Genomic DNA, 68,996 nt, shown 5'->3' on the forward strand with positions numbered 1-68,996 from the left:
CCCCCCACTGCCCCCAGAGCCCCTCACCCCCCTCCCAGTGTGCCCCCAGTGCTGGGGGGGCCGGGCCATACCCCAGTCCCGGCTGAGGGGGTGCTCCAGGCTGACGTGCTCCACCCGGCACCGGGGGGGATTTCCAGCATCCCCAGCACCTGGTGGGTCCAGTCCCCGTTTCCTCAAGAGAGCACAGAGGAAAAGACTCCAGGCCAGGGGAGTGGATGAGATGAGATAAAGAGAGCAGGTCCTTTAGTGGAGCCTCAGGCCAGGGGAACACACACGACGTGCACCCCCCAGGCAGTGGCTCTGGGATTTTAGAACAAGGTCCATCCAACCCCAGATCTCTCCACCTCCCACTTCTGCCCCGTTCTGCCCCCAACACACCCCTTTGAGAATTGGCTTTGGGGTCTTTGGGACCCCTTCTTCCTCAGCTCCATCTTCTTTGCAGCACCCACAGTCCTTGGAGCTCCTCCAGAGTTCTGGGCTTGAAGGTGGCTGTGTCTGTGTGATGTCTTCTGGTCCAGGCTTTTCTACAATTCTACCTTGAAAAGAAGACTAAACACGCTAACGGGATTTAGAGGGGTTGATATGGGATGGGGTAACAGGGTTAGGGATGTGCAAACATTATGCTACAGGGTAAGGGATAGAATGCAGCTCCATTAAAATCTACAATCACTGCACCACTACTTCTAAAATCCACCAAAGTTAAAAATTCCAAAAAGCTGAGGCATCACACCTCTTCTTTTACAGTTCTATCACAACTTTTTATAAGTCAATCATATTATACTATAGAGCTCCATTTCTATGTTGGTTACGTACACCTTTTATATACCTTTATATACCTTTTATATACCTTTATATACCTTTTATAAACCTTTTAATGTGTTAATAAAATCCCAGGCATCTTCCTTGGAATTCCCCACATCTGGGGACCGAGAAGATCTCCTTGAATAACACTTTCAGTGGGCACTGGAATCCTCAGGGTCCTGGAACCCCTGGAGCATCAACAGCTTTGTCCCTCCAAAGGGGTCCCAATTTGTTTCCAATGGTTCAGGAATACAAAATAAACCAAATACCAGTTTCCAAACCAAATCAATTTATAAGTCCAGAAATCACAAGTTAATATCCAAAATAGCAGAAAGGATTTCTTCAAGATTCTTTCTTTGCAACCTGAAGTACTCATAATACAAAAGAAACCAAATACCTGTTTCCAAAACCAAATAAACCAAATACCAGTTCCAGAACCAAATAAACCAATGAGTCCAGACTCCCAAATTAATATCCAAAATCATGGCTGAGCTGCATGAACGAAGATTTGGGAAGGGCTCTGCCCACATTTGCTACAAGCACACTGGTGGCTAAAGAGGCCAATACTGGATAGACACGTCCAGTTGCAAAAGGCAGAGCAGAAAGACTCCTTGGATGGGACCGACAGGACACGGTTCTTTCTGCGTTGTCTTTTCTCCTCGATGGTGATCCTGCTGCGTTCTCAAAGGAAGCAGCAGCGTTAGAGATGGGGTGTCTCCAGACCTCCCGACTGGAGGCCAGAGTAGACCGGTGATGAAGATCAATATGGCCAAGGCTGAGATGTTCTTTCAGGCAGTCCTTGTATCTCCTCTTCGGGGCTCCTCTCTTGCAGCAGCCGGTGGCAAGTTCACCACAGAGCACGATCTTAGGGAGGGGGTGGTTGGTCCTTCATCCTGGAGACGTGCCCTGCCCAGCACAGCTGTGTTCTCAGCAACATGGCCTCAATACTTGTGACTGCTGCCTGTTCTAGAACAGATGGATTGGTCACATCATCTGACCAGTGGATGTTTAGGATTGTACGGAGGCAGCGTTGATGGAAGCATTCCAGGAGTCGCAGGTGGTGGCTGTAGATGACCCATGATTGGATCCATATAAGAGAGTAGACAGCACAATGGCTCTGTAAACACTGATCTTTGTGCTTTTCTTCAAGTGTTTATTTTGCCAAACTCTTTTATGGAGTTTTCCAAAAGCTCTCCATGCCTTTGCTAACCTGTTGTCCATCTCTCTGTCAGTCTCACCATCCGAGGAGATGAGGCTGCCCAGGTAATTAAACTGCTGGACTGATTTGAGCTCTGATTGGCCAATGGTGATGTGGGGATGATGGAAGACTTCCTGAGGTGCAGGTTGATGGAGAATGATTATTATTATTATTCTCACTGTAATAAAAGATATTTTTTGTGTTTGAATATTTCTGGTACTTGTCTTTATTCCAGACATGTATCCAAAGGAACTGTCTTTTCCCTAGATAGGGAGAGCCTCAGTAACTGTCTGTGTTAGTTTTGTCTTCATCTCTGGTTTCTCTAAGGGTCTTTGTGGTTTAGAAATTCTGCCTTCTTGGTGTCCAGGTCTCAAAAATAGATTTCTCTGCCAGGTCTCTGACCACTGAAATATGGCAGGCCTTAAGCTTTTACTTTGTTTTTCTAACAAATGGCCATGGGCCAGAACTTGTCCATCATCCATTGTCTCTTGCCCCCATTCAATCTCCTGCCAGCAGTTTCTCCCCACTGCTGGGCGGGCTCCTTTGTCAAGCACTAGAACTTGTTGGGTAACAGGCCCAGTCCTGTTGCCTATTTTTCGTGGGGATGTGCAGGAGGGCATTGAGTCTTCCAGGAGCAAATTGGCAGAGGACCCCAAGCTGGCTTGCAGTGTGGATGTACTGGAGGGCAGGAAGGCTGTGCAGAGGGACCTGGACAGGCTGGACCTCTGGGCCGAGCCCGTGGGCATGAGGTTCAAGAGTGCCTTTGGTGCCTTTGGGGCCTCTGGTCACAAGAACCCCCTGCAGCTCCAGGCCGGGGGCAGAGGAGCTGCAAAGGGTCCCCGTGGGAGAGGCCCTGGGGGTGCTGGTGGACAGAGGCTGAACCTGAGCCAGCGGGTGCCCGGGTGGGCAAGAAGGCCAAGGGCAGGCTGGTCTGGATCAGAAAGAGTGTGGCAGCAGGAGCAGGGCAGTGATGCTTCTGCTGGACTGGGCACTGGTGAGGCCACAGCTGGAGTGCTGTGTCCAGCTCTGGGCCCCTCAATTCAGGGAGAACCTTGAGGGGCTGCAGTGGGTGGAGAGCAGGGCAATGGAGCTGGGCAAGGGTCTGCAGTGCATGACCTCTGAGGAGCAGCTGAGGGAGCTGGGCTTCTCCAACCTGGAGGAGAGGAGGCTCGGGGCTGACCTTCTCCCTGTCCACAACTTCCTGACAGGAGGCTGGAGCCAGGTGGGGGTCAGCCCCTTCTCCGAGGCAACAGGCAACAGGACAAGAGGACACGAGGACCTGCCTGTCAGGGGCTGTTTGTCAGGGACAGGAGTAGGACTTTTTGGAGAGAAACAGGGATTAGGTATTGAAATGGGCTTCCCAGGGAGGTGATGGAGTCACCGTCCCTGGAGGTGTTTAAGCAAAGACTGGCCATGGCACTGAGTGCCGTGGTCTGCTTGACGTGCTGGGGATGGGGCGTAGGCTGGACACCGGTTGATCTCACAAGTCTCTGCCAACCTCAGGGACTCTGGGCTTCTGTGCCAGCCCAGCCTTTGGGGACAGCGTGCTGGTGGCTCCGAGGCTCCGTCCTTGCCTTGCCTTGCCCATCTCCTGGCTGCCAGGCAAGGGCCTTGTGACATCACAGCCTCTGTGGAACAGCGCGGTGGCTGAAAACTGTCAGGGCTGTGTCCCCGTGCCCAGAGCCTGGGCAGAAGTCGTCTGGCAGGGACGGGCAGAGACTGTGCAGAGGTGTCAGCTCGTCCCACAGCAGCACGATGCCCAGCCAGGGCATCTCCTGACTCCTCAGGCTCTCGGTGCTCCTGCTCTTGCCTGGCCCACTCGAGCCTTGCAGCCGTGCCACAGGTGCCATTGCTGAGAACCGGGGTTTTCCTTGGATGGCCCCTTGCCAGAAAAGGCAGGAGAGGCTGGAGAGAGGGGAAGGAGGGGGGTCAGGCCGCTGGGATGGTGCCGGTGGGCCGTGAGCCCGAAGCCAGCAAGGCCTTGGGCCCACACGGTGTCAGGGGAGGACTGAGAGCCCCCAGGGAGGAGGAAAGCTGGGCAGGCCCCAAGGCTGCTGGGCCTCTTCCTTGCCAGCCCTTTGGCCAAGGCCCCGAGGCAGAGGTGGGGCTCAGCCCCTGCACAGCAATGGGGCACAGGCTGAGCCCCAGGGACACCAGAGCCAGGCGGCCTGAGCTCTTCTTCCTGCAGCGTCTGCCTGGGGCAGCCCAGCCAGGCCTGAGTCTCTGCAGGAGAGGCCAAGCCCAGCCAGAGAGGGCTCAGCCCTCTGAGGCTGCACTCACTGCAAAGGGAACAAAACATTGGCCCAGAGGACATCCTGCCCCCAAATGGAGAACTGGAAAGGTCAAGAATAAAAAAGTCACCCCCTTCCATTCTTCAAGAAATCTTTAGACCATTTTCCTAAAAGCATCCAGGACTCAGGTCACCCAATTTTCTCTCTGACAAGGGTTTTCCATGGTTCCCCTCAATTCCCAGGTTCAAGGGGGTCCCAGCACACTTTGGGATGCGTTGGATGCTGTGTTGGGGTGCAGATGTCCCCCCAAAGCTCCCCCAGAACAGGGTGACACAAGGGGGGCACAGAGGGGTCCCCATTCCTGATCCATCCTGGAGCAACCACACTGGGGGCAACTGGGATCAGAGTGGGAGCAGCTGGGCCCCTGCTGGGCTCATACTGGGACCATCCTGGGAGTGACTACAATACTACTGGGAGTATGTGAGAGGGACTGCAAGCATACTGGGGATGACTGGGATCATACTGGATTCATACTGGAAGTGTTTGGAAGTTACTGGAATCATACTGGGGGTGACTGGACACATAGTGGGATCATACTGGGAGCAACTGGGATCATGGTTGGGGCACAAAGGACAGAGGGAGGGGAGGGGAACAGAGAGGGGAGGGAAAGAGAGGGGAGGGGGAATTTTAGAAAGGATGAAGAGGAAAGAAAGACAAAAGAAAAGAAGAAAAGTAAGAGAAAAAGCCGAGTTTAAACATTCAGTAAATGTGTGAGTCACTGGGAGCTCCCAGGTCAAAGGCAGGTGAAGTGTTTGCAGGAGACAGGAGCCTGTTCAGGGCTCAGGAGCTGCTGCTGCCCAAAGGGAGGAAACGCCCCGAGGGCTCGGAGCAGAGTTTGTGCTTTGGGGCCTTTGCCAAGAACCCGCAGGAGGGAAAGCAGTTCCAGCCAGGGGGGCCCAGGGGCTCCCAGCACGGGCCCAGGGGCTCCCAGTCACCCCCAGGATGGGCCCAGTCACCCCCAGGATGGGCCCAGTCACCCCCAGGATGGGCCCAGTCACCCCCAGGATGGGCCCAGTCACTTTTAGACATGCCCAGTCTGATGCCAGCATGATCCCAGTCACTCCCAGTCTGATTCCATTCTCTCCTAGTAGGATCCAAGTTACCCCCTGCAAGGTCCCAGTTGCTCCCAGTCAGTCCCTGTATAATCCCAGTCAATTCTGGTGTTTCCCATTATATCTCAGTTGCCCCAAGTGTGGTCCCACTCATTCCCAGTCGTTTCCAGTAGCTTCCAGCATGATTCTAGTTGCTTACAGCCACTCCTAGTCACCCCCAGTGTGGTCCCAGTCACCCCCACGATGGCTGCAGACACTCCCAGTAGATCCCAGTTGCCCTCAGCACGCTCACAGTCATACCCAGTTACTTCCACTTGCCCCAGGATGCTTCCAGTTCCCATCAGTACGATCCCAGTAACTCTCAGTCTATGCCAGTTGCCTCCAGCATGCACCCTGTCACTCCCACTTACTCCCAGTTCCACCATACTTCCAGCATGGCTTCACTGGCTCCCAGTTCCACCCTGTGTAGTTTTACTCACTCCCAGTATGATCCTGGGCACTGACAGTCACTGCCAGGATGGTTCCAGTATGACCCTGGTCACTCCCACTAGGATCCCAGTCACTCCCAGTCACTCCCAATAGTATCCAAGTCACTCCCAATTGGATCCCAGTTACCGCCAAGGTGGTCCCAGTTGCTTCCAGTACGATCCCAGTTGCTCCCAGCGTGGTTCCAATTGCTCCCATTCACCCCTTCTGTGCTTCCAGTCACTCCCAGTAGATCCCACTTGACTCCAACAGGCTCCCAGTCAACCCCAGTATCATCTCAGTCACTTTCAGTCATGCCCAGTATCATCTCACTATGATTCCAGTCACTCCCAGTACAATACCAGTCTCTCCGAGTAGGATCCAAGTTACCCCCTGCATGATCCCAGTTGCTCCCAGTCACCCCACTAGAGTTCCACTCCCTCCCAGTCCCTCCCAGGACCATCCCAGTAGGATCCCAGTGACACCCCAGATGGTGGCACTCACACCCAGGATGAACCCAGACATGCCCTGGCACTCCCAGGATAAAGCCATTTGCCCCCAGCAGGCTCCCAGTTCCTCCCAGTCACTGACTATGGTTCCAGTTGCTCCCAGTATGATCCCTGGCACTCCTAGTTACTCCCACTATGATCCCAGTCAGTCTCAGAATGATCCCAGTCACTCCTGGTCTCTCCCAGTATATCCCAGTTGCAGTCAATGTGGTCCCACTCACCCCCAGTTGCTCCCAGTAGCTTCCAGCATAATCCCAGTTTCTCACAGCCACTCCCAGTCACTCCCAGTGTAGTCCTAGTTGCTCCCAGTTTTTCCACTGTTATCCCAGTTGCTCCCAGTTGCCCTGAGCAGAGACCCAGTTGCTTCCAGTATGATCCCTGTCTGATCCCAGTCTGATCCCAGTAATATCCCAGTATTATCCCAGTACAATCACAGTTGTCCCCAGCATGGGCCAAGCTGCTCCCAGTTGCCTCCAGCACAGATCCAGTCAATCCAAGTATGATCCCAGTCTTCCCCCACCATGGTCCCAGCCAATCCCAGTTGCACCACTGTAGATCCAGTCACTCCCAGTGTGCTCCCAGTCACCCCCAGGATGGTTGCAGACTCTCCCAGTAGATCCCAGTTGCCCTCAGCATGCTTACAGTCCTACCCAGTTACTTCCACTTGCCCCAGGATGCTTCCAGTTCCCATCAGTATGATCCCAGTCACTCCCAGTCTATGCCAGTTGCCTCCAGCATGCACCCTGTCACTCCCAGTTACTCCCAGTTCCACCATACTTCCAGCATGGCCCCACTGGCTCCCAGTTCCCCCCTGAATACTTCCAGTTATGCCCAATATGATCCCAGTCACTGACAGTCACTCCCAGGATGGTTCCAGTGTGGTCCTGGTCACTCCCACTAGGATCCCAGTCACTCCCAATAGGATCCCAGTTGCCCCCAAGGTGGTCCCAGTTGCTCCCAGTATGATCCCATTATGAGTCCAGTCACCCTCAGTACAATCCCAGTAACTTGCAGACACTTCCAGTACGACTCCAGTTTGATCCCAGTCATCCCCAGTATGACCCCAGTCACCCTCACTGTGTCCCCAATTTCTCCCAGCATGGGCCAAGCTCTCCAACTGTGATCCCAGTATGATCCCAGTACTCCCCAGCATGGTCCCCGTTGCTCCCAGTTTCTCCCAGTGTGATCCCAGTTGCTCTAAGTTGTCTCTAGGATTGACCCAGTCTCTCCCTTTAAGATCCCAGTCTGATCCCAGCATGAGCCCAGCAGGGGCCCAGCTGCTCCCAGGATGACCCCAGTTGCCCCCAGCGTGGTTCCAGTTGCTCCCATTCACCCCTGTTATGGTTCCACTCACTCCCAGACACTCCCAGTATATCCCAGTTGCCCCCAACATGCTCCCAGTTGCTCCCAGTATGATCCCTGTTGCCCCAGTTCTGGTCCCGCTGGCTCCAGTCCGGGTCTCGGTGTATCCCAGTGTCCCCCCAGTTCCCCCACCCCGCTCTCACCCCCTTTTCTCTCCCCACAGAGCTCCTGAGCCGCCGGCGGCCGCAGCCCCTCCCCGTGGCCTCGGGCCCAGCCGGGACCCCCCAGTCCAGCCCTGCCCACACTTTGGGGGAGTCGTGTGTCCCCCCCGGCCCTGCTTTTGTTCACACCCCAGTCAGCTGCTCCCAGTGTTCCCAGTAAAGCTTTCCAGTTCTCTGCAGTCCCTGTTATTGGGGGGCAGTGAGGGGGTTCTGAAAATCCCAGGAAGGGGGGGGGTTGGGCACTTCCAGACCCACAAAATCCTTTGAACAGGGCTTTTGGGGACATTCAGACCCCAAAAATCTTGGGAACATGGGGGCTCTCCTAGATCCCAGAAGTTACAAGAACATCGTGGTTGGGGCACTCCCTGACCCCAAAATATTGGAAAAGAGGGGCTTGGACACTCCTAGACCATAAAACTCATGGGAATAGGGGGTTGGGGCACTCTCAGACCCTAAAAATCCCCGAGAAAGTTTGCTTGGGCACGTCCAGAGCCCAAAATATTGGAAAAGAGGGGACTGGACACTCCCAGACCAAGCCCCCAAATGCGGAGAAGCTCCAGGTCCCCAAAAGTCCTGGAAAAGAGGGATTTGGATACAATCAAAAATCCGGAAATTGGGCACCCTCAGCTCCTCATCTGCCTCTTGTTTTGGGCAACTCCGAGCTCAGGGACAACTTTATCCTCTGTTTAAGGTTCACTTAAGCCCCAGGAGTCCTGGATGCCCGTTTTTGGATTGCCCTGAGCTTTGGGAGCCCTGGCTGGGCATTTTTGGTGGGCCCTGAGCTCCCCCCTCCCCCGCAGCCCACGGACCCCCCCGAACCCCCCAGCCCCGGGGCTGCCGCGGGGGCCCCCAACGGCCCTCAGCCAATCCCAAAGCGCCCACGCCGCCCGCGCCCAATCCCAGCGCGCCGCGCTGATGACTCATCAGTCGCCGGGAAGACGCCTCGAAAAAAGGGCCCCAACTGTGCCCTCAGCCAAGCCCAGTGCGCCCCAAACCCCCCAAAACGGCGGCGCCCGGCTGGTTTTGGGCTGTCAGCAGCTGTCCGGCGCTGGGCATGGAGCGTGTGCGGGGAGCTGGGGCCGTGCTGGCGGTGCTGGTGGTGCTGGGAGCCCCCCCGGCTGCAGGCGAGGAGCTGTCGGGTGAGCGGGGGGGGCGGGCAGGGGGATGGGGTGTGAAAGGGGGGAAAGAGGGGAGAAAAGAGTGTGTGGGAGCCCCAAAAGTGAGTGGGAGTGGGGTCAGAAGGCCCAGAGTGAGTGGGAGGGTGGTGGGAGCCCCAAAGTGAGGGCGGGGGTTCTGGGGATTGTGGGGACGTTGGAAAGGGGTGGGAGAGGGGGGCAAAGGGGTGTGGGAGAGCAGGCAGAGGGGTGCCATGGGGGTCCCTGGGTGTCCCTCGAGCCCTGGAGCGGTTCTCTGGGGCTCTGGGGGGGTCGGATCCGCATTGGGGGTCCCCAACCCCCCTGTCCATCCCCGGGGGGCTGATGGGGGGTTCCCCCCAGCCAAGAGCCGGTGCTGGGGCTTCCGTGGGGCAGAGGGGGGTGGGAAAGGGGGGTCTGCGGTTTCCCCCTGAGCTCCCAACGTGCTGTGGGGGGCTGGGAGATGATGGAGGGGAGGGGGCACCCCCTGACCCGTGTCCTGCACACACAAGGGTGTTCCAGAGGACGGTAAAGTCCGAGTGTCGCTTCATCAACGGCACCGAGCGGGTGAGGTTCTTGGAGAGGTACATGTACAACCGGGAGCAGTTCGTGCATTTTGACAGCGATGTGGGGGTGTTTGTGGGGGACACCCCGTATGGGGAGAAGTTTGCCAGGAAATGGAACAGCGACCAGGAACGGCTGGAGTTTGCACGGTCTCTGGTGGACACGTGCTTCCGGCACAACTGCAAGGTGTTCACCCCGTCCAGGGTGGAGAGGAAGGTGAGTGTGGGGCAGAGCGGGTCCCCTCGGCCCCTGCCCCAGGAATGTCCCTGGAGCCCCTCAAACCCTCGCTGGGAATAACCTCACACCCTTCAGCCCTCCGTGCCCGTCCTGTGGCCTTTTGCCCCCTCCCAGTACTTCCCAGTCCATTCCAGTCCATCTCAGTCTCTCCCAGTGCCCCCCACGTCTCCATCCGAGCTCACGCCCCTCAGCCAATCCCAGCGCGTCTCTGATGACGCTCCAGTTGCCAGGCAGACCCAAACCAAAAAAAAGGGAAAACCTTTTGTTCTCGGCCTGCTCATCTGGCTGTTTGCTGGTTCCCGTTTGCCTTCGTTTCCTGCGCCCTGTTCTGCCCCCAGCCCGGACCTGCTCGGACTTCACGGGAGAGGTTTGACCCTCCTCCAAAGGAACCTTTTGGGGAGGAGGTCGCCCTTTCCCTCCTGCGCTCCCGTGTTGGCAGTGGCGTGTGTTCATCGGCCAAAAGGGGGAATTCCCGGCCACAGCCAGCCACAGACAGCGGGAAGAGCCCACTCTTACCCCTTTTCCCTTTTTCCCCTTTTTGTTGTTCTGCCAATACACAGATATCCTTTAATAAAGAGCTGCTATTTTTCCTTTTTCCATACTGCCTCAACTGGAATCTTTTAATTTCAGATTTACAATTGCTTAGAAGGGAGGAGTTTGGTTTTCCTCATAACTCATCCTCCTTAGCAAAACACTTCAGTCTCATCCAACTGAGACAGAGGTGCTGCCCCATGCTCCTGCCGTTCCCATTGCACATCCCCACATCCCAGAGCCCCAGCAAGAGCCCTGAGGAATGAGGCAGGCACAGGATCTCCCTTCCCAGGGGCTGGGGGTCAGGCCTTGGCCCTTTGCAAGAACAAAACAAAGCCAGATTTCTTCAGCATCACAGACCCCAGGACTTTGTTTGTCCCCACCTCTCATGACTGCCTCCAGTTTTCGGCTCTGACTGGAAGCAGGGGACAATTTCTGAGTGCTGGCCCTCAGTGGGACCCATTAACGCCAGGAGAAACTGTGGACTTGGATCTGACTTGGAATTCTTCAGAGGTTTCTTGAACTTGCTCTTTGTCTGATGTTCAGGGACTCATCCCCAACCCCCGAGGGTCATTCAGTGCCTGGGACTGTGTCTGTGCTGCTGAGCTGGGCCGGGCTCCTGGCTCACAGGGAGCTCCTGGCAAGCGGGCAGCGCTGCAGAGAGACAGCTCTGCCCAGGAGCAGCTCCTCTGCACAGCCCAGCAGGGCTGAGGGCACTGCCAGGGCAGCTCAGGGACACCAGCAGGGCACAGACAGAGCTTCAAAGGGCTCAGGGTTGGGAGGGTGACTGAGAGCTCCCTGCAAGAGGAATCTTGGCAGGGCTGCACAGAGGCAGTCTGGGGCTGCAGGGCAGTGCAGGGGCAGCTCCTGGATGCATCTCCTAAAGCTGGCCCAGCCCCAGCTGATGGGATGGGTGAGGAGGGGGCTGTTGGGGGGCACTTTGGCAACTGTGAAGCCGGGGGTGCAACCAGGGGTGCCCAGGGCTGTGGGGCAGAGCAGGGTCCTGCAGCCCAGGGCACTGCTGGGCAGGGACTCTGCTGCCTGCCAGGGGCAGCTCTCAGCCGGCCCAGGGAGCTGCTCCAGGGCTGGGGGAGAAGGGCTGTGGGCAAGGAGCAAACCCCAATTGACAGGGGAAGGCAGGGCAGGGCCCTTCTGCTGTCGAGACGGTGCAGCACATGTCAGGAATGATCACAGCTCCAAATGACTGCTGGGGGTTTCTAAGAGGAATTTTCAGGAAATGCAGCAAGGCAGGGGCATCCTGAAAGGGAAGGATCCTGTACTTCCAGTGTTCTGCTTCGGGTTCCCAGGGATGGGCAATGAGAAAGATCAATTCATGTCTCCATTCAGGAGGAAGCATGGAAAATCCAAAGCTCTTCTTCTTCGAGGGCAATGGTGCAGGGAGTGTCAGAAATCAGCCCCCTGGGCCTCACAGGCAGCAGCAGTGGTGCTTTTCCAGCCTCCTCAGGGTTGCTCTGACGTTGCCATCAGAGCCTGCCCAGCCAGAGGTGCCCCTGGCACCAGAGTGCCCTGTGCTGGGAGGGCTCTGCAGGGCAGAGCTGAGCACCCAGGGCTGGGATGGGCTCTGGATGCACTGCCAGGGCCCAGCCCTGGGCACAGGGAAGCAGCTGCTGGCAGGGACAGCTCCAGGCAGCAGAGCCTGAGCACTCCTCTGCATTGCCCTCTGCTCAGCTGCACAGGGAAAGAGGGAAGAGTTGGGAGGAATTGATTTGGCAAGTGGAGTCTTCACAAAACCCCACTTTTTTTCCAGGCATCTTTGAAGTGGATCATTCACCAACAGAGAGGTGCAAATAGCACAGGGAACCTGTGTGCTGACCAGCAGGTCACTTGTGGGCAGAGCAGCTCTCCTGAGTCTGCACTGGGGCACAGGGAGCCCTTTGGGACCTCAGAGCTGTCCAGGGTTCAGGCTCAGAGCAATGGGGAGGGTGAGAATTCCTGCCCGGTCAAGGAAAGTGCTCTCACTGAGCAGCACAGAGCTGAGCTGAACAAAGTTCCCCCAAAGAAATCCAAAGAATTTGGAGGAGATTGTAAAGCAGCAGAGGATTGACTCAAGGCAGCCCTGCCCTGACTGTGCTGCCTCTCCTGTCCCCTCCCCAGCGCGGGACGCGCAGAGGCCGCCCGGCTCCCCCCAGCCAAGGCCTGCCGGGCCCCGCCAGCAGCGGCTGCTGGCCCAGTCACTCCCAGTCACTCCCAAGAGGATCCCAGTTGCCCTCAAGGTGGTCCCAGTTGCTCCCAGTCCCCCCCAGGATGGTTCCTTTCCCTCTCAGGGACTCCCAGTCTGAGTCCAGTCTGGCCCCAGGCACTTTCAGTCACTGCCTGGAGGAGGCCATTTGCCCCTGCATGGTCCCAGTTGCTCCCAGGATGATCTCAGTATGTGTCCAGTATGTGTCCCAGTATGGCCCCAGGAACTTGCAGACACTTGCAGTTCAAATCCACTTTGATCCCAGTCATCCCAGTATGGTTGCAGTGCCTCTCCCATACTCCCAGTAGTATTGCAGTCACTCCCAATATGGTCCCAGTATGAGCCCAGCAGGGGCTCAGCTGCTCCCACTCTGATTCCAGTTGCTCCAGGATGGATCAGGAATGGGGACCCCTTTGTTCACCCCCCATTGTGTCACCCTGTTTCTGAGGGAGCTTTGGGGGGACATCTGGACCCCAACACAGCATCCAACACATCCCAAAGTGTGCTGGGACCCCTTTGAACCTGGGAATTGAGGGGGACCATGGAAAAACCCTTCTTAGAGAGAAAATTGGGTGACTCGACTCCTGGATGCTTTTAAGAAAGAGGTCTAAAGATTTCTTGAAGAATGGAGGGAGGTGACTTTTTTATTCTTGACCTTTCCAGTTCTCCATTTGGGGGCAGGATGTCCTCTGGGCCAGTGTTTTGTTCCCTTTGCAGTGAGTGCAGCCTCAGAGGGCTGAGCCCTCTCTGGCTGGGCTTGGCCTCTCCTGCAGAGACTCAGGCCTGGCTGGGCTGCCCCAGGCAGACGCTGCAGGAAGAAGAGCTCAGGCCGCCTGGCTCTGGTGTCCCTGGGGCTCAGCCTGTGCCCCATTGCTGTGCAGGGGCTGAGCCCCACCTCTGCCTCGGGGCCTTGGCCAAAGGGCTGGCAAGGAAGAGGCCCAGCAGCCTTGGGGCCTGCCCAGCTTTCCTCCTCCCTGGGGGCTCTCAGTCCTCCCCTGACACCGTGTGGGCCCAAGGCCTTGCTGGCTTCGGGCTCACGGCCCGCCGGCACCATCCCAGCGGCCTGACCCCCCTCCTTCCCCTCTCTCCAGCCTCTCCTGCCTTTTCTGGCAAGGGGCCATCCAAGGAAAACCCCGGTTCTCAGCAATGGCACCTGTGGCACGGCTGCAAGGCTCGAGTGGGCCAGGCAAGAGCAGGAGCACCGAGAGCCTGAGGAGCCAGGAGATGCCCTGGCTGGGCATCGTGCTGCTGCGGGACGAGCTGACACCTCTGCACAGTCTCTGCCCGTCCCTGCCAGACGACTTCTGCCCAGGCTCTGGGCACGGGGACGCAGCACTGACAGTTTTCAGCCACCGTGCTGTTCCACAGAGGCTGTGATGTCACAAGGCCCTTGCCTGGCAGCCAGGAGATGGGCAAGGCAAGGCAAGGACGGAGCCTCTGAGCCACCAGCACGCTGTCCCCAAAGGCTGGGCTGGCACAGAAGCCCAGAGTCCCTGAGGTTGGCAGAGACTTGGGAGATCAACCGGCGTCCAGCCTACGCCCCATCCCCAGCACGTCAAGCAGACCACGGCACTCAGTGCCATGGCCAGTCTTTGCTTAAACACCTCCAGGGATGGTGACTCCACCACCTCCCTGGGCAGCCCATTTCAATACCTAATCCCTGTTTCTCTCCAAAAAGTCCTGCTCCTGTCCCTGACAAACAGCCCCTGACAGGCAGGTCCTCGTGTCCTCTTGTCTTATTGTCTGTTGCACAGCAATGGGAAGGACGCAGCGTGAGGCTGAGAGGTTTCTGTCATGGTTTGTGGGCTTGGGTGAGTTTGGGCCAGAATTACAGGACACCAGTAAAATCTGGGCTTTGGGAAAGGTTGGGGAGGTTTGGGAAAGGTGTTCAAAGGGTGGTTTTGCCTGAGGTGTTAAACACGGGACAGGGTCTATCTTCCCAATTCCCAAGAGAAGAGATCCCAGAAAGCTCCCCTGCAGGTTGTGTTCTAGGGAACAGGAGAAGAGACTGAGGGTAAGGGGTTTCTTCCCTGGAGGGAAGGGCTGTCCTTGGCTTGCAGGAGCCCTGTGCTGAAATTGCCAGTCTGACTGCCCAAACTGCACACAGCTGAAGATTCCTGCCAGACAAAAAGGGCCAGGACAGAAAGCTCTTGCTGCCCATGGAGTGCCCAGGGTGGCCCCCCAACTGCATCTGAAACCTGAAGGTTCCAGGCTTTCTTTCCTGGGGGAAAGGCCGTGACATCCCAAAGAGTCCCGTGGCAGACAGGTGGGGCTGCACTGTGGGGGAGTGAGGTGTTGGTTCTTTGGTTTCCAGGGGCAATTCCAGAATGGAGAGGACAGGCTGTGACACCACAAAGGAGCCCTTGGTACATGGATGGGGTTGAACTGTCACATGGTGGGGACTTGGTTCTTTGGTTTCCAGAGGCCATTCCAGAATGGAGAGGATAGGCCAGAATGGATAGGACAACAAAAGGGCCCAAAGCACCTGGGTTGGTCTGCACTATGGTGTGGGGTGTTGGTTCTTTGGTTCCAGGGCCTATTCTGGAATGGAAAGGACAGGCTGTGACAAGAAGTGCCTGTCTGGAACTGCAAAGACGGACGCACAAGAATCTTTTGTGGGCATATTCTCTGTTCTGCCCTGCACACCCTAGTGCTGGGGTCAAAACTCAGCCTCTCTGCTTCCCTCTCCTGAGGGACTTGTTCTTAGACATCCCTTTCCCCTACGCTCCTTTCAAAAGCCCTCCTGGCAATTCCAAGGCCTGTACCCGGCTCTTATCCCCTCTCTGTCCTCTTCCCACTCCCCTGTTCAATCCCAACATGCCAGGACAGGGATCCCAGTTGCTTGGCTGCACTCCCACCTAGTTCCATATGCTGGGCCATGATATCCCAGCACTGGAGCAGCCAGGTCAGCAGGGACTCTCCCAGCTGGAGGCTGAAATCTTTTAACGTCTCTCACAGCTCAGCCGGGGATGGGGATCGGGTGATTATCTCTGGTCCTGCCTCTTGCTCCTGTTCTGAGGGCTCTGCTTCCCCTCCATCCCTCACTAACTGAGCTGATTTGGTCTTGGATTTCTCCTGTAGAGGGGCAGCTGCTACTGGCACAGGTTGTTCCTCTGCAGTTTGAGTGGCCATGGTACCTCTTGGTCTCCTTTCCTCCTCCTCCCCCTGAGGGCACTGGGTCTTAGTTTAACAAGATTACAACTTAGAAATTAAGAGACTTCAGGTGGAAGTGTGGAAAAGAAGAAACCTTTTATTAACAAAATCTGAATAAACAACAAATGGTGCAACCAAAAACTTTCAGAACAAACAAAACGAAGTCCCAAATCCCCAGGTGGGGGGGAGAAACTGTCCCGGCAGTTCAAAGCTCTCGCAGCCCCGTGTGCTCGCAGCCAGCAGTGAAGGAGTCCCTTTTCCCAGGGGCAGTCCCCAAAGCAGAACACCTCGCTCCCAGATGGGTCGGGCTCTCTCTCTCTCTCTCTCTCTCTCTCTCTCTCTCTCTCTCTCTCGGTCGTTCTCCACGAGATGTCCCGTGGGGAAAAAACTTCCTCTCAGGGAAAGAGAACAAGGTGGCCAAAATCAGCTCCCGCTCTGTCCGGTCCCGGACAAACCCCAAAAGCCCCCGAACAAAGGACCCCCCGCCCTCCCCGCGGCCACCGCGATGTCCCCGAGAGCCGCCCTCCCCCCACTGCCCCTGCCCAGCGCCTGCGGCTCCGCTCCAACCCACCCCATCCCGGGAGACACAGATGGGAATGGGGGGCACTGGGAAACAATTCCAACACCTCTTTTCAAACCTCTGACACCTGGTTCCCAGACATTCCCAAAGAAGGGGCTTCCTGTGGCCTCGAGCCAGGGACCGACCTTTGTATTGAACCAACTCCTGGGGAGACACGTTCCCATCCCTGTCCCCATTCCCATTTCTGGGGTTCCCATCCCTGTCCCCATTTCCATTCCTGGGGTTCCCATCCCTCTCCGCATTCCAATTCCTGGGGTTTCCATCCCTGTCCCCATTCCTACTTCCTCCTGTGCCAGCTTGCTCCCACTGTCCCCGCTCCTGTGCCCACTGTCCCTATCCTGGTCTCCCATGTCCCCATTCCCATTCCCGGTGTCCCCATTCCCATTCCCGGTGTCCCAATTCCCATTCCTGGTGACTCCAATCTGCTCCCAATACCCCCTGTCCCCATTCCTGGAGTTCCCATGCCCATTCTGGGTGGCCCCAACCTGCTCCCAGTGTCCCCATCCCTGTCCCTAATGTCCCCATCCCAGTCCCCCCTGTCCCCATTCCTATTCCTGGTTCCCACAGAGGAACTGCCGGAGGCCGGAGGAGGGAGCCAGGATTTATTGCCCAAAGCAGGAGATTTTCACACCCGAATTAAAGCCTCAGGAATAATTGTGGTCCTGGGTTTCACACGGGAAAAAGCAGGAAGTTGATCCATCGGGAAGAGCCGCAGGGGGGCCGGGGTGGGTGGGAGCAGCGGGATGAGCTCTGCCAGCAGCTCCTGGCTTTCTACAGGGAGAGGGAAGGGGCGGATCCAGCTCCAGGATCGCTCAGGCTGTGATTCCTGCTGGGATGAGAGCGGGGAAAGGAGTCACCATGTCCCTGTTCCCATCCCAGGGGATGGAGCCGGCTGTGGAGCCCAGGGAGAGTAGGAACTGCTCTGGAATCCCTCCTGATCCTTCTCCGTCCATCCCACCCCAACCCCACTCCATCCATCCCACGCCAATCCCACTCCAGAATCCAGCCCTGATCCCAGTCCACAATTCCACCTGAGCCCACTCTGGAATCCTGCCCTGAGCTGGAATCCCCTTCCAATCCCACTCCAGCCATTAGGCCCCCATTCCCCTCTGGAATCCCGGCATCCATCCTGGGATCCCTGCCCAGAGGATCTGGATCCACACACGCTGCTGGGACTCACTGGTGGGCACGGGGTCGTATCCATTCCCCTCCCTCTTCCCTATGGAAAGAAAGCGGGATCAGCACCCGTGGCACAGGATCCCCGGAATGCTGCCGGGTGGATCCGTGCCCCTTCCCGACCCCCATCCCGGGAGTTACCGGATCGGAGCTTCCAGACACCGACTCCCACGAGGCCGATGATGATGATGATGGCAGCGATGACGGACACAGTGTCCTAGTTAGAACAGCTGGGACCGATTCCTCACTGGATGGGTGTAGCCCAAAACTGTGGATTCTATGGCCTTCCATGCCATTTTCCCAGGAACTGTTGTCAGGAGAGGCCTGCAAGGTGGGGGGGATGTCCTGAGCACCCTCATATCCTTTTATGGACTGAGCATCCTCATATCCTTTTATGGAATTGCCCGCTCTGAGGGAAGAACTGAGCATCCTTTTATGGAATTCCCCGCTCTGAGGGGAGGACTGGGCATTCCTGCCTGAACTGGAGAATATATAAACCTGGAGTTTCGGAACCTTTTTACCACTCGTGGGATCCAGAGGAGGACTGCAGCTCACCGCTCTCAACCAGCCTGAGACCACGACCCTCAACTGGACTGCAATCCCCACTTTTGACCAGACTGCAACAGCTCTCCCACCAGCAGGTTTTTTTCTCCTCTCCCTTTACTTTGGACTTGGGGGGGGCCCAAGGAACAGCACTTTGTTCATGGCCCAGGGTACTGGTTTATACATTTGGGTTTTGTGGATTAAAACCAATTGCTTGTCTGCATAATCAGACTTATTGGGCAAGGGGGGCCCAAGGGGGGCCCAAGGGGGGCCCAAGGGGGCTGGGCCAGGGGGGGAAGGGCTGCAGGGTCGGATCCCGGAGGAGGAAACCCGCCAAAAGCGGCGGCCCAGCCGAGGGAGGAGCCGAGCGGGAGCACAAAGAAGAGCAGCCAAAAGGTCCTGGCGGTCGCTCGGCAATGGCGGGGGGGGCAGAGAGCAGTTTGGGGGCCCCCGTGAGAGCCGGGAGGGAACCCCGGTAGCCGCGGAGTGGGGAGAGCGGAGAGGGGCGATCCCGGAGCTGGGGGACCCCTGGAATGCTGGAGAGGGGGGAGCAGAGAGGGAGCGCCGGGCCCCTTAAGCGGGGGTCCCGGAGAGGGGGAAGGCCTTGGAGTGTGGAGAGGAGGGGGGGCCTTGAGGCGGGGTGGGAGCCGAGAGCGCCAAGAGGTTTGCGAGGGTGGGAGGCGAGAGAGGAGGGCCGACCGGCCCCGGGAGGCAGAGTGGGGAGAAGTGAGCCCTGGGACCCCCCTGGCAACACTAAAGGGGACCCCAGAGAGTGAGAACCCCCCGGAGCCGCGGGACCCCCGGCAGCCTGGAGAAGGGGGACCCCCAATGCAGGCAGAAGTGCCATCAGAGCAGACAGGGGGGACCCCCCTAACCCCAGAGAGCAGAGAGAGGGAATTCTGGGAGGGGGATTTGGGCTGAATCTTTGTGTTCTGGGAGTTTTTATGAGCACAAGATGCCCGGTGAGTTCTAGGGATGGACTTGGGCAGGAGAAACTCCCAAGGCAATGCGCTCACCCCTTGTTTTTCTCCCCCTCCCCGGCGGTCGGGGCCGTGCTGTTGTTCCCGATCCCGGCCGGCTGACCCAAGAGCCCGGCCACGTGTGCGGGGCCCGATCCGCTCCCTGCTCTCGTTGCCCCGGGGCAGCCTCTGGTGTCCCCCCGGCTGTGGGGGCGTTTTGTTGGCTCGGGCACAGGCGGCCCTTGTGCGGGGCTGTGTGCCGGGGGGCTGTTGGGGGTCCCCAGTGGGTGTTTTGGGGCGGTGTCGGGGTGGGTTGTGGGCGGAGCCCCGTGGGTGGTCGGGGGGCTGCAGGTCCCCCCCTTGTTGGGGGTTGGTGTTGGTGGGTCAGGCCCCGGCGGCTCCATTGTGAGCCCGGTGTGGGCGGGGGGGCTGGTCCGGGGGAGCCGGAGGGAGCCGAGGCAGCGGGTTTGGGGAGCCCTCGGGAGAGCCGGGGGTGGGGGGAGGAAGGGCGGGAGCCCCGGAGTGTGGAGAGAGGAGCGGGGCGATGGCGGAGCTGGGGGACCCCCGGCAGGTTGGAGGGGGGAGCAGGGAGAGGGAGGAGCCCCGGGACCCCCGGGAGGCTGCAAGGGGGATCCCGGAGAAGGGGGAGCCTGGGCAGTGGGGACCCCTGGGATCCCTGGGCCAAGAAAGTGGAGAAGGAAGAGAGGGGGAACGTCTGGGAACCCGGCCCCCTGAAGCAGAGAGTGAGGGGAGAAGGGACCCCTGGGACCCCCAAAAGCCACGTCATCCCTAAGCGGGACCCCCAGCAGCCCAGAGAGGGGAGAGCCCAGAAGGTAAAGGTGCAGAGAGCAGAGAGGGAGGAGGGTTATTTTGTGCTGAATGTTCATATTTTGGAGTATTTTTTTTCTGAATCTTCATCTTTTGCAGATTTTAGGGGAGTTTTGGTATTTGGGTTTTTTTCCCAAACCTCGTTGTTTTCTTTTTTTCAGGTCTAAATCTTGGTGTTTTGGAGGTTTTTATGGGCACAGGATGTGTGATGAGTCCGAGAGCTGGACTTGGGCAGGAGGAACCCCCAAGGCAACGCGCTCACCCCTTGTTTTTTTTCCCCCCAGAAGGATTTCTGCTTCCCAAAGCTTGGACAGATGGAGGAGGAGGCTGCGAGGAAGAGGAAGATGCCGCAGGCCCCCCAGGCAGGAGAGGAGGAAGTCAGTGCCCCTTTGGGTCGGTCCTTTGTCTTTTGTGGCCGTCCTGCCGGGGCCGGAGTTGGGGGGATGTCCTTGGGCTTCCCTGTGGGCCGGAGGCAAATCCCCTACCTGTCCTTGTTGCTTCCTGCCCCAGGCCCCGAGGTGAGGCCGGAGAGCGCGGAGGACAAATCCCGGCGGCAGAGCCTGGTGGGAGAGGCCGTTTTGAAGGGCTCCCCGGCACAGGAAGGCAGCGGGGAGGAAAAGGGCCGGAGATGCCCCCGCAGGAGGGGCTCCAAAGCCAGCCCAGGGGGCTGTGAGGAGGAAAGAGCCAGCGTGTGCCGGGAAGGCGGCCGGAGCTTGAGGCGGAGCTGCGAGCTGGTGGTCCCTGAGCAGCCTCCCAGCAGGGAAAAGCCCTTCAGCTGCTTGGAATGTAGGAAGAGCTTCAGCAGGAGCACTGACCACCTCAGCCACCAGAACATCCACAGTGGGGAACGGCCCTACACGTGTGGGGAGTGTGGGAAGAGCTTCAAACGGAGCTCACACCTGTTCGGACACCAGGTGATCCATAGTAGAGAAAGGCCCTACACGTGTGGGGAGTGTGGGAAGAGCTTCAAACGGAGCTCCCACCTGCTCCGACACCAGATGATCCACAGCGGGGAACGGCCATACACGTGTGGGGAGTGTGGGAAAAGCTTCAGGCACAGCTCCACACTCCGAACCCACCGTCGCATCCACAGTGGGGAACAGCCCTACACCTGTGGGGAGTGTGGGAAGAGCTTCAAACGGAGCTCCCACCTCCTCAACCACCAGCACATCCACAGTGGGGAACGGCCCTACACGTGTGGGGAGTGTGGGAAAAGCTTCAGGCACAGCTCCACACTCCGCACCCACCGTCGCATCCACAGTGGGGAACAGCCCTACACCTGTGGGGAGTGTGGGAAGAGCTTCAAACGGAGCTCCCGCCTCCTCAGCCACCAGATGATCCACAGTGGGGAAAGGCCCTACATGTGTGAGGAATGTGGGAAGAGTTTCACTCAGAGCTCCAACCTGCTCCGACACCAGATGATCCACAGTGGGAAAGGCCCTACACGTGTGCAGAGTGTGGGAAGAGCTTCAGGGACAGCTCCAGCCTTTGCAAACACCGTTGCATCCACACCAGGGAATGGCCCTACAAGTGCTTGGAATGTGGGAAGAGCTTCAGCACAAGCGCCAAGCTGCTCAACCACCAGCACATCCACACTGGGGAACAGCCCGACACGTGTAGGGAATGTGGGACAGCTCCACCCTCTACACCCACCGTCGCCTCCACATCAGGGAGAGGCCCTTCCACTGTGGGGAGTGTGGGAAGAGCTTCACGCAGAGCTCTTCCTTGACCTCCCACCAACGGACCCACCGGTAAGAGAAGCCCCGAGTGCCCCGACTGCGGGAAGAGCTTCGGCCGCTGCTCCAACTCCATCAGCCATGGGAGGACCCGCGTTGGATGATCCACAGGGACCCCCGTTGGGCACAGACCTGGTGTGCTGGTTTAATGGTAAACCAGCAGGGGAAATGTCAGCGGTGACACCTGGAATGGGATGGAACACCTGGAAAGGGAATGAGAATGCCTGGAATGGGAATGGGGACATAAAGAATGGGATGAGGACAATAGCAATGGGATGGGAACACCAGGAATGGAAATGGGAAGACCTGGAAAGGGAATGGGGACATTGGGAGCAGACTGGGGACACTAGGAATGGGAATGGGGGCAGCAGGAATGGGAGTGGGGACATGTGGAATGGGGAGGGAACACCTGGAATGGAAATGGGAACACCTGGAATGGAAATGGAGACACCTGGAATGGGAATGGGTACACCTGGAATGGAAATGGGAACACCTGGAATTGGAATGGAGACACCTGGAATGGGAACACCTGGAATGGGAATGGCGAAACCTGGAATGGAAATGGGGACACCAGGAATGGGAATGGGAACACCTGGAATTGGAATGGAGACACCTGGAATGGGAACACCTGGAATGGAAATAGGGACACCAGGAATGGAAATGGGAACACCTGGATCTGAAATGGAGACACCTGCAATGGGAACACCTGGATCTGAAATGGAGACACCTGGAATGGGAACACCTGGAATTGGAATGGAGACACCTGGAATGGGAACACCTGGAATGGGAATGGGGTCACCTGGGTTGGGAATGGGGTCACCTGGAATGGGAATGGGAACACGGGGAATGGGAACATTGGGAGCAGATTGGGGACACCAGGAATGGGAATGGGAACATCTGGGATTGGAATGGGGGCGCCTGGAATTAGAATAGAGAAAACAGAGGTGGGATGGGAACACCTGGAATGGAAATGGGGACAATAGGAATGGGAATGGAGACACCTGGAATGGGAATGGGAACACCAAGAACTGGGAATGGGGAAAACAGAAGTGGGATGGGAACACCATGAATGGGAGGAGGGACAATAGGAATGGGAATGGGGACACCTAGAATGGGATGGAACACCTGGAAAGGGAATTGGAACACCTGGAATGGGAATGGGAACACCGGGAATGGGAACTCTTGGAATGGGAATGGGGACACCTGGAATGGGATGGGAACAACTAGAATGGGATGGGAACACCTGGAACAGGAATGCAAACCCGTGGAATGGGAATGGGAACACCCGAGCCCGGGCTGTGTCCCTGGTGAAACAGGAGGCCAGGCCCAAAAGAGTTCACTAAGAAATTTGGGCCTGCTAACAAGCTCCCAACAGCCAAGACCATCTGTGCTCGTTCTGTTCTACTGACTGGAGCAAAGCTTCAGAGAATAGAACAGGAACATGTCCTAGGCCTAGAGGGGATAAATTAGAGAGACAGCAGGATCAGGGAGACATTGGAAGAGGAGGAATAGGCCGGGAGCCAGGGCTTTTTCCAAGCTTCAGGGAGCGGGTCAAGAAGAATGGAAGAGAAGGAAGGTCAAGCTGAGGAAGATGAGTTGAAGCCCCTAGAGCCATGGAGGAAGAGTGGAAGTCCCCTCAGGATTGAGGGCCAAGAGAAGCACCGCCCCAAGCCCCGCCTGAGCTCCACCTATACTCCTCCTGTTATTAATATGCAGAGATAGAGGTTGGAATCACTTGAATATGCATTTCATCACAGCTGAAGATTGTATAAAAATGCTGATTTTGTGTGAAGCCTTGGAGCAAGTTTGTCCAGCGCGAGCTGGCTTGCTCCCAACGTTGAATAAACAAATACCTTGCTGCTTAAAGAGAAAAAAGTCTCTGAGCAGTTTCTCGGACTGATTTTTCGGATTCAGTGCCCAGTCAGTCCCAGGAGGATCCCAGTCACTCCTGGTCTCTCCCAGTTGCTCCCAGTTTCCTCCATGTGGTCCCACTCATTCCCAGTTGCCCCCAGAAGCTTCCAGCATGATCCCAGTTGCTCACAGCCACTTCCAGTCATCCCCAGTGCACTCCCAGTTGCTCCCAGGATGATCCCAATCACCTCCTGCATGATCCCACTCACTCTTGATATGATCCCAGTATGACCTCAGTCACCCTCAGTGTGGTCTCAGTTGCTCCTCACACTGTGATCCCAGTATGATCCCAGTTGTCCCCAGCATGGTCCCAGTTGCTCCCAGTTGCCCCTAGCACAGATCCAGTCACTCCAAGTATGATCCCGGTCTTCCCTCCTGACAGTCCCACTCAATCCCAGTTGCTTCTATTGTAAATCCAGTTACTCATTTCCTTCCAGTTGCCCCCAGCCTGGTCCTAATTCCCCTTCATGTAGTCCCAGTCACTCCCAGTACAGTCCCAGTTCCCCCCACCATGGTTGCAGACACTCCCAGTATATCCCAGTAGAGCCCTCAGCATGCTCATAGTCCTTCCCAGTCACTCCCAGATGCCCCAGGAACATTCCAGTTTCCACCAGTATGATCCCAGTGACTCCAAGGCACTCCCACTATATCCTATGTGGCCTCCAGTTGCTCCCAGTAGCCCTCAGTGTGGTCCCAGTTGCTCCCAGTATGATCCCTGTTGCCCCAGTTCTGGTCCTGGAGGGTCCCAGTGTGCTAAGATCCTGCTCCTGGGGGGTCCTGCTGGGTCCCAGTCCTGGTTCCGGATGTATCCTGGTATCCCGGTCCATCCCAGTCCACTCCAGTCCATTCCAGTCTATCCCAGTCAGTCCCAGTCCATCCCAATCCATCCCAGTCTGTCCCAGTCTGTCCCAGTCCATCCCAGTCCATCCCAGTCCCTTCCCAGCAGCCGCCGCCGTTTCCCGGGTCCTGCCCCCCCGCCCCCCCAAGATGCTGACGGGGGTCGCGGCTCCGTCTTTGCCTTCGTCTCCCTGGGCCTGCCTGGAATGAAGGGGCCGCTGGGACACTGCGGGACCTCCTGAAACCAAAGGAACCCTGGGAGAATTTGGATACTCCTGGAAGCAAGGCACAATTGGGACACTGCAGGACCTATGGAAAAAAAGGAACCTTGTGACACTGCGGAATTCATGGAATCCAGGGGCCTTTGTGACAGGGGGGCCTCATGGAACCAAAGGAAGCCTGAGGTGTTTCAGAAGGTCATGGAATCAAGGGGCCACTGGGATACTGCAGGGCCTCTGGGAATTAAAGGAACACTGGGACACTGGGGCAGGACATCCCCCCTGCAATGGCACCAAGACAATGCCCCATTTGCAAAGGGGTCAGTGCTGAGCTCAGAGGGGGCCAGGACAAGGCAGGAGATGTTGGACCCCAGACTGGTTTGACCCCAAATGAAGCCCCTGATGGTGAGGGAACCCCTGGAGTCCAAGGACTGTCAGTCCATGGGTTTCTACCAGAAAGGGCCAGTCCCCTTTCCCAGGGGCAGGTTCTTCCAACAGAACCCTTCTTGGCAGGTGTGTGGAGATTCCTGCCTTGGCTGGGGACCCCCCCAAGGTCACTGCTGGAGGTTGAGAGCAGAGATCTCCCCACGAGCGCTGGTCTGGGGGAGTTCCATCCAGCTCTAATTAAGAATTATTGCTTGTTTGCCACCTTTAGTAGAATTGCTTCAACAATTGCTTTAGTGTAGTGCCCTGTCCTACCTTATCCTGCACTACTGGTAGTTTTAGTGTCTATGTTGTGTAGTAAATTATTCTGGTTTAGTCCTTTTGTCTGATCATTATTAGTAATAAGTAGTTCATTGGTATAAATATATCTGCTTTTCCATCATTAAAACCTGTGGGACAAAACTGGTTCAATCCCATCTCTATAATTCCTTAAATTCAAACCACTGGCGTAACCCAAGGCTGAGATTGGATCCAGCTGCCCCCAGGCTCCTCTGGGAGCAGGAGTTTAGAAAGCCAGGGAGTCCGTTCTGCACCTCGGGACTCCAGGGCAGGACTTCTCCAATCAACTTTGTCTAAGCCTTGAACTCCCCCTGCCACAGGGGGGATGGGGAAAAGGGAGCAGGAAAGGGGAGAAGAGGTGGGGAAAAGGGGGGGTGGGACCCCTTCAGCTGAGGGGCCAAAGGGGTGGAACCCCCAAAGGGAGCACAGGGAAGCTGTGGTTTAGTGGGAGAATAGGAAAGGGGTGGAAGAGAAGGGAAGAGTGGTGGGCTGAGACCCCCAAAACTGAGTGTGAGGGGTGTTGGGACCCCAAAGTTATTGGGAGGGGGGTGAGGGCCCCAAACTGAGTGCAGGGGAGATGTGTGGGTTGCGGGGACCATAGGAAAGGGGTGGGAGAGGGGCAGAAAAAGGGGGTGGGAAAGCAGGAAGAGGAGTCCCATGGGGGTCCCTTGGTGTCCCCATCACTTGAGCCCTGGAGCAGTTCCCTGGGGCTCTGGGGGAGGTTGGATCTGCACTGGGGGGGTCCCAACCCCTCTGTCCATCCTGTGGGGCTGATGGGGGTTTCCCCTTCAACCAGCAGCCGGTGCTGCAGTGGCCACGGGGGAAAAGGTGGGAAAAGGGGGGTCTGGGGTGGCCCCTGAACTCCCACCCTGCTGTGGGGTATCACAGCCAGCACGGCTTCCCCAGAGGAAAGGCCTGCTGATCACACCTGAGTTACTTTATGACAACATCACCCCCTGACTGATCAAGGGAAGGCAGTTGATGGGATCTTTTTGGGTTTCAGTGAAGCTTCCCATAGTGTCCGTGCCCAGATCCTTCTGGACAAAGTGTCCAGCCCAGAGCTGGATAAACACACCCTGTGCTGGGCGAGCAATGGGCTCCCGGGTCGGGCACAGAGGGTGGCAGTGACTGGGGGGACATCAGATGGGGGTCACTAGGGGGGTTCCCCAGGGCTCCATCTGGGCCCTGTGCTCTCCAACATCTCCATCCATGACTTGGGCGCAGCACTGGAAGGGACACAGAGCAAGTTTGCAGATGACCCCAACCTGGGAGGAGCTGCTGAGTCCCTGGAGGGCAGGGAGGCCCTGCAGAGAGACCTGGACAGATGCCAGGGCTGGGAATCACCACCCATGGAAGTTCAACAAGGGGCAGTGCCAGATTCTGCCCCTGGGATGGGGTAACCCCCGATGTGGGGACAGAGTGGGAATGAGAGGCTGGAGAGCAGTGCTGGGAAAGGGCCCTGGGGGTCCTGGGGGGTGCCCACTTGGCCAGGAGTCAGCAGTGCCCCGGCAGCCAGGAGGGACAACCCTGTCCTGGGGGCATCAGGCCCAGCATGGCCGGGCCAGGGAGGGGATTGTCCCGCTCTGCTCTGCCCTGGGGCGGCCTCACCTCAATAGTGGGGCACTCTGGGGGGACACAAGGGAAGGAAGAGATTGAGCCAGTAGAGAGTGGCCAAAGGAGGTCACCAGGATGGGGAAGGCTCTGCAGGTGAAGCCTTAGGAGGAGCAGCTCAAGGCACTTGGTGTGTTCAGCTGCACAAGAAGAGACTGAGGGGAGACCTCATGGCAGTTCCAACTTCCTCAGGAGGGGCAGAGGAGGGGCAGGCCCTGAGCTCTGCTCTGGGGGGACCAGGGACAGCCCCCAGGGAATGGCCTGGAGTTGTGTCAGGCCAGGGTCAGGTTGGATGTTAGAAAGAGGTTCTTCCCCCCAGGGTGGTTGGCACTGAACAGGCTCCCCAGGGCAGTGGGCGTAGCACCAAGGCTGACAGAGCTCCAGGAGAGTTTGGATGATCCTCTGGGGCACAGGCTGTGACTCTTGGGGATGGGCCTGGGCAGGGCTGAGGGTTGGACTTGATGATCCCTCTGGGGTCCCTTCCAACTCGCACATTCTTTCATTCTGGTATTCTGTAACACCCCACCTTTGCCTGCTTTGCTGCTTCTGTGAACCACGAGTTCCTTCCTTGATTGTTTCTTTCCTTTCCTTGGCTGGTTTCTCTCCATTGCAGTTGGTTACACAGATTTTTTCTAGGGCACATTCTGGACAACCACTGCTGGTTCAGTTCTGTCTCAGAGCCCGAGATCAGCCTTATGGAGCCAAAGGAACCCTGGGACACTGCGGAACCTCATGGGATCAAGGGACCATCGTGACACTGCGGGACCTCATTAAAGGAACTCAGGGACCACTGTGGAACCTCATGGAACCAAGTTGCCAGTGTGACATGTGGGGCCTCATGGAATCAAAGGAGCCCTGAGACCTTTGGTACCCTCATGGAATCCAGTGGCCTTTGTGACCCTGCGGAACCTCATGGAATCAAAGGGCCACTGTGACACTGCAAAACCTCATGGAACCAAGGGGCCATTCCAGAATCACAGAATCAACGAGGTGGGAAAAGACCTCTGAGCTCATGGAGTCCAAGCCATGACCCAACCCCACCCTGTCAACTGGACCATGGCCCTGAGAGCCACATCCAGTCTTTTCTGAAACACCTCCAGGGACGGTGACTCCACCCCCTCCCTGGGCAGCCCATTCCAACACCCAGTCACCCCTTCTGGGAAGAACTTGAGCCTCCTGTCTGACCTAAACCTCCCCTGGTGCAGCTTTCGGCTGTGCCCTCTTGTCCCACTGCTGGTTACCTGGGAGAAGAGACCAACCCCCCCCCGGGTCCCCCCTCCTGTCAGGGAGTTGTAGAGAGTGAGAAGGTCCCCCCTGAGCCTCCTTCTGTCCAGGCTCAGCAAGCCCAGCTCCCTCAGCTGCTCCTCAGATATTTTCTAGGGCACATTCTGGACAACCACTGCTGGTTCAGTTCTGTCTCAGAGCCCGAGATCAGCACTTGTGCTCCAGCACTTGTGCTCCAGAGCACTTGTGCTCCAGAGCCTTCAGCAGCCCCAGTGCCCTTCTCCAGACACGCTCCAGCACCTCAACATCTTCCCCAAAGTGAGGGGCCCAGAACTGGGCCCAGCACTCGAGGTGAGGCCTCAGCAGGGCCGAGCCCAGGGGCAGAATCCCTGCCCTGAAGGCAGCTCCCTGCCATCAGCTCTGCTGCAGCCCTGCAGGGCCGTTCTGCTCCTTGTCCTGCAGCTCCACCATTCCCTGCTCCCTGCAGCCCTGGCTCCCTCAGCCTTCCCCTGCCCAGACCCCCTTGTCTGGCAGCAAGAGAGCAGCCCTGGGCAGCCCAGGGATTGTCTGGGGCCCAGAGCTGTCTGCCACAGCCTCCAGCATCTCCTGGCTTGCCTGTGCCCAGCCCTGCTGCCCTGCCAGAAGATCCCACGGTGTTTCCACTTGCAATGGAATGGGGGACCTGCTCCCAGGCTTTGCAGGCCCTTCTGTCCCTTCATCACCCACCTGATGATTCAACCAAGGCTCTGTGGGATGATTGTCAGTGTTCCTGAATCACAGGATGTGCCCACCCAAAGACATTTTCAGCATCTCTGTCCTGCCTTGAGATCAGCTTCTCCTCCAGCACAGCCCCTCAGGGGCTGCACAGACCCCCCCGACAGCAAAGGCCTCTCCTGCCAGGGCTGCAGAGACCAACCCAGCTTTTCCCTGGCCTGGGGGGAAGCGTTTCCCCTTTCTGGGCTGTCCCATTGCCATCTGCCCCTCCAGCACGTCTCTGCTCCAGCCCAGCACTTGCACACATCGGCTCCGGGCACTCGGTGCTGCTGCTGGGAACGAGATCATTTTCTGATTCCTTTAAATTAATGGTGTTCATTAACTTGTTAGTTAATTGCTTTAGTGAATCATAACCAGAATATTCATCCTAAACAGTGGGTGAGTCTGAAGTCACTATTGGCCAACACTTAGCAAAGTTTGTCATCACCTGCTGTTGTGGGAACAGGCTTGGGAAAATTATTGCAACTCTGAGTTTTGCTAAACTAGCCCTGATCTGCTTCAGTGAACAAAGCCTGGGGAGAGAGATGGATTGCTGAAACTGGACACAAGGAATGCAGAATTTACAGACCACAAGGACATTGTGCAGGAACTAGAAGATAAAGAAGAGGTTAACAAAGACCATACAATAGGTGTTGGAAACTCCCTACCTGGGAAAAGGTGTAGGGAATTGGCTATAGAACAGGGCTTGCCTAGGCCCTGAGTAAATCTGAGATAGCAGAGCTACAGTGTCTTTGTTCCTGCTAGTTGGCTGGTAAACAGGTAGTTGTGATTAGCAAAACAAAAGCAACTGAGAGCCACCTGTGTCAACATTAAGAAATGAGTAAGAGGTGGAATCAACATTTAAGCCAGAGCCAAAAATGAGCTTAGCTTTTGCAATATGTATGAGCTAATTATAAAGCATATATTAAGCTGTTAGCAGTGATCAATAAACGAAACTTGCTGATTCTCCTATTGAGGGTCCCTTTCTTCCCTCACTGTGACTAAAAGGATAATAAAAAGCCTGAAAAATGGGGACTAATTAGCGTGAGAAGTGAGAGTCAATAACCAATAGAGGATAGAATACTAAATACTGAAGAGGATGATATAAGTTAGAACTGATGCCCTTTAAATTCTTTCTTTGCTAAAAAACATATGAATAAGTGAAAAGGCTGGGGGGGCAGGGAGGCTGGAGTTATCCCCAACACACACCCTGGCCCGAAGAAAGTGGTGCCTGACTCACTGATACAAAAAGACAGAGCTGGAGGGTTTCATTTTTCCCATTTGTGGCTGCAGCAGGAAGAGCAAAGTCTTCTCCTCTGGAAAGGTTTCTTCCCTCAGGGTGTCTGGTGCACATTCCAGTGGGCACACAGGGGAATGCTGGGCTGGAATGTGTTTGTTTCCAGGTGGCCTGCACAGTATCCCCTGGCACAGGGGTGACCATGAGGCAGGGACCAAAGGGCAGGGAGGCCCTGCCCCGTGGCCAGAGCACAGGAGACACCGACTCTGAGCTCATCAGCAGGAAAGTAAAGACTTCATCCCAAAATTCTCACTGCTCCCTCCAGTAAGGTAGGAAAACCACTGCTGGAAATGGGGGGCTCTTTTGGATTAGTTTCCTAAAAGACTTCAAGCTTCAAATCCTCTTTAAAAGTGGTCAGGAACAAGGGTCTCAGCCCTCTTGGGGCTGTGACAGACCAAGGGAACACAAAGGGTCTGAGGAAAGGCCCCTTCTGCGGGACAGAGATGATGCCCAAAGCTCAGAGGTGGGCTCCTGAAAGTTGGTACCATTAACTGTCCTTGGGAAGGAAAACCCCCAGCCCCAGTGTTTCAGGGGCAGGTGACAGGGTGCCCAGGGCAGGCAAAGGCCAGCAACAGGTTCCTGTGCTGGCCCCTTTTGGGTGGCAGCAATCCCTGACAGAGTCAGGCTGGCAGGTGGCATCCAAGGTTTGGAGGTGGCTCCTGGGGGGGATGACAGTCCCTTTCCTTGGGAAGGACAGCACCCAGCCCCAGTGCTGGGGGGCAGAGAAAAGGTTTCCCAGGGCAGGCAAAGGCCAGCAGCAGCTTTCTGTCCTGGCCCTTTTGGCATGGCAGCAATCCCCAGACATATCCAATTCTGGAAGTGCTATCCAAATTTTGGAGCTGGGCTCCTGGAAATGATGGCAGTCCATGTTTTTTCCAAGGAGAGCATTTGGCCCCCATGCTGGCAGTGCAAGTGACTGACTGTTGAGGGTGTTGCCAAATACTCTGGCATTGTTGGGATCAATCAAACCCTCTGACACCATGGCTTTAGTGTGACAAAGCAAGGCATTACTTTCTTTGCTGGCTGTGTATGTGGCCAACAACAATGCTCCCTTCACACAGACAGCAGTACATCACTTTTGCACCCATTTACACATTTTTAACAAAGAAATTAATGTTCACTGGTGCCAAATGGCACCATTTCATTGTTCCATTTCATTAATTAGTATTTTAGCCACTCTTGCTCAGTACTCTCTTGTTCTTATGCTAATTACTTCACACTTTCAGTCTTTTTAGCATCTTTTTCCTCCAGTGGTCATTTTCCCCCACAAATGCTGCACCTTTGTTCGCCTTCCTCCTGACCTGCTGCTTTCTGCAGAAGGCCCTTGTTTCCAGATATGCAGGTCCAAGAACACATCTTTCTCTCCCAGGCTTTGTTCCCTGAAGCTTATGAAGGGTAACTCTCACAAAACTGACAATTCTAGTGCTTTTCCCAAGCTGTGTTCTCTCCAAAGTAGCTTGTGAGGAATTGTTGCTGTGTGCTGGCTAAAGGTGATTTATGGCCTAACACCCCCTCTGTGATTAATGGAAACAACGAATCCAAAGGCAAAGTGGGCCCACGGAAAGATTAGGGAAGTTCTCTAATTTCCAGGAAGGGCCCCGTGCTGCCCCCAGACTCTTGGCTGTGGCTCCTTGGGGCGAGTGTGTGATTCCCCCCGAAACTGGGACTCAAAGGTTCCCCTTTGCAATGGTGCCCGTCTGTGCCTGGTGCATTGGGAGAGGCCTGTGCTGAGGGCAGAGCTGGAGAGCCCCTGTGCTGCTCCAGGCCTGCAGAGCTGCCTCTTTGCCTGCAGCCCTTGCCAGCTGGGAGCGGGCAGGCCTGCGGGCTCCCTGCCTGCTCTCCAGCCTCTCCCGTGCCTCGGGCGCTCCAGCCCCGGCCCACTGGGGCTCCGCTGGCCTCGCTCCGTGGTGCCCGTGTCTCCTGCCCCTGGGCAGCCCCAGCCCACCCCGCTGGGCCATGGGCTGGCTTTGCCCACAGCCGGGAGCTTGGAGAGCCTGGGGGGAAAGCTTCTGCCAGGGGGGTCCTTCCCAGGCCTCCCGTCAAACCAGGCAGGGTCTCTCCTGGGAGCAGGAATTCTCCCTTGCTCAGCAATTTTCCAGGGGCCTTTGCAGTGGAAGTTTTTGGCAGGGGAGTTACAAAATCGGGAAGTTTCTGAATGCTTTTCAGTTGGGGTAGTTGTCACATAAGTCTCCAGGCTTTGGAGAAGAGATGCTGAACAAGGGCCCTCTATATCCAGCTGTAAATACTCTGCTCAACAGACAAGGTCAAGTAAAGTTCAAGCTCCAAACAAGCACCAGAGACCACCAAGAGGCCACCAGAAGCCCCCCAGTGACCAAATAAGGACTTTGGAAGGACTTCAGAAGGACCTCCCTGAGCTAATTCCCATGGGTGTGATCTTTGTGAGGGAAGAAGTGAATATGTAAGACATTTGCTGGATATGTAGAATTGTGAGTAAATCTCAGTTGCCCTGGGGGAGAACGGGGCACACACCTGGTTGGGGGGAAGATCCTCCCATGGGTGAGGGGCTGATAACAAAGAATGGCTGCCCACTATTGCTCCCAAATTGAGCCTTGGGGGTTCCTTTTCTGCCCATTTACAGTCCCACCATGAGGAGACAAGTGCCCCTTGCAGCCCTGGGGCCTCATTGCCTCCTTGTCCCTGCTCAGCAACCTGGGAGGTTGTCACAGGTTTACTTGTTCAAAAAAACCCAGGCAGGGAATGTTTCTTTGCCCTGCATTGCTGTAAGGGGGGGATGTTGAACGGGGGAGGGGAGTTTTTGCCTTGGGTGATTGACCCACACAAAAGAACCAACCAGCAGATCCACATTCCAAGCTGAAGACCCTCCAAAGGCTGTGGAGGGGTGTGGGGTTTTTTAACTCTCTCCTCAGAAAGGGAAGGCACTGCCTGGAGGATGCCACTTGCCCCTGCATGATCCCAGTTGCTCCCAGTATGATCCCACTATGAGTCCAGTCACCCCCAGTATGATCCCAGTAAATTCCAGCAACTTCCAGTGGATTCAATGAATCCACTTTCATCCCAGTCATCCCCAGTATGGTTGCAGTCCCTCTCACATTCTCCCAGTATTCTTTCAGTCACTCCCAGGATGATCCCAGTATGAGCCCAGCAGGGGCCCAGCTGCTCCCACTCTGATCCCAGTTGCCCCCAGTGTGGTTGCTCCAGGATGGATCAGGAATGGGGACCCCTCTGTGCCCCCCCTTGTGTCACCCTGTTCTGGGGGAGCTTTGGGGTGACATCTGCAACCCCACACGGCATCCAACTCATCCCAAAGTGTGCTGGGACCCCCGTAAACCACCCCACAGCCCCCAAGGAACCCCCAAACCCACTCAGAGTCCATACAGGGCTCCACCTAACCCCTTTTTTGGGGGGACTTTCATGGGCTCTGGTGTTACTGGGAGCCTCCCCTGGCTGCAGGCGAGGAGCTCTTGGGTGAGAGGGAGTGTTGGGAAGGGGGGGGTCGGTGAGTCAGAGGGGATAAAAGGGGTGGTGGGACCCCAAGACTGAATGGGAGAGGAGTGGGACCCCCCAAAAGTGGAGGGGGAGGGAGGCTGAGAATTGGGGGCTGATGGGAAAGGAGTGGGAGAGGTCAGAAGAGTGGGGAAAAGGGGAGGGTGGGACCCCCAAACTGAGCATGAGGGGGGTGGAGATTGGGGGAATGATGCATATGGGGTGGGAGAGGGGGAAAAAGTGGGGGTTGGGACCCCAAAACTGATCTTGGGGTGGCTGGGGATTGAGGGGACCATGGAAAAGTGGGAGGAACAGGGAGAGGGGTGGAAAAGGGGGGTGGTCTGGAGGGATGGACGGTCCCATGGGGGTCTTTGGGCACTGGGGGGTTGGGAAAGGGGGGTGGTCCCCCTAAGCTCCCAACTTCCTCTGGGGTCCTGGGGGCTGCTGGATCCAATCTCAGCCTTGCATTGTGCCAACAGTTGAAATTTAAAGCAATTCTAGAGGGGTGACTGAACCACATTTGTGCCCCAGGCTTTAATGATGGCAAATCAGATCTATTGATAGAAAATGAATTATTTATTATTGCAAATGATGACACAGAACAGAATTATTTAGTGAACAATAGAAACACTAAAACTACCAGGAGTACAGGATAAGATAGGACAGGGCACTACACTAAAGCAATTGTTGAAGCAATTCTACAAAAACTGGCAAACAAGCAATAATTCTTAATTAGAGATGGATGGAACTCCCCCAGACCAGCGCTCGTGGGGAGATCTCTGTTCTCAACCTCCAGCAGTGACCTTGGGGGGTCCCCAGCCAAGGCAGGAATCTCCACACACCCCCCAAGAAGGGTTCTGTTGGAAGAACCTGCCCCTGGGAAAGGGGACTGGCCCTTTCTGGTAGAAACCCATGGACTGACAGTCCTTGGACTCCAGGGGTTCCCTCACCATCAGGGGCTTCATTTGGGGTCAAACCAGTCTGGGGTCCAACATCTCCTGCCTTGTCCTGGCCCCCTCTCAGCTCAGCACTGACCCCTTTGCAAATGGGGCATTGTCTTGGTGCCATTGCAGGGGGGATGTCCTGCCCCAGTGTCCCAGTGTTCCTTTAATTCCCAGAGGCCCTGCAGTGTCCCAGTGGCCCCTTGATTCCATGACCTTCTGAAACACCTCAGGCTTCCTTTGGTTCCATGAGGCCCCCCTGTCACAAAGGCCCCTGGATTCCATGAATTCCGCAGTGTCACAAGGTTCCTTTTTTTCCATAGGGCCCTGCAGTGTCCCAATTGTGCCTTGCTTCCAGGAGTATCCAAATTCTCCCAGGGTTCCTTTGGTTTCAGGAGGTCCCGCAGTGTCCCAGCGGCCCCTTCATTCCAGGCAGGCCCAGGGAGACGAAGGCAAAGACGGAGCCCCGACCCCCGTCAGCATCTTGGGGGGGCGGGGGGGCAGGACCCGGGAAACGGCGGCGGCTGCTGGGAAGGGACTGGGATGGACTGGGATGGACTGGGATGGGCTGGGATGGACCGGGACAGACTGAAACAGACTGTGATAGACTGGAATGGACTGGGATGGACTGGGATGGACTGGGACACCAGGATACACCGGGACCGGGACTGGGACCCAGCAGAACCCCCCGGGAGCAGGATCTGAGCACACTGGGACCCTCCAGGACCAGAACTGGGGCAACAGGGATCATACTGGGAGCAACTGGGACCACACTGAGGGCTACTGGGAGCAACTGGAGGCCACATAGGACATAGTGGGAGTGCCTTGGAGTCACTGGGATCATACTGGTGGAAACTGGAATGTTACTGGGGTGTCTGAGAGGGACTGGGAAGGACTAAGAGCATGCTGAGGGCTCTACTGGGATATACTGGGAGTGTCTGCAACCATGGTGGGGGTGACTGGGACCATACTGGGAGTGACTGGGACTACATGAAGGGGAATTAGGACCAGGTTGGGGGCAACTGGAAGGAACTGTGAGTGACTGGATTTACAAGAGAAGCAACTGGGATTGAGTGGGACTGTCAGGAGGGAAGACCGGGATCATACTTGGAGTGACTGGATCTGTGCTAGGGGCAACTGGGAGCAACTGGGATCATACTGGGATCGCAGTGGGAGCAGTTTGGCCCATACTGGGAGCAACTGAGACCACACTGAGGGTGACTGGGGTCATACTGGGATCATACCAGGAGTGAGTGGGATCATGCAGGAGGTGATTGGGATCATCCTGGGAGTAAATGGGAGTGCACTGGGGATGACTGGAAGTGGTTGTGAGCAACTGGGATCATGCTGGAATCTTCTGGGGGCAACTGGGAATGAGTGGGATCACATGGGGAAAACTGGGAGCAACTGGGAGAGACCAGGAGTGACTGAGATCATCCTGGGACTGACTGGGCGCTGAATCCGAAAAATCGGTCCGAGAAACTGCTCAGAGACTTTTTTCTCTTTAAGCAGCAAGGTATTTGTTTATTCAACGTTGGGAGCAAGCCAGCTCACGCTGGACAAACTTGCTCCAAGGCTTCACACAAAATCAGCATTTTTATACAATCTTCAGCTGGGACTAAATGCATATTCAAGTGATTCCAACATCTATCTCTGCATATTAATAACAGGTGGAGTATAGGTGGAGCTCAGGCGGGGCTTGGGGCGGTGCTTCTCTTGGCCCTCAATCCTGAGGGGACTTCCACTCTTCCTCCATGGCTCTGGGGGCTTCAACTCATCTTCCTCAGCTTGACCTTCTTCTCTTCCATTCTTCTTGACCCACTCCCTGAAGCTTGGAAAAAGCCCTGGCTCCCGGCCTATTCCTCCTCTTCCAATGTCTCCCTGATCCTGCTGTCTCTCTAATTTATCCCCTCTAGGCCCAGGACATGTTCCTGTTCTATTCTCTGAAGCTTTGCTCCAGTCAGTAGAACAGAACGAGCACAGATGGTCTTGGCTGTTGGGAGCTTGTTAGCAGGCCCAAATTTCTTAGTTAACTCTTTTGGGCCTGGCCTCCTGTTTCACCAGGGACACAGCCCGGGCCCGGGTGTTCCCATTCCCATTCCACGGGTTTGCATTCCTGTTCCAGGTGTTCCCATCCCATTCTAGTTGTTCCCATCCCATTCTAGTTGTTCCCATCCCATTCCAGGTGTCCCCATTCCCATTCCAGGTGTTCCCATTCCCATTTCATGTGTTCCCATTCCCTTTCCAGGTGTTCCATCCCATTCTATGTGTCCCCATTCCCATTCCTATTGTCCCTCCTCCCGTTCCTGGTGTTCCCATCCCACTTCTGTTTTCCCCATTCCCAGTTCTTGGTGTTCCCATTCCCATTCCAGGTGTTCCCCTCCCACCTCTGTTTTCCCTATTCCCATTCCAGGTGTCTCCATTCCCATTCCAGGTGTCCCCACTCCTATTCCTGGTGTCCCCAGTCTGCTTCCAATGTTCCCATTCCAATTCCAGGGGTCCCCATTCCCATTCCAGGTGTTCCCATTTCCATTCCTGGTATCCCCAACCTGCTCCCAATGTTCTCATTCCCATTCCCAATGTTCCCATTCCCATTACTGGTGTTCCCATTCCCATTCCCAATGTCCCCATTCCCATTCCAGGTGTTCCTATTCCCATTCCAGAGTTTCCCATCCCATTCCAGATGTCTCCATTCCCATTCCAGGTGTTCCCAGTCTGCTCCCAATGTCCCCATTCCTATTCCAGGTGTTCTCATTCCCATTCCTAGTGTTCTCATCTCATTGCTATTGTCCCCATCCCATTCCTGATTTCCCCATTCCCATTCCAGGCATTCTCATTCCCAGTCCAGGTGTTCCCATTCCCATTCCACGTGTTCCAAGTCCCTTTCCAGGTGTTCCATCCCATTCTAGGTGTCCCCATTCCCATTCCTATTGTCCCTCCTCCCATTCCTGATGTTCCCATCCCACTTCTGTTTTCCCCATTCCCAGTTCTTGGTGTTCCCATTCCCATTCCAGGTGTCTCCATTCCCATTCCTATTGTCCCCATTCCCATTCCAGGTGTTCCCATCCCACCTCTGTTTTCCCTATTCCCATTCCAGGTGTTCCCATTCCCACTCCTGGTGTCCCCATTCCAATTCCTGGTGTCCTCAATCTGCTCCCAATGTTCCCGTTCCCATTCCAGGTGTTCCCATTCCCATTCCACGAATTCCCATTCCCAATCCAGGTGTTCCCATCCCAGTTCCTGGTGTCTCCATTCCAGTTCCTGGTGTCCCCGTTCCCATTCCTGGTGTCCCTAACCTGCTCCCAGTGTTTCCATCCTTCTCCCCGGTGTCCCCATTCCCATTCCGGGTCCCCCCTTTCCCAGTTCCTGAAGCCTCCATTCCCATTCCTGTTGTTCCCAGTCTTCTCCCAATGTTCCCATCCCCATTCCCCCGGTCCTCATTCCCATTCCAGGTGTCCCCATTCCCATTGTCCCTGTCCCCATTCCCATTCCCGGTTCCCAGGAGGAACTGCCGGATGCCAGAAGAGGAGCCAGAATTTATTGCCCAAAGCAGGAGATTTTCACACCAAAATTAACCCCCAGTGATGTCACCGCTGTCCATGTGATGTCACCAATGTCCCTGTGATGTCACCACTGTCATTTCCCCTGCTGGTTTACCTTAAAACCAGCACACCAGGTCTGTGCCCAACGGGGGTCCCTGTGGATCATCCAACGCGGGTCCTCCGATGGCTGATGGAGTTGGAGCAGCGGCCGAAGCTCTTCCCGCAGTCGGGGCACTCGGGGCTTCTCTTACCGCTGGGTCCGTTGGTGGGAGGTCAAGGAAGAGCTCTGCGTGAAGCTCTTCCCACACTCCCCACAGTGGAAGGGCCTCTCCCTGATGTGGATGTGAGGGTGGGTGTAGAGGGTGGAGCTGTCCCACATTCCCTACACGTGTCGGGCTGTTCCCCAGTGGGGATGTGCTGGTGGCTGAGCAGCTTGGTGCTTGTGCTGAAGCTCTTCCCACATTCCAAGCACTTGTAGGGCCATTCCCTGGTGTGGATGCAACAGTGTTTGCAAAGGCTGGAGCTGTCCCTGAAGCTCTTCCCACACTCCGTACACGTGTAGGGCCTTCCCCACTGTGGATCATCTGGTGTCGGAGCAGGTGGGAGCTCTGAGTGAAGCTCTTCCCACATTCCTCACACATGTAGGGCCTTTCCCCACTGTGGATCATCTGGTGTCGGAGCAGGGTGGAGAATTGAGTGAAGCTCTTCCCACATTCCTCACACATGTAGGGCCTTTCCCCACTGTGGATCATCTGGTGTCGGAGTAGGGTGGAGATCTGATTGAAGCTCTTCCCACATTCTTCACACATGTAGGGCCTTTCCCCACTGTGGATCATCTGGTGTCGGAGCAGGTGGGAGATCCGAGTGAAGCTCTTCCCACACTCCCCACACGTGTAGGGCCGTTCCCCGGTGTGGATGTGACGGTGGTTGCGGAGGGTGGAGCTGTCACTGAAGCTCTTCCCACACTCCCCACACATGTAGGGCCGTTCCCCAGTGTGGATGTGCTGGTGCCTCAGGAGGTTGGATCTCTTGCTGAAGCTCTTCCCACATTCCAAACACCTGAAGGGTTTCTCCCTGCTGGGAGGCTGCTCAGGGACCACCAGCTCGCAGCTCCGCCTCAAGTTCCGGCTGCCTTCCCGGCACACGCTGGCTCTTTCCTCCTCACAGCCCCCTGGGCTGGCTTTGCAGTTCCACCTGCGGGGGCATCTCCGGCCCTTTTCCTCCCCGCTGCCTTCCTGCGCCGGGGAGCCCTTCAAAACGGCCTCTCCCACCAGGCTCTGCCGCCGGGATTTGTCCTCCGCGCTCTCCAGCCTCACCTCGGGGCCTGGGGCAGGAAGCAACAAGGACACGCAGGGGATTTGCCTCCGGCCCAAAGGAAAGCCCAAGGACATCCCCCCAACTCCGACCCCGGCAGGATGGCCACAAAAGACCGTCCGAAAGGGGCACTGACTTCCTCCTCACCTGCCTGGGGGGCCCGCGGCATCTTCCTCTTCCTCGCAGCCTCCTCCTCCATCCGCCCAAGCTTTGGGAAGCAGAAATCCTGCTGGGGGGGAAAACAAAGGGTTAGCGCGTTGCCTTGGGGGTTCCTCCTGCTCAAGTCCAGCTCTAGGATTCACCGGGTAACTTGTGTCCATAAAAACCCCCAAAACACCAACATTCAGCCCAAAAAACCCTCCCAGGAGTTCCCCCTCTCTGCTCTCTGGGGTTAGGGGGGACCCCTTTCTGGCCTGATGGCACTTCTGCCTGCATTGGGGGTCCCCCTTCTCAGGGCTGCCGGGGGTCCTGCAGCTCCGGGGGGTTCCCACTCGCCGGGGTCCCCTTTAGTGTTTCCTGGCCCATCCCCCTTGGACCCCCCTTGGCCCCCCCTTGCCCAATAAGTCTGATTATACAGACAAGCAATTGGGTTTAAGCCACAAAACCCAAATGCAGAACCCAGCACCCTGGGGCATAACAAAGTGCTGTTCCTTGGGCCCCCCCCGAGTCCAAAGTAAAGGGAGAGGGGAAAAATACCTGCTGGTGGGAGAGCTGTTGCAGTCTGGTCAAAAGTGGGGATTGCAGTCCAGTTGAGGGGGGTGGTCTCAGGCTGGTTGAGAGCGGTGAGCTGCAGTCCTCCTCTGGATCCCACGAGTGGCAAAAAGGTTACGAAACTCCAGGTTTATATATTCTCCAGTACAAGTAGGAATGCCCAGTCCTCCCCTCAGAGCAGGGAATTCCATAAAAGGATGCTTAGTTCGTTCCCTCAGAGCAGGGAATTCCGTAAAAGGCCATGAGGATGCTCAGTCCATAAAAGGCTATGAGGGTGCTCAGGACATCCCCCCCACCTCGCAGGCCTCTCCTGACAACAGTTCCTGGGAAAATGGCATGGAAGGCCATAGAATACACAGTTTTGGGCTACACCCATCCAGTGAGGAATCGGTCCCAGCTGTTCTAACTAGGACACTGTGTCCGTCATCGCTGCCATCATCATCATCATCAGCCTCGTGGGAGTCGGTGTCTGGAAGCTCCGATCCCGTAACTCCCGGGATGGGGGTCGAGAAGGGGCACGGATCCGCCCGGCAGCATTCCGGGGATCCTGTGCCACGGGTGCTGATCCTGCTTTCTTTCCATAGGGAAGAGGGAGGGGAATGGATACGACCCCGCGCCCACCAGTGAGTCCCAGCAGCGTGTGTGGATCCAGATCCTCTGGGCAGGGATCCCAGGATGGATGCCGGGATTCCAGAGGGGAATGGGGGCCTAATGGCTGGAGCGGGATTGGAAGGGGATTCCAGCTCAGGGCAGGATTCCAGAGTGGGCTCAGGTGGAATTGTGGACTGGGATCTGGGCTGGATTCTGTACTGGGTTTGGCATGGGATGGATGGAGTGGGATTGGGGTGGGATGAACGGAGCAGGATCAGGTGGGATTCCGGAGCAGTTCCTACTCTCCCTGGGCTCCACAGCCGGCTCCATCCCCTGGGATGGGAACAGGGACATGGTGACTCCTTTCCCCGCTCTCATCCCAGCAGGAATCACAGCCTGAGCGATCCCAGAGCTGGATCCGCCCCTTCCCTCTCCCTGTGGAAAGGCAGGAGCTGCTGGCAGAGCTCATCCCGCTGCTCCCACCCATCCCAGCCCCCCTGCGGCTCTTCCCGATGGATCAACTTCCTGCTTTTTCCCGTGTGAAACCCAGGACCACAATTATTCCTGAGGCTTTAATTTGGGTGTGAAAATCTCCTGCTTTGGGCAATAAATCCTGGCTCCCTCCTCCGGCATCCGGCAGTTCCTCTTTGGGAACCAGGAATGGGAATGGGGACAGGGGGGACTGGGATGGGGACATTGGGGACAGGGATGGGGACACTGGGAGCAGGTTGGGGACAGCAGGAATGGGAATGGGAACTCCAGGAATGGCAATGGGGACATTGGGAGCAGGTTGGAGTCACCAGGAATGGGAATGGGGACACCGGGTATGGGAATGGGGACATGGGAGACCAGGATAGGGATAGTGGGGACAGGAACGGGGACACTGGGAGCAGGTTGGCACAGCAGGAAGTGGGAATGGGGAGAGGGATGGGAACCCCAGGAATTGGAATGGGGAGAGGGATGGGAACCCCAGGAATGGGAATGGGGCCAGGGATGGGAACCCAAGGAATGGGAATGGGGAATGGGGTGGGAACGTGTCTCTCCAGGAGTTGGTTCAATACAAAGGTCGGTCTCTGGCTCGAGGCCACGGGAAGCCCCTTCTTTGGGAATGTCTGGGAACCAGGTGTCAGAGGTTTGAAAAGAGGTGTTGGAATTGTTTCCCAGTGTCCCCCCCATTCCCATCTGTGTCTCCCGGGATGGGGTGGGTTGGAGCGGAGCCGCAGGCGCTGGGCAGGGGCAGTGGGGGGAGGGCGGCTCTCGGGGACACCGCGGTGGCCGCGGGGAGGGCGGGGGGTCCTTTGTTCGGGGGCTTTTGGGGTTTGTCCGGGACCGGACAGAGCGGGAGCTGATTTTGGCCACCTTGTTCTCTTTTCCTGAGAGGAAGATTTTTTCCCACGGGACACCTCGCGGAGAGTGACCGAGAGAGACAGAGAGAGAGAGAGAGAGCCCGACCCATCTGGGAGCGAGGTGTTCTGCTTTGGGGACTGCCCCTGGGAAAAGGGACTCCTTCACTGCTGGCTGCGAGCACACGGGGCTGCGAGAGCTTTGAACTGCCGGGACAGTTTCTCCCCCCCACCTGGGGATTTGGGACTTCGTTTTGTTTCTTCTCAAAGTTTCTGGTTGCACCATTTGTTGTTTATTCAGATTTTGTTAATAAAAGGTTTCTTTTCCACACTTCCACCTGAAGTCTCTTAATTTCTAAGTTGTAATCTTGTTTAACTAAGACCCAGTGCCCTCAGGGGGAGGAGGAGGAAAGGAGACCAAGAGGTGCCGTGACCACTCAAACTGCAGAGGAACAACCTGTGCCAGAAGCAGCTGCCCCTCTACAGAAGAAATCCAAGATCAAATCAGCTCACTTATTGAGGGATGAAGGGGAAGCAGAGCCCTCAGAACAGGAGCAAGAGGCAGGGCCAGAGATAATCACCCAATCCCCATCCCCGGCTGAGCTGTGAGAGATGTGAAAAGATTTCAGCCTCCAACTGGGAGAGCCCCTGCTGACCTGGCTGCTCCAGTGCTGGGATATCATGGCCCAGCATATGGAACTAGGTGGGAGTGCAGCCAAGCAACTGGGATCCCTGTCCTGGGATGTTGGGATTGACCAGGGGATTGGGAAAAGGACAGAGAGGGGATGAGAGCTGGGTACAGGATTGGGAATTACCAGGAGGGCTTTTGAAAGGAGCATAGGGGAAAGGGATGTCTAAGAACAAGTCCCTCAGGAGAGGGAAGCAGAGAGGCTGAGTTTTGACCCCAGCACAGAAATGTGCAGGGCAGAGCAGAGAATATGCCCACATAAGATTCTTGTGCGACCGTCTTTGCAGTTCTGACAGGCACTTCTTGTCACAGCCTGTCCTCTCCATTCCAGAATAGGCCCTGGCAACCAAAGAACCAACACCCCACACCATAGTGCAGACCAACCCATGTGCTTTGGGCCCTTTTGTTGTCCTATCCATTCTGGCCTATCCTCTCCATTCCGGAATAGCCTCTGGAAACCAAAGAACCAAGCCCCCACTATGTGACAGTTCAACCCCATCCGTGTGCCAGGGGCTCCTTTGTGGTGTCACAGCCTGTCCTCTCCATTCCAGAATGGGCCCTGGCAACCAAAGAACCAACGCCCCACAACCCCAGAGTGAAGCCCCACCTTTGTGCCATGGGCCCTCTTGTGATGTCACAGACTGTCCTCTCCATTCCAGAATGGCTGCTGGAAACCAAAACACCAATGTCTCACAGCCCCTAGTGCAGCCCAACCCCTGTGCCATGGGCCCCTTTGTGATGTCACAGCCTGTCCTCTCCATTCTGGAATAGCCCCTGGAAACCAAAGAACCAACACCTCACACCCCCACAGTGCAGCCCCACCTGTCTGCCACGGGACTCTTTGTGAAGTCATGGCCTTTCCCCCAGGAAAGAAAGCCTGGAACCTTTGGGTTTCAGATGCAGTTGGGGCGCCACCCTGGGCACTCCATGGGTAGCAAGAGCTTTCTGTGCTGGCCCTTTTTGTCTGGCAGGAATCTTCAGCTGTGTTCAATTCTGGCAGTCAGACTGGCAATTTCAGTGCAGGGCTCCTGCAAGCCAAGGACAGCCCTTTCCCCCAGGAATGAAAGCTTAGAGCCTCAAGGGCTCAGGTGCAGCTGGTGGGACACCCTGGGCACTCCATGGGCAGCAAGAGCTTTCTGTCCTGCCACCTTTTGTCTGGCAGGAATCTTTGTCCGTGTTCAATTTTGGGAGTGGGACTGGCAATTTCAGCACAGGGCTCCTGCAAGTGAACAACAGCCCTTCCCTCCAGGAAAGAAACCCCTTACCCTCGGTCTCTTCTCCTGTTCCCTAAAACACAACCTGCAGGGGAGCTTTCTGGGAACTCTTCTCATGGGAATTGGGAAGACAGACCCACTCCCATGTTTAACACCTCAGGCAAAACCACCCTTTGAACACCTTTCCCAACCCTCCCCAACCTTTCCCAAAGCCCAGATTTTACAGGTGTCCTGTAATTCTGCCCCAATCTCACCCAAACCCACAAACCATGACAGAAACCTCTCAGCCTCACGCTGCATCCTTCCCATTGCTGTGCCTTATGTGCAGGCAAAAGGCCTTAAAATCAAGTCCCCAAAATTCATGGCCTGTTCTTTTTCCAGAAAAGAAGGCGTGGTGAACTCTCCAGACCAGGGAACTGGAAGATTTACCCAAAACTCCTTTGGTACACGCTGCAGGGCCAACGATTCCTCTGCTCTGCCCTGTCGGCGCTGCTTTGTCTCATCTGGGTCCCCAGAAACTGTCAGCGAAAGCCGGGGAATAAAATCTCTGAGCAGTTGGTTGGGTTCCAGAGGTGACCCTACTTCATTCAGCACTGAAGGGACACAGCAATTGCTCTCTAGCACCTGTACATCAGTTCTCAAAACTTTTAACAATTTCTACATGTTAGCAGACAAAGGAATTCCTGTCCATTGGCTTCCCAGTTCTCTGCAGGAATTCTTCTTCTCTCTTCTATTGGCTCTTGATTTCTCACTTTGCATGACGCTTAGTCCACAATTTTTGTCCTTTTCTTGTCTTTTCCCTGGATAGAGAGAGCCTCAGTCATTGTCTGTGTTGGTTTTGCCTTCGTCTCTGGTTTTTCTAAGGGTCTTTGTGGTTTAGAAATTCGGCCTTCTTGGTGTCCAGGTCTCAAAAAGAGATTTCTCTGCCAGGTCTCTGACCACTGAAGTATGGTAGGCCTTCAACTTTTACTTTGTTTTTCTAACAAATGGCCATGGCCCAGAACTTGTCCATCATCCATTGTCTATTGCCCAAGCGTCCGTCCTTGCCTTGCCTTGCCCATCTCCTGGCTGCCAGGCAAGGGCCTTGTGACATCACAGCCTCTGTGGAACAGCGCGGGGGCTGAAAACTGTCAGTGCTGCGTCCCCGTGCCCAGAGCCTGGGCAGAAGTCGGCTGGCAGGGACGGGCAGAGACTGTGCAGAGGTGTCAGCTCGTCCCGCAGCAGCACGATGCCCAGCCAGGGCATCTCCTGGCTCCTCAGGCTCTCGGTGCTCCTGCTCTTGCCTGGCCCACTCGAGCCTTGCAGCCGTGCCACAGGTGCCATTGCTGAGAACCGGGGTTTTCCTTGGATGGCCCCTTGCCAGAAAAGGCAGGAGAGGCTGGAGAGAGGGGAAGGAGGGGGGTCAGGCCGCTGGGATGGGGCCGGCGGGCCGTGAGCCCGAAGCCAGCAAGGCCTTGGGCCCACACGGTGTCAGGGGAGGACTGAGAGCCCCCAGGGAGGAGGAAAGCTGGGCAGGCCCCAAGGCTGCTGGGCCTCTTCCTTGCCAGCCCTTTGGCCAAGGCCCCGAGGCAGAGGTGGGTCTCAGCCCCTGCACAGCAATGGGGCACAGGCTGAGCCCCAGGGACACCAGAGCCAGGCGGCCTGAGCTCTTCTTCCTGCAGCGTCTGCCTGGGGCAGCCCAGCCAGGCCTGAGTCTCTGCAGGAGAGGCCAAGCCCAGCCAGAGAGGGCTCAGCCCTCTGAGGCTGCACTCACTGCAAAGGGAACAAAACATTGGCCCAGAGGACATCCTGCCCCCAAAGGGAGAACCGGAAAGGTCAAGAATAAAAAAGTCACCCCCCTCCATTAGCCAAGAAATGTTCAGACCTCTTTCCTAAAAGCATCCAGGACTCAGGTCACCCAATTTTCTCTCTGACAAGGGTTTTTCCATGGTTCCTCTCAATTCCCAGCCCGCCCAGGATCACTTATGAGGTCCCAACCACCACTTTTTTTCCCCTCTCCCACCCCTTTCCCATCAGCCCCCAATCCCCAACCCCCTCATGCTCACTTTGGGGGTCCCACCCTTCCCTTTTTCCCACTCTTCTGACCTCTCCCACCTCTTTCCCTTCAGCCCCCAATTCTGAATCGCCCTCCACCTCCACTTTTGGGGGGGTCCCACTCTCCTCCCACTCACTTTGGTGTCCCACCACCCCTTTTATCCCCTCTGACTCACTGACCCCCCTTTCCCAACACCCCCTCTCACCTGAGACCTCCTCGCCTGCAACCGGGAGGGCTCCCAGTAACACCAGAGCCCATAAATGTCCCCCGCAAAAAAGGGGTTAGGTGGGGTCCTGGGTGGGCTCTGAGTGAGTTTGGGGGTTCCTTGGGGGCTGTGGGGTGGTTTAAGGGGGTCCCAGCACACTTTGGGATGTGTTGGATGCTGTGTTGGGGTGCAGATGTCCCCCCAAAGCTCTCCCAGAACAGGGTGACACAAGGGGGAGGCACAGAGGGGTCCCCATTCTTGATCCATCCTGGAGCAACCACACTGGGGGCAACTGGGATCAGAGTGGGAGCAGCTGGGCCCCTGCTGGGCTCATACTGGGATCATCCTGGGAGTGACTGCAACAATACTGGGAGTATGTGAGAGGCACTGCAACCATACTGGGGATGACTGGGAACAAACTGGATTCATACTGGAAGTGTTTGCAAGTTACTGGGATCATACTGGGGGTGACTGGACACATAGTGGGATCATACTGGGAGCAACTGGGACCATGCAGGGGCAAATGGCATCGTCCAGGCAGTGACTGAAAGTGCCTGGGGCCATACTGGATTCAGACTGGGAGTCCCTGAGAGGGAAAGGAACCATCCTGGGGGGGGGGGGGACTGGGAGCAACTGGGACCACCTTGGGGGCAACTGGAATCCAATTGGGAGTGACTGGGCGTGACTGGGATGATAGTGGGAGTGACCAGGACCATACAGGAACCATCCTGGGAGTGACTGTCAGTGACCAGGATCATACTGGGAGCAACTGGGATCATGCTGGCAGCACAAAGGACAGAGGGAGGGAAGGGGAACAGAGAGGGGAGGGAAAGAGAGGGGAGGGGGAATTTTAGAAAGGATAAAGAGGAAAGAAAGACAAAAAAAGAAGAAAAATAAGAGAAAAAGGTAAGTTTCACTATTCAGTAAATGTGTGAGTCACTGAGAGCTCCCAGGTCAAAGGCAGGTGAAGTGTTTGCAGGGGACAGGAGCCTGTTCAGGGCTCAGGAGCTGCTGCTGCCCAAAGGGAGGAAACGCCCCGAGGGCTCGGAGCAGAGTTTGTGCTTTGGGGCCTTTGCCAAGAACCCGCAGGAGGGAAAGCAGTTCCAGCCAGGGGGGCCCAGGGGCTCCCAGCACGGGTCCAGGGGCTCCCAGTCACCCCCAGGATGGGCCCAGTCACCCCCAGGATGGGCCCAGTCACCCCCAGGATGGGCCCAGTCACTTTTAGTCACGCCCAGTCTGATCCCAGCATGATCCCAGTCACTCCCAGTCTGATTCCATTCTCTCCTAGTAGGATCCAAGTTACCCCCTGCGAGGTCCCAGTTGCTCCCAGTCAGTCCCAGTATAATCCCAGTCACTCCTGGTGTCTCCCACTATATCCCAGTTGCCCCCAGTGTGGTCCCACTCACTCTTGGTTGTTTCCAGTAGCTTCCAGCATGATCCCAGTTTCTCACAGCCACTCCCAGTCACCCCCAGTGTGGTCCTAGTTACTCCCAGTATGATCCCAGTCCCAGTATGATCCCACTTGCTCCCAGTATATCCCAGTTGCGCCAACATGGTCCCAACTGCCCTCAGAATGCTCCCAGTCACTCCCAGTATGACCCCAGTCACCCTCACAGTGGGCCCAGGTGCCCGAGCATGGGCCAAGTTGCTCCCACTGTGGTCCCAGTATGATCCCACTTGTCCCTAGCATGGTCCCACTTGCTCCCAGTTCCTCCCAGTGTGATCCCAGTTGCTCCCAATTGCACCTAGCAGAGACCCAGTCGCTCCCAGTATGATCCTAGTATGATCCCTGTATGATCCCAGTACAATCACAGTTACCCCAGCATGGGCCAAGCTGCTCCCAGTTGCCTCCAGCACAGATCCAGTCAATCCAAGTATGGTCCCAGTCTTCCCCTAGCATGGTCCCAGTCAATCCCAGTTGCCCCCTTGTACATCCAGTCACTCCCAGGTGCTCCCAGTCCAAGTCACTCCCGGTGTGCTCCCAGTCACCCCCAGGATGGTTGCAGACTCTCCCAGTAGATCCCAGTTGCCCTCAGCATGCTCACAGTCATACCCAGTTAGTGCCACTTGCCCCTGGATGCTTCCAGTTCCCATCAGTAAAATCGCAGTCACTCCCAGTCTATGCCAGTTGCCTCCAGCATGCACCCTGTCACTCCCAGTTACTCTCAGTTCCACTATACTTCCAGCATGGCCCCACTGGCTCCAAGTTCCATTCTATGTAGTTCCAGTCACTCCCAGTATGATCCTGGGCACTGACAGTCACTCTCAGGATGGTTCCAGTATGGTCCTGGTCACTCCCACTATGATCCCAGTCACTCCCAGTCACTCCCAATAGGATCCCAGTTGCCACCAAGGTTGTCCCAGTTGCTTCCAGTATGAACCCAGTTGCCCCCAGTGTGGTTCCAGTTGCTCCCATTCACCCATACTGTAGTTCCAGTCTCTCCCAGTATCATCCCTGTCACTCCCAGCCACTCCCAGGAGATCCCACTTGCCTCCAACATGCTCCCAGTCACCCCCAGTATCATCTCACTCACTTTTAGTCATACCCAGTATCATCCCACTATGATCCCAGTCACTCCCAGTACAATACCAGTCTCTCCTAGTAGCATCCAAGTTACCCCCTGCATGGTCCCAGTTACTCCCAGTCACCCCACTAGAGTTCCACTCCCTCCCAGTCCCTCCCAGGACCATCCCAGTAGGATCCCAGTGACACCCCAGATGGTGGCACTCACACCCAGGATGAACCCAGACATGCCCTGGCACTCCCAGGATAAAGCCATTTGCCCCCAGCAGGCTCCCAGTTCCTCCCAGTCACTGACTGTGGTTCCAGTTGCTCCCAGGATGATCCCTGGCACTCCCAGTCACTCCCACTATGATCCCAGTCAATCTCAGTATGATCCCAGTCAGTCCGGGTCTCTCCCAGTATATCCCAGTTGCTGCCACTGTGGTCCCACTCACTCCTGGTTGCTCCCAGTAGCTTCCAGCATAATCCCAGTTGCTCACAGCCACTCCCAGTCACTCCCAATGTGGTCCTAGTTCTCCCAGTATGATTCCAGTCACATCCCAGTATGATCCCACTTGCTCCCAGTAAATCCCAGTTGTGCTAACATGGTCCCAACTGCCCTCAGAATGCTCCCAGTCACTCCCAGTATGATCCCAGTCACCTTCACAGTCTGCCCAATGGCTCCCAAGATGATCCCATTGCCCCCAGCATGGACCAAGCTGCTCCCACTGTGTGATCCCAGTATTTACCCCACTTATCCCCAGTGTGGTCACAGTTGCTCCCAGTTGCCTCCAGCACAGATCCAGTCAAACCACATACGACGCCAGTTGCCCCCCATAGAGTCCAAGTCACTCCCAGTGTGGTCCCAGGTGCTCCCACGATTGCTGCAGACACTCCCAGTAGACCCCAGTTGCCCTCAGCATGCTCACAGTCATACCCAGTTACTTCCACTTGCCCCAGGATGCTTCCAGTTCCCATCAGTAGGATTCCAGTCACTCCCAGTCTATGCCAGTTGCCTCCAGCACGTACCCTGTCACTCCCAGTAACACCCACTTTCTTCCAGGTTGATCCCAGTTTCTCCAAGTGTGTCCCCAGTTGCCTTCCAGCATGGCCCCACTGGTTCCCAGTTCCCCTCTACGTAGTTCCACTCACTCCCAGTATGATCCCAGTCACTTACAGTCATTCCCAGGATGGTTCCTGTATGGTCCTGGTCACTCCCACTAGGATCCCAGTCACTCCCAATTGGATCCCAGTTGCCCCCAAGGTGGTCCCAGTTGCTCCCAGTCCCCCCCACGATGGTTCCTTTCCCTCTCAGGGACTCCCAGTCTGAGTCCAGTATGGCCCCAGGCACTTTCAGTCACTGCCTGGACGATGCCATTTGCCCCTGCATGGTCCCAGTTGCTCCCAGTCTGATCCCACTATGAGTCCAGACATTCCTAGTATGACCCCAGGAACTTGAAGTATGAATCCAGTTTGATCCCAGTCATCCCCAGTATGGTTGCAGTCCCTCTCACATACTCCCAGGAGTATTGCAGTCATTCCCAGGATGATCCCAGTCAGTCCCAGTGTGATCCCAGTATGAGCCCAGCAGGGGCCTGGCTGCTCCCACTCTGATCCCAGTTGCCCCCAGCATGGTTCCAGTTGCTCCCATGAACCACTTCTCTGGTTCCAGTAACTTCCAGTATGATCGCAGCCACTGCCAGTACAATACCACTCTATCCTAGGAGAATCTGAGTTACCCCTGCATGGTCCCAGTTGCTCCCAGTCACCCCACTACAGTTCCAGTCCCTCCCAGTATGATCCCTGTCACTGCCAGTCTCTCCCAGTCGACCTCAGCATGCTCCCAGTCACACCAATTATGCTCCCAGTCAGCTCCAGTGTGGTCCTAGTCTCTCCCAGTATGATCCCAGTTGCCCCCAGCGTGGTTGCTCCAGGATGGATCAGGAATGGGGACGACCCGGAGTTCCCCCCGTGTCACCCCGTTCTGGGGGGGCTCTGGGGGGGCACCTGCACCCCAACACGGCACCCAGCGCTCCCAAAAAGGGGCCGGGACCCCCCGACACTGCCCCACAGACCCACAAGGACCCCCTAACCCGCTCAGAGCGCACCCAGACCCCCCAAACCCCAAATGTGGGGAGACCTTTCTGGGCACTGGGGGTGCCGGGAGCCCCCCCGGCTGCGGGGGCAACTCCCCCGTGTGCCGGCAGAGCCGCAGCGCCCAGCGCTCCCCACCTCGAGCCCACCGGCGCCCCCCCCTCGCCCCCAGCGCCCCCCGGGACGGCAATTTGGGCAGGGGGGAGGGGGGGGCGCCCAGGCCGGGCCCCCCCGCGCTGTCCCGGCCGTGGCGGCTGCGGCGGGGGCCGAGTGCGGGCGGGAGCGGCCAAGAGCCCAGCGCTGCCCCATCCCGACCTGCCCCAGCTCCAGCCCTGCTCCTGCCGCGGGAGGCCATGGCTTTGGGGGCAAGGGGGGGCAAGGGGGGGCAAGGGGGGCCCAAGGGGGGCGCAAGGGGGCTGGGCCAGGGGGGGAAGGGCTGCAGGGGCGGATCCCGGAGGAGGAAACCCGCCAAAAGCGGCGGCCCAGCCGAGGGAGGAGCCGAGCGGGAGCACAAAGAAGAGCAGCCAAAAGGTCCTGGCGGTCGCTCGGCAATGGCGGGGGGGGCGAGAGCGATTTGGGGGCCCCCGTGAGAGCCGGGGGGGAACCCCGGTAGCTGCGGAGTGGGGAGAGCAGAGAGGGGCGATCCCGGAGCTGGGGGACCCCTGGAATGCTGGAGGGGGGGGAGCAGAGAGGGAGCGCCGGGCCCCTTAAGCGGGGGTCCCGGAGAGGGGGAAGGCCTTGGAGTGTGGAGAGGAGGGGGGGCCTTGAGGCGGGGTGGGAGCCGAGAGCGCCAAGAGGTTTGCAAGGGTGGGAGGCGAGAGAGGAGGGCCGGCCGGCCCCGGGAGGCAGAGTGGGGAGAAGTGAGCCCTGGGAACCCCCTGGCAACACTAAAGGGGACCCCAGAGAGTGGGAACCCCCCCGAGCCGCAGGACCCCCGGCAGCCCGGAGAAGGGGGACCCCCAATGCAGGCAGAAGTGCCATCAGGCCAGACAGGGGGGACCCCCCTAACCCCAGAGAGCAGAGATGGGGAATTCTGGGAGGGGTTTTTGGGCTGAATGTTGTTGTTTTGGGGATTTTTATGGACACAAGATGCCTGGTGAGTCCTAGAGCTGGACTTGGGCAACGCGCTTACCCCTTGTTTTTCCCCCTCCAGCAGGATTTCTGCTTCCCAAAGCTTGGGTGGATGGTGGAGGAGGCTGCGAGGAAGAGGAAGATGCCGCGGGCCCCCCAGGCAGGTGAGGAGGAAGTCAGTGCCCCTTTGGGTCGGTCTTTTGTGGCCGTCCTGCCGGGGCCGGAGTTGGGGGGATGTCCTTGGGCTTCCCTGTGGGCCGGAGGCAAATCCCCTGCGTGTCCTTGTTGCTTCCTGCCCCAGGCCCCGAGGTGAGGCCGGAGAGCGCGGAGGACAAATCCCGGCGGCAGAGCCTGGTGGGAGAGGCCGTTTTGAAGGGCTCCCCGGCGCAGGAAGGCAGCGGGGAGGAAAAGGGCCGGAGATGCCCCCGCAGGAGGGGCTGCAAAGTCAGCCCAGGGGGCTGTGAGGAGGAAAGAGCCAGCGTGTGCCGGGAAGGCGGCCGGAGCTTGAGGCAGAGCTGCAAGCTGGTGGTCCCTGAGCAGCCTCCCAGCAGGGAAAAGCCCTTCAGCTGTTTGGAATGTGGGAAGAGCTTCAACAAGAGCACCAACCTTGTCAGCCACCAGCACATCCACAGTGGGGAACGGCCCTACACATGTAGGGAATGTGGGAAGAGCTTCAGGCACAGCTCCACCCTCTGCGCCCACTGGCGCATCCACACTGGAGAACAGCCCTACACGTGTGAGGAATGTGGGAAGAGCTTCAGTCGGAGCTCCACCCTCCGCAACCACCAGCACATCCACACTGGAGAACGGCCCTACAAGTGCTTGGATTGTGGGAAGAGCTTCAGGGACAGCTCCACTCTCCTCACCCACCAGCACGTCCACACTGGGGGAAGACCCTACACATGTAGGGAATGTGGGAAGAGCTTCAAAACCAGGTCCACCCTCTGCAGGCACCGTCGCATCCACACCGGAGAGAGGCCCCACAAGTGTGAGAAGTGTGGGAAGAGCTTCATCCGGAGCTCTTCCTTGACCTCCCACCAACGGACCCACCGGTAAGAGAAGCCCCGAGTGCCCCGACTGCGGGAAGAGCTTCGGCCGCTGCTCCAACTCCATCAGCCATGGGAGGACCCGCGTTGGATGATCCACAGGGACCCCCGTTGGGCACAGACCTGGTGACCAACGTTCCTGGTGACCCATGTTTAGCAGAGACCTGGTGCTGGAATAGAGTTCAAACCTGGAAGAAGAAGAAGGACTGGCACATCTGATGAGAAGAGAAAATTTCAGTTCCCGGATAACATGAAGGTCAGGATGGTCTCCCCAAAGAAAAACCCTGAGAGACACGTGGTGTGAAAGGATGTACTGAGGGATGGGGCCAGTGAAGGTCCCACAGCCTTTCTTCACAACCATCCTGCAGGGTGGGAATAGGGAACCTTTTTGACCTCTCTTATTTATCTGTCAAGAAAGAATAGATGCCTGTCACGCTACCCCAAATTTAGCTTTGTGACTAAAGAAACTCTAAAACTCCACCTAAACCTGGAAAAATAGTCTAAAAAGAAGTCAAGGATAAGGAGAAATGGAAGGAAGATTTGCATTGAAAGTGCTGGATGGGCCGAGGGGCTGATCCTGCCTTCCCTTTCCCTTTCAGGTGGCTCATGGGGTGAGAAATTTAAAGTTCTGCTCGCTGATTCCTTGCTTTTACAGAACTAGAGTTTGCTTTCACTTCCCAGTGTTTTAGTAGATTGCTGGTGTGGTTTAGAGTTTGTGCTTTGCTTGCTTTGTGGTGTTCTTGCTGTGTTTGAAGTGTGTTTTTGTAGCCAGAGCCTCTCCGCGAGGCCTACGAGCTTTTCTGAGCTGGTCAGGGTTTGTCTTGATCAAGAGTGTTATTGGGTGAGCTGCTGCAGGGATTGCTTTGTAAAGGTGCTGCCAGTTTGTGGGCAGTGGAATAAGTGGTGGGAGATTGTGCTGAGGGAGTTTCCCTGTGCCTGGGAAGTGGCAGTGCCCGAAAAGGGTGATGGAATCCCCTGCCCTTGGGAATGTGTTTGGGGCAGAGTTGGTGTGGGGAACAGCTGAGAGCCCAGACTGGACTGATCTGGTTTTGGCTTCCCTGGGGCACTAAGAGGCAAAGAGACCTTTGAAGAGTGGGGTAAATGTGCCCTGACCCTCTGTTTTCCGTGACCCCCCCCTGTGTTGAACCCCCCCTTAAAGGGGTGGTTGAGGTACATCCTTAAATGCCATCATTAAAGCCTGGGGGACAAACATGGTTCAGTCCCCCCTCTAGAGTTGCTCTAAATTTCAACTGTTGGCACAATGCAAGGCTGAGATTGGATCCAGCAGCCCCCAGCACCCAGAGGAAGTTGGGAGCTCAGGGGGACCACCCCCCTTTCCCAACCCCCAGTGCCCAAAGACCCCCATGGGACCGTCCATCCCTCCAGACCACCCCCCTTTTCCACCCCTCTCCCTGTTCCTCCCACTTTTCCATGGTCCCCTCAATCCCCAGCCTTTCCCAGATCAGTTTTGGGGTCCCAACTCCCACTTTTCCTCCCTCTCCCACACCTTACACATCATTCCCCCAATCCCCAGCCCCCTCCTGCTCAGTTTGGGGGTCCCACCCTCCCCTTTTCCCCACTCTCCTGACCTCTCCTACCCCTTTCCCCTCATCCCCCAATCCTCAGTCCCCCTCCCCCTCCACTTTTGGGGGGTCCCACTCCTGTCCCATTCAGTATGAGGATCCCACCACCCTTTTTCTCTCCACACCTGTTTTCCCACCCAGTCCCCCCCAAAAAAGCAGTTAGGTGGAGTCCTGGGTGGGATTTGAGGTTTTTTGGGGGCTGCTTAAGGAGCTGTGGGTTTTTTAGGGGTTTCCCAGCACCTTTTTGGGTGTGCTGGGTGCCGTGTTGAAGGGCAGGTGCCCTCCCAAAGCCCCCTAAAATCAGGGCAGGGTTTGGGGGTCCCGGCTGGGCCCAAGGCCACGGGGAGGGGCTGCGGCCGCCGGCGGCTCAGGAGCTCTGTGGGGAGAGAAAAGGGGGTGAGAGCGGGGTGGGGGCACAGGGGGGACACCGGGATACACCGAGACCTGGACTAGAGCCAGCGGGACCAGAACTGGGGCAACTGGGATCATACTGGGAGCAGCTGGGAGCATGTTGGGGGCAACTGGGATATACTGGGAGTGGCTGGGAGTGAGTGGAACCATAGGAGGGGTGAATGGGAGTGACTGGAACCATGCTGGGAGCAACTGGGATCATCCTGGGAGCAGCTGGGCCCCTGCTGGGCTCATGCTGGGATCTTACAGGGAGCAACTGGGTCAATCCTAGGGGCAACTGGTACCATGCTGGGGAATACTGGAATCATACTGGGATCCCAGTGGGAGCAGCTTGGCCCATGCTGGGAACCACTGGGGCCACAGTGAGGGTGACTGAGGTTATACTGGGAGTGACTGGGAGCATTCTGAGGGCAGTTGGGACTATGTTGGCACAACTGGGATATACTGGGAGCAAGTAGGATCATGGTGGAGGTGACTGGGATTATAGTGGGAGCATACTAGGAGTGACTGGGAGCATGCTGAGGTCAACAGAGATCATACTGGGAGTGACTGGAACCATATTCGAGGTGAATGGGAGTAACTGGAACCACGCTGGGGGCAACTGGGATCAGAGTGGGAGCAGCTGGGCCCCTGCTGGGCTCATACTGGGATCACCCTGGGACTGACAGGGATCATGCTGGGAGTGACTGCAATACTCCTGGGAGCATGTGAGAGGGACTGCAACCATACTGGGGATGACTGGGATCAAACTGGATTCATACTGGAAGTGTCTGCAAGTTACTGGGATCATACTGGTAGCAACAGTGATTGTACTGGGATCAAACTAGGATCATACTGGGGGCAACTGGTTCTATGCTAGGGGAACTGGGAACTACTTGGATCCCACTGGAGGAACTGGGAGCAACTGGACCCATGCTGGGCACAACTGGGATCATACTGGGAGCAACTGGGCCCACAGTGAAGGTGACTGGGGTCATACTGGGAGTGACTGGGAGCATTTTGAGGGCAGCTGGGATTATGTTGGCACAACTGGGATATACTTGCAGCAAGTGGGATCACTCTGGAGGTTACTGGGATCATAGTGGGAGCGACTAGGACCAAACTGGGAGTGACTGGGAGTGGCTGTGAGCAACTGGGATCATGCTGGAAGCTACTGGGAGCAACTGGGAGTGAGTGGGACCACACTGCAGGCAACTGGGACATACTGGGAGAGATGAGGAGTGACTGGGATCATAGTGGGATGATACTGGGCATGACTGAAAGTGAGTGAGATGATTGTGGGGGTGACTGGGAGCATGTTGGAAGCAAGTGGGGTATACTGGGAGTGGCTGGGAGTGACAGGGATGATACTGGAAGTGAGTGGAAGCACAGTAGGAGTGAATGGGGGCTACTGGAACCACGCTGGGGGCAACTGGGATCATCCTGGGATCATCCTGGGAATGGCTGCAATAATACTGGGAGTATGTGAGAGGGACTGCAGCCATACTGGGGATGACTGGGATCAAACTGGATTCGTACTGCAAGTTCCTGGGATCATACTGGGGGTGACTGGACTCATAGTGGGATCATGCTGGGAGCAACTGGGACCATACAGGGGCAAATGGCATCGTCCAGGCAGTGACTGAAAGTGCCTGGGGCCATACTGGACTCAGACTGGGAGTCCCTGAGAGGGAAAAGAACCATCCTGGGGGGGGGGGGAGGGGGCTGGGAGCAACTGGGTCCACCTTGGGGGCAACTGTGATCCTCTTGGGAGTGACTGGGAGTGACTGGGATCCTAGTGGGAGTGACCAGGACCATACAGGAACCATCCTGGGAGTGACTGTCAGTGACCAGGATCATACTGGGAGTGACTGGAACTATTCAAGTGGGAGCTGGGAACCGGTGGGGCCATGCTGGAAGCAAGTGGGAGTAACTGGGAGTGACAGGGTGCATACTAGAGGCAACTGGCATAGACTGGGAGTGACTGGGATCGTACTGATGGGAACTGGAAACATCTGGGGCAAGTGGAAGTAACTGGGTATGACTGTGAGCAGCTGAGGGCAACTGGGATATACTGGGAGTGTCTGCAACCATACAGGTGGGTACTGGGATCACACTCGGAGCACCTGGGAGTGACTGGATCTACAATAGGGAAACTGGGATTGGCTGGAACCATGCTAGGGGAAGACTGAGATCATACTTGGATTGACTGGATCTGTGCTGGAGGCAACTGGGAGCAACTTGGCCCATGCTGGGGTAAGTGTGATTGTACTGGGATCATACAGGGATCATACTAGGATCATACTGGGAGCGACTGGGTCTCTGCTAGGTGCAATTGGGAGCAACTGGGGTCACACTGGGAGGAACTGGGAGCAACTGGGACCATGCTAGGGACAAGTGGGATCATACTGGGATCACAGTGGGAGCAGCTTGGCCCATGCTCGGGTGACTGGGGTCATACTGGGAGTGACTGGGAGCATTCTGAGGGCAGTTGAGACCATGCTGGTGCAACTGGGATATACTGGGAGCAAGTGGGATCAGGCTGGAGGTGACTGGGATCATACTGGGAGCAACTAGGACCACACTGGGGGTGACTGGGAGTGGCTGTGAGCAACTGGGATCATGCTGGAAGCTACTGGAAATGACCGGGAGTGAGTGGGACCACACTGGGGGCAACTGGGATATAGTGGGAGACACCAGGAGTGACTGGGATTATACTGGGACTGACTGGGAGCAACTGGGACCTCGCAGGGGGTAACTTGGATCCTACTAGGAGAGAATGGAATCAGACTGGGAGTGACTGGGATCATGCTGGGATCAGACTGGGAGTGACTAAAAGTGACTGAGATCATCCTGGGGGTGACTGGGCCCATCCTGGGGGTGACTGGGCCCATCCTGGGGGTGACTGGGCCCATCCTGGGGGTGACTGGGAGCCCCTGGACCCGTGCTGGGAGCCCCTGGGCCCCCCTGGCTGGAACTGCTTTCCCTCCTGCGGGTTCTTGGCAAAGGCCCCAAAGCACAAACTCTGCTCCGAGCCCTCGGGGCGTTTCCTCCCTTTGGGCAGCAGCAGCTCCTGAGCCCTGAACAGGCTCCTGTCCCCTGCAAACACTTCACCTGCCTTTGACCTGGGAGCTCTCAGTGACTCACACATTTACTGAATGTTTAAACTCGGCTTTTTCTCTTATTTTTCTTCTTTTTTTGTCTTTCTTTCCTCTTTATCCTTTCTAAAATTGCCCCTCCCCTCTCTTTCCCTCCTCTCTCTGTTCCCCTTCCGTCTCTCTGTCCTTTGTGCCGCAACCATGATCCCAGTTGCTCCCAGTATGATCCTGGTCACTGACAGTCACTCCCAATAGGATCCCAGTCACTCCCAATTGGATTCCAGTTGCCCCCAAGGTGGTCCCAGTTGCTCCCAGTCCCCCTCCCCAGGATGGTTCCTTTCCCTCTCAGGGACTCCCAGTCTGAGTCCAGTATGGCCCCAGGCACTTTCAGTCACTGCCTGGACGATGCCATTTGCCCCTGCATGGTCCCAGTTGCTCCCAGTATGATCCCACTATGTGTCCAGTCACCCCCAGTATGATCCCAGTAACTTGCAAACACTTCCAGTATGAATCCAGTTTGTTCCCAGTCATCCCCAGTATGGTTGCAGTGCCTCTCACATACTCCCAATATTATTGCAGTCACTCCCAGGATGATCCCAGTATGAGCCCAGCAGGGGCCCAGCTGCTCCCACTCTGATCCGAGTTGCCCCCAGTGTGGTTGCTCCAGGATTGATCAGGAATGGGGACCCCTCTGTGCCTCCCCCTTGTGTCACCCGGTTCTGGGAGAGCTTTGGGGGGACATCTGCACCCCAACACAGCATCCAACACATCCCAAAGTGTGCTGGGACCCCCTTAAACCACCCCACAGCCCCCAAGGAACCCCCAAACCCACTCAGAGCCCACCCAGGACCCCACCTAACCCCTTTTTTGCGGGGGACATTTATGGGCTCTGGTGTTACTGGGAGCCCTCCCGGTTGCAGGCGAGGAGGTCTCAGGTGAGAGGGGATGTTGGGAAAGGGGGGTCAGTGAGTCAGAGGGGTGGTGGGACACCAAAGTGAGTGGGAGGAGAGTGGGACCCCCCCAAAAGTGGAGGTGGAGGGCGATTCAGAATTGGGGGCTGAAGGGAAAGAGGTGGGAGAGGTCAGAAGAGTGGGAAAAAGGGAAGGGTGGGACCCCCAAAGTGAGCATGAGGAGGCTGGGGATTGGGGGCTGATGGGAAAGGGGTGGGAGAGGGGAGAAAAAGTGGTGGTTGGGACCTCATAAGTGATCCTGGGTGGGCTGGGAATTGAGAGGAACCATGGAAAAACCCTTGTCAGAGAGAAAATTGGGTGACCTGAGTCCTGGATGCTTTTAGGAAAGAGGTCTAGTGGCGGTCTGAAAAATAAAAACTAGACACGATCCCAGTATGGGGAAACTGGAATAGTTTATTGAACACGAGAACACTATTTTAAAGGCATCTGGGGCTGTATGTTAATGAAGGGGACAACCTATGTTAATTGGGGAGTTACACAAATTTTTACTGCAATTTCCAAATAGTTAATTTTTCTTCTAGTAGGATTACATGGGGGACAGAGGGATTACAGGGGTTTAGACATGGTTTGATACAATCATCTCAAAAGTCCTTTCTGATTTCTGCTGGAGCCAAGCTTGATCCATGAGGTAGAACTTTAACAGGCCTTGTGAGAAGGGTCCAGCTCCTTCAGATCACGAGGTTTTTGTCAGCCCTTGTTTTCCTTTGCTGAAAGCTGGGTTTGGGCTCCCACATCTGCCCTTTTTTTTTTTTTTTATTTTTATTTTATTATTTTTCTAAAAAACAAAAAACTCGGAAAAAACCTTGATCAAACGTTTGCTAATGCAAGACAAAATACAAGGGAATACAAATATTACTCTAAATGTTTTCTTTAACTAGAGTATTAAATTTATCATGCTAACTAAACATGTAATCTAAGTTTTGATTACTATTTTTTTTTTCTTCAACTTATCAATGCTTTGATGCATTAGTTCAGAGTGAGTAATAACAAATTCTATAGCTGCATTTTAGAAGCAAATGTATTCTTAAATGGATCTAACAAGAAACATTGCAGTCTTACTTTTAATACCACAAGTGAAATTAATTTTAACATGGAGGCTCCTTTTTCAAAGCAATGTACAGCCTTTTATATACCTGAGATGGAAAGTACGATTATACAAAGGCATTGTGTGTCAGAATAGTTTGGGCCACAAGGTTTGGCATTATAAAGGCATGTGAAGGAATCCGAGCTGTTTTAAGGCATTCTGCATATTGCTACATAAATTATTTTCTTAAACTTAGCACTAACATTAAGAACATTAAACCAATCAAAAGACTATTAGATACTTTTGGATATAGAAAAGTAAACAAGGAACAAAATGCAAGAAGGAAAAATTCCCAACAATGCTAAATAACTCTGGATTAATATAAAACTTGTTTAAACAACTTAACTTATTTCTATTATTTCTTATTAGAAATTACTCTTATAAAATCTTTTTTAAGCTATCCTCTAAAGATCCTATTGACTTATAAGCGATTGATTTTGAACCAAACTTAATAACTTGATGACTTCAGGGTTCGTGTGCTCCTGACTTTTACCTGAAAGTGTTTTTGAGTGTTTGTTTTTGAAAACTTTTATTTAACTTAAAACATTTCTGCAAATGAAATTCTATTCAACTCAGGGTGATATGTTTTTTGTTCTTTATCTAAGGGTGTTTGTGCATGTGTGAGGTAATGTGCATTTGTGTATAAATCAGAACATATTAATTATTGTATTTTCACACGCATGCGTACATTCACACATTCATACTCGATGGCCATCGAACACACATCATACAAACATACCTTTGGGTTTCATTTTACAGTGTCTTTTGGTTATGAACTGAGAAATTGGCGTTTTTTGTTTCTCACCCTTAGATTAGTAATATATGTTTTCTGTTTTTTATGATAGTATAACCTGTAAAAACATAAGCATATTTTACTTCATGTTCAATTTAAATTTCAAATACATATAAACATTCCTATAGTTCAAGGATAAAATATATACTTCTTCTATTTTTAAGGTAAATATATGTGTTTCTGTGTTAATTTGGCTTTTGGACTTAAGGAAAATTGTTATTGTGAAAACTTTAAAATTTTCAAAAATACAGCTATGCATACATTTAAAACAATTTGGCTATTAGTTATGGAAGGGTATCTTCATTCAGCAAAGGGTCTTTGCTTCCCTCGCTTCCCCCTTTTTTTCTTTGTTTGTTTGTTTGTGTGTTTTGCGGAGGGGGACAGTCTCTCCATTGGTAGCGTTTTGTTCGCCTTACTCAGACTGTGAAACTGAAATAGTTAGGTTAATAAACAAAAGGGTTTCCAAAAAAAGACCAGTTCTTAGTTCAGGCTGCAAAGAAAAAGGAAAAAAGTCAAGGAAGGGGGTTTTTGCTGCTTTGACTACTGCTGAAGTCGGCAGCTTTGTGTCTGCCCCACTCCCTGGGGTCCCTCTGTTCCTGGGTTTCTCTCGTGCTGTTGCCGCTGGGCTTCCGCTCGCTCCCTCCTTCGCCGACGGTCCCGCTGGGGCTCTTTCCTCCCTCGGACCTTCCCCGGAGCCCCCCGGGGATTCTGTGGGATCCTTCCCTCTGCTCACGCTCCATAGCCCCGGTTTTTGCACACCTCGTGCGCTGCTTGTGTTTGTTTTTCCCGGTGCCTCTTTCGGTTCCGGGTTCCGGGTCCTTCCTGCCTTCTGAGTGGTTCCCGCTGGGGTCCCGCTGCTGCTTCCTCCGGCGCGGGTCTCTCGATCTCGTTGTTTGCTGGGGCGCCGGAGGTGGTGGCCCTTCCTCAGGGACCTGCTCCTGGGTGTTGACCTCGTGCCTCTGGCCGCTGCTTGGCTGCTGCTGCTGAGCGCGGTAGCGGGCGGCGATACAGGAGCTTGCCGAGGCAGCGCGGCAGTTCGCTGGCGCTGGCTCCCACCCTGACCCTGCCCGGGGTGGCTGCAGCGGCGGTGGCCATGGTTCTGTCTCACACGGCTCTCTCCGGGCAGCGTGTGTCGGGCTGCAGTGTGCTTGTGCGCTCCGCTCAAGGGCTGGGGCCCGTCCCGGGCAGCGACTGCTGAGGTTTTTTCAGGCGGTTGCCGAGTCCCACAAGCACATATCAAGAAGGTTGGTAACGTTCAGTTCTGACATGTGACGCTGGGCCCGCAGCAACAGGTTCTGCAAGGGCTGTTCGTCAATTTTCGCGCTATGCTGCTTAAACTCGCATTTTAAAATTGAATAAATGTGGTTTTGTTCAGAAGATATTTGAGTCCCCATTGTACCCTACTTATCGTTACAAAGTCTTTAAAATAATTACCCAATCTGGAGTTCGTAGTCAGCTCACTCAGCAGTTCCCGCCTGCTGAGGACAAGTTTCCGTGCACGTCTTCCGTCTTCTTTCAGTTCTGTCTACGCACACACCACCGAAACACAAGGAGTGCTGCTTCCCTTGGTCCAGCCAGCCGATGGCTGACGAATCTTCTAAATGTTAGACGGTTCTCAGCCCCACGGTTGTGGCGACATTAGTGGCGGTCTGAAAAATAAAAACTAGACACGATCCCAGTATGGGGAAACTGGAATAGTTTATTGAACACGAGAACACTATTTTAAAGGCATCTGGGGCTGTATGTTAATGAAGGGGACAACCTATGTTAATTGGGGAGTTACACAAATTTTTACTGCAATTTCCAAATAGTTAATTTTTCTTCTAGTAGGATTACATGGGGGACAGAGGGATTACAGGGGTTTAGACATGGTTTGATACAATCATCTCAAAAGTCCTTTCTGATTTCTGCTGGAGCCAAGCTTGATCCATGAGGTAGAACTTTAACAGGCCTTGTGAGAAGGGTCCAGCTCCTTCAGATCACGAGGTTTTTGTCAGCCCTTGTTTTCCTTTGCTGAAAGCTGGGTTTGGGCTCCCACAAGGTCTAAACATTTCCTGACTAATGGAAGGGGGGGGACATTTTATACTTGACCTTTCCAGTTCTCCATTTGGGGGCAGGATGTCCTCTGGGCCAAGGTTTTGTTCCCTTTGCAGTGAGTGCAGGCTCAGAGGGCTGAGCCCTCTCTGGCTGGGCTTGGCCTCTCCTGCAGAGACTCAGGCCTGGCTGGGCTGCCCCAGGCAGACGCTGCAGGAAGAAGAGCTCAGGCCGCCTGGCTCTGGTGTCCCTGGGGCTCAGCCTGTGCCCCATTGCTGTGCAGGGGCTGAGCCCCACCTCTGCCTCGGGGCCTTGGCCAAAGGGCTGGCAAGGAAGAGGCCCAGCAGCCTTGGGGCCTGCCCAGCTTTCCTCCTCCCTGGGGGCTCTCAGTCCTCCCCTGACACCGTGTGGGCCCAAGGCCTTGCTGGCTTCGGGCTCACGGCCCGCCGGCACCATCCCAGTGGCCTGACCCCCCTCCTTCCCCTCTCTCCAGCCTCTCCTGCCTTTTCTGGCAAGGGGCCATCCAAGGAAAACCCCGGTTCTCAGCAATGGCACCTGTGGCACGGCTGCAAGGCTCAAGTGGGCCAGGCAAGAGCAGGAGCACCGAGAGCCTGAGGAGCCAGGAGATGCCCTGGCTGGGCATCGTGCTGCTGCGGGACGAGCTGACACCTCTGCACAGTCTCTGCCCGTCCCTGCCAGCCGACTTCTGCCCAGGCTCTGGGCACGGGGACGCAGCACTGACAGTTTTCAGCCATCGCGCTGTTCCACAGAGGCTGTGATGTCACAAGGCCCTTGCCTGGCAGCCAGGAGATGGGCAAGGCAAGGCAAGGACGGAGCCTCTGAGCCACCAGCACGCTGTCCCCAAAGGCTGGGCTGGCACAGAAGCCCAGAGTCCCTGAGGTTGGCAGAGACTTGTGAGATCAACCGGGGTCCAGCCTACGCCCCATCCCCAGCATGTCAAGCAGACCACGGCACTCAGTGCCGTGGCCAGTCTTTGCTTAAACACCTCCAGGGATGGTGACTCCACCACCTCCCTGGGCAGCCCATTTCAATACCTAATCCCTGTTTCTCTCCAAAAAGTCCTGCTCCTGTCCCTGACAAACAGCCCCTGACAGGCAGGTCCTCATGTCCTCTTGTCCTGTCGCCTGTTGCCTCGGAGAAGGGGCTGACCCCCATCTGGCTCCAGCCTCCTGTCAGGAAGTTGTGGACAGGGAGAAGGTCAGCCCCGAGCCTCCTCTTCTCCAGCTTGGAGAAGCCCAGCTCCCTCAGCTGCTCCTCACAGGCCATGCACTGCAGAGCCTTGCCCAGCTCCATTGCCCTGCTCTCCACCCACTCCAGCCCCTCAAGGTTCTCCCTGAATTGAGGGGCCCAGAGCTGGACACAGCACTCCAGCTATGGCCTCACCAGTGCCCAGTCCAGCAGAAGCATCACTGCCCTGCTCCTGCTGCCACACTCTTTCTGATCCAGGCCAGCCTGCCCTTGGCCTTCTTGCCCACCCGGGCACCCGCTGGCTCAGGTTCAGCCTCTGTCCACCAGCACCCCCAGGGCCTCTCCCACGGGGACCCTTTGCAGCTCCTCTGCCCCCGGCCTGGAGCTGCAGGGGGTTCTTGTGGCCAGAGGCACCAAAGGCACCAAAGGCACTCTTGAACCTCATGCCCACGGGCTCGGCCCAGAGGTCCAGCCTGGCCAGGTCCCTCTGCACAGCCTTCCTACCCTCCAGCACATCCACACTGCAAGCCAGCTTGGGGTCCTCTGCCAATTTGCTCCTGGAAGACTCAATGCCCTCCTGCACATCCCCACGAAAAATAGGCAACAGGACTGGGCCTGTTCCCCAACAAGTTCTAGTGCTTGACAAAGGAGCCCACCCAGCAGTGGGGAGAAACTGCTGGCAGGAGATTGAATGGGGGCAATAGACAATGGATGATGGACAAGTTCTGGGCCATGGCCATTTGTTAGAAAAACAAAGTAAAAGTTTAAGGCCTGCCATATTTCAGTGGTCAGAGACCTGGCAGAGAAATCTATTTTTGAGACCTGGACACCAAGAAGGCAGAATTTCTAAACCACAAAGACCCTTAGAGAAACCAGAGATGAAGACAAAACTAACACAGACAGTTACTGAGGCTCTCCCTATCTAGGGAAAAGACAGTTCCTTTGGATACATGTCTGGAATAAAGACAAGTGCCAGAAATATTCAAACACAAAAAATATCTTTTATTACAGTGAGAATAATAATAATAATCATTCTCCATCAACCTGCACCTCAGGAAGTCTTCCATCATCCCCACATCACCATTGGCCAATCAGAGCTCAAATCAGTCCAGCAGTTTAATTACCTGGGCAGCCTCATCTCCTCGGATGGTGAGATTGACGGAGAGATGGACAACAGGTTAGCAAAGGCATAGAGAGCTTTTGGAAATCTTCATAAAAGAGTTTGGCAAAATAAACACTTGAAGAAAAGCACAAAGATCAGTGTTTACAGAGCCATTGTGCTGTCTACTCTCTTATATGGGTCTGAATCATGGGTCATCTACAGCCACCACCTGCGACTCCTGGAACGCTTCCATCAACGCTGCCTCCGTACAATCCTGAACATCCACTGGTCAGATGATGTGACCAATCCATCTGTTCTAGAACAGGCAGCAGTCACAAGTATTGAGGCCATGTTGCTGAGAACACAGCTGTGCTGGGCAGGGCACGTCTCCAGGATGAAGGACCAACCACCCCCTCCCTAAGATCGTGCTCTGTGGTGAACTTGCCACCGGCTGCCGCAAGAGAGGAGCCCCGAAGAGGAGATACAAGGACTGCCTGAAAGAACATCTCAGCCTTGCCCATATTGATCTTCATCACTGATCTACTCTGGCCTCCAGTCGGGAGGTCTGGAGACACCCCATCTCTAACGCTGCTGCTTCCTTTGAGAACGCAGCAGGATCACCATCGAGGAGAAAAGACAACGCAGAAAGAACCGTGTCCTGTCGATCCCATCCAAGGAGTCTTTCTGCTCTGCCTTTTGCAACTGGATGTGTCTATCTCACATTGGCCTCTTTAGCCACCAGTGTGCTTGTAGCAAATGTGGGCAGAGCCCTTCCCAAATCTTCGTTCGCGAAGCCCAGCCATGATTTTGGATATTAATTTGGGAGTCTGGACTCATTGGTTTATTTGGTTCTGGAACTGGTATTTGGTTTATTTGGTTTTGGAAACTGGTATTTGGTTTCTTTTGTATTATGGGTACTTCAAGTTGCAAAGAAAGAATCTTGAAGAAATCCTTTCTGCTATTTTGGATATTAACTTGTGATTTCTGGACTTATAAATTGATTTGTTTTGGAAACTGGTATTTGGTTTATTTTGTATCCTTGAACCATTGGAAACAAATTGGGACCCCTTTGGAGGGACAAAGCTGTTGATGCTCCAGGGGTTCCAGGACCCTGAGGATTCCAGTGCCCACTGAAAGTGTTATTCAGGGAGATCCTCTTGGTCCCCGGATGCAGGGAGTTCCAAGGAAGATGCCTGGGATTTTATTAAGGCATTAAAAGGTTTATAAAAGGTATATAAAGGTATATAAAAGGTATATAAAGGTATATAAAAGATGTACGTAACCAACATAGAAATGGAGCTCTATAATATAATATGATTGACTTATAAAAAGTTGTGATAGAACTGTAAAAGAAGAGGTGTGATGCCTCAGAGCTTTTTGGAATTTTTAACTTTGTTATATTTTAGAAGTAGTGGTGTAGTGATTGTAGATTTTAATGGAGCTGCATTCTATCCCCTACCCTGTAGCATAATGTTTGCACATCCCCAACCCTGTTACCCCATCCCACATCAATCCCTCTAAATCCCGTTAGCGTGTTTAGTCTTCTTTTCAAGGCAGAATTGTAGAAAAGCCTGGACCAGAAGACATCCCACAGACACAGCCACCTTCAAGCCCAGAACTCTGGAGGAGCTCCAAGGACTGTGGGTGCTGCGAAGAAGATGAAGCTGAGGAAGAAGGGGTCCTAAAGATCCCAAGCCCAATTCCCAAAGGGGTGTGTCGGGGGCAGAACGGGGCAGAAGTGGGGGGTGGAGAGATCTGGGGTTGGATGGACCTTGTTCTAAAATCCCAGAGCCACTGCCTGGGGGGTGCCCGTCGTGTGTGTTCCCCTGGCCTGAGGCTCCACTGAAGGACCTGCTCTCTTTATCTCATCTCATCCACTCCCCTGGCCTGGAGTCTTTTCCTCCGCGCTCTCTTGAGGCAACGGGGACTGGACCTACCAGGTGCTGGGGATGCTGGAAATCCCCCCCGGTGCCGGGTGGAGCACGTCAGCCTGGAGCACCCCCTCAGCTGGGACTGGGGTACGGCCCGGCCCCCCCAGCACCGGGGGGACACTGAGAGGGGGGTGAGGGGCTCTGGGGGCTCTGGGGGGAACTGGGAGGGAGTTTGGGGGGTAAGGGAAAGGGTCTGGGGGGGAATGGAGAGGCTGAGAAGGAGGTTGGTGGGTGCTGGGAGGGCTGAGAGGGGCCTTGGTGAGTCCTGGGGGCAACTGGGAGGGAGTTTGGGGGAGCCTTTTGGGGATGGGAGCGGCTTTGTGGGGAAATGGAAAGGCTGAGAAGGGATTTGGGGGGGTCCTTGAAGGGCTGAGGGTCCCAGTCTGGACCCCCCAATCCATCCCTGTGCTGATTTTTGGGGGATCGTGTATCCCCCTGTGCCTGCTTTTGTTCTGACACCAGCCGACTGCTCCCGGTGTTCCCAGTAAAGCTTCCCAATTCTCTGCACTCCCTGGCTGGGCATTTTTGGTCGGCCCTGAGCTCCCTCCTCCCCCGCAGCCCACAGACCCCCCCGAACCCCCCAGCCCCGGGGCTGCCGCGGGGGCCCCCAACGGCCCTCAGCCAATCCCAAAGCGCCCACGCCGCCCGCGCCCAATCCCAGCGCGCCGCGCTGATGACTCATCAGTCGCCGGGAAGACGCCTCGAAAAAAGGGCCCCAACTGCGCCCTCAGCCAAGCCCAGCGCGCCCCAAACCCCCAAAACGGCGCCGCCCGGCTGGTTTTGGGCTGTCAGCAGCTGTCCGGCGCTGGGCATGGAGCGTGTGCGGGGAGCTGGGGCCGTGCTGGCGGTGCTGGTGGTGCTGGGAGCCCCCCCGGCTGCGGGCGAGGGGCTGTCGGGTGAGCGGGGGGGGCGGGCAGGGGGGTGGGGCGTGAAAGGGGGGGAAAGAGGGGGGAAAAGAGGGGGTGGGAGCCCCAAAAGTGAGTGCGGGGGGGGGGAGTGTGTGGGGATTTTGGGGCCGGTGGGAAAGTGGTGGGAGAGGGGGGCAAGGGGGTGTGGGAGAGCAGGCAGAGGGGTGCCCTGGGGGTCTCTGGGTGTCCCTTGAGCCCTGGAGCATTTCCCTGTGACTCGGGGAGGTCGGATCCGCATTGTGGGGCTCCCCAGTCCCCCTGTCCATCCCCGGGGGGCTGATGGGGGGTTCCCCCCTTTGCCAAGAGCCGGTGCTGGGGTGTCCGTGGGGCAGAGGGGGGTTCGAAAGGGGGGTCCGGGGTGGCCCCCTGAGCTCCCACCCTGCTGTGGGGGGCTGGGAGATCATGGGGGGGGGGGACAGGGCACCCCCTGACCCGTGTCCTGCACACACAGGGGTGTTCCAGCTGATGAGAAAGTCCGAGTGTCACTTCATCAACGGCACCGAGCAGGTGAGGTTTTTCGAGAAGCTCATCTACAACCGGGAGCAGTACATGCACTTTGACAGCGATGTGGGGGTCTATGTGGGGGACACCCCGTATGGGGAGATCCAGGCCAGGCACTTGAACAGCAAACCGGAAATAATGGAGTACAAACGGTCTCATGTGGACACGTGCTGCCCGCACAACTATAAGATTGATGCCCCGTTCACCGTGGAGAGGAGAGGTGAGCGTGGGGCAGAGCGGGTCCCCTCGGCCCCTGCCTCGGAAATGACCCTGGAGCCCCTCAAACCCTCCCTGGGAATCACCCCAGACCCCTCAGCCCTGCCTGTGCCCCTCCGCTTGGCCTTTTGCCCCCTCCCAGTGCCCCCCAGTCCATTCTCAGTCCATCCCAGTCTCTCCCAGTGCCCCCCGCGTCTCCACCCCGCTGGGGCCACCGAGCTCACGCCCCTCAGCCAATCCCAGCGCGTCTCTCTGATGACGCTCCAGTTGCCAGGCAGACCCAAACCAAAGAGTTCCCTCACCAGGATTCAGTCTCCCAGTCCTGAGCGCTTCCTTCCCAGTCCAAACCAGTCACTCCCA

At 55.9% G+C, this 68,996-nt stretch overlaps 3 protein-coding genes and 1 long non-coding RNA gene across 4 annotated transcripts in view; all 4 read left to right on the forward strand.

Moving 5' to 3' along the window:
- Positions 1 to 7,958, forward strand: part of LOC135404459 (class II histocompatibility antigen, B-L beta chain-like) — a 106,835-nt gene extending 98,877 nt beyond the window's left edge. Inside the window, exon 4 of the mRNA XM_064639219.1 lies at positions 7,842 to 7,958. Within this exon, the coding sequence (XP_064495289.1) occupies positions 7,842 to 7,850 (9 nt within the window). The 3' untranslated portion in view covers positions 7,851 to 7,958. The remainder of the gene's footprint in view (positions 1 to 7,841) is intronic.
- An 11,501-nt stretch (positions 7,959 to 19,459) lies between these two features.
- LOC135404792 (zinc finger protein 391-like) lies at positions 19,460 to 26,128 on the forward strand. The gene is made up of 3 exons (XM_064639525.1): positions 19,460 to 19,486; positions 20,028 to 21,359; positions 26,057 to 26,128. The coding sequence occupies exons 1-3, from the start codon at positions 19,460 to 19,462 to the stop codon at positions 26,126 to 26,128; spliced, it is 1,431 nt and encodes a 476-aa protein (XP_064495595.1).
- A 14,481-nt stretch (positions 26,129 to 40,609) lies between these two features.
- Positions 40,610 to 41,241, forward strand: LOC135404514 (uncharacterized). The gene is made up of 2 exons (XR_010425705.1): positions 40,610 to 40,649; positions 41,001 to 41,241. It is a non-coding gene; the product is annotated as an uncharacterized LOC135404514 (long non-coding RNA).
- Positions 41,242 to 67,762: 26,521 nt separating this feature from the next.
- The window catches only part of LOC135405198 (class II histocompatibility antigen, B-L beta chain-like), a 2,459-nt gene continuing 1,225 nt past the window's right edge, over positions 67,763 to 68,996 (forward strand). Inside the window, exons 1-2 of the mRNA XM_064639883.1 lie at positions 67,763 to 67,907; positions 68,371 to 68,640. Coding sequence (XP_064495953.1) covers positions 67,823 to 67,907; positions 68,371 to 68,640 — 355 coding nt within the window. The 5' untranslated portion in view covers positions 67,763 to 67,822. The remainder of the gene's footprint in view (positions 67,908 to 68,370; positions 68,641 to 68,996) is intronic.

This window comes from Pseudopipra pipra, chromosome W, assembly GCF_036250125.1.
Source record: "Pseudopipra pipra isolate bDixPip1 chromosome W, bDixPip1.hap1, whole genome shotgun sequence".
Lineage (NCBI taxonomy): Eukaryota > Metazoa > Chordata > Aves > Passeriformes > Pipridae > Pseudopipra > Pseudopipra pipra.

What these genes read in the sequence shown, in the direction of transcription:
- LOC135404792 (XM_064639525.1), top strand. Translation starts at nt 19,460, where the DNA reads ATGGCGGAGCTGGGGGACCCCCGGCAG. An exon ending in AGCTGGGGGACCCCCGGCAG is followed by an intron (nt 19,487 to 20,027) that starts GTTGGAGGGGGG and finishes TTTTCCCCCCAG; the next exon opens with AAGGATTTCTGCTTCCCAAA. An exon ending in TGGGGAACAGCCCGACACGT is followed by an intron (nt 21,360 to 26,056) that starts GTAGGGAATGTG and finishes GGGGTATCACAG; the next exon opens with CCAGCACGGCTTCCCCAGAG.